This window comes from Hemicordylus capensis, chromosome 1 (genome assembly GCF_027244095.1).
Source record: "Hemicordylus capensis ecotype Gifberg chromosome 1, rHemCap1.1.pri, whole genome shotgun sequence".
Taxonomy (NCBI): domain Eukaryota; kingdom Metazoa; phylum Chordata; class Lepidosauria; order Squamata; family Cordylidae; genus Hemicordylus; species Hemicordylus capensis.
Genome location: NC_069657.1, coordinates 165,353,485 through 165,425,573, shown reverse-complemented (window position 1 = coordinate 165,425,573; position 72,089 = coordinate 165,353,485). Strand labels below are relative to the sequence as shown.

Sequence of the window (72,089 nt, the reverse complement as noted above, 5' to 3'; positions counted from 1 at the left end):
TAAAAGAGATATCTTCATAACTGATTCAGGGGCTACCCAAAATATTTTAAATTCCCCAGAACTGTTCATTGACTTAGACACAAACTGCAAAACCTCAATAGTTACTGCTAACAGTCATATTTCTCATGCAGAAGGGAAAGGAACTGCTAAACTATATTGCAGACAGTGGAATTGGGAAATAAACAGGATTTTAATTGAAAATGCTTTATTTATCCCTGATATGGGATGTAACCTGATCTCTGTAGGACATGGAGTCAATAAAGGCTGTAAAGTGAATATTGAGGGCAAAGTCTGCTATATTACCAAAGATTAGGACATAATAATGACAGGCTATATGACAGGAGCCCCTGGTGGCGCAGTGGTAAAACTGCCGCCCTGTAACCAGAAGGTTACAAGTTCGATCCTGACCAGGGGCTCAAGGTTGACTCAGCCTTCCATCCTCCTGAGGTCGGTAAAATGAGTACCCAGAATGTTGGGGGCAATATGCTAAATCATTGTAAACCGCTTAGAGAACTCCGGCTATAGAGTGGTATATAAATGTAAGTGCTATTGCTATTGCTATTGCTATATGCGTAAAGATGGTTTCTTTCAATTGTGTAACTGAGCAAGCAAATCTCGTAACTTTGTGCAATCATAAGAATTGTATCATCTACTGGCATGAAAGGCTCAGGCATAGACAAATGAATATGGTTAACCATCTTAGAAGGAACTGATTAATTAAGGATTTCAATGCAACGTCATGCAAGAAAACCACCACAAGATGTCAGTGTTGCTTACCCAATAAAGGAGTGAGGCTGTCTGAAAGGACATATTTAGAATCCCAAGAAATTCTGGAGTTAATTCATTCTGACATTTCTGGTCTGATGGAGCACAGTATGGGGGGCAATTGCTACATACTAACATTTATCAATGTTTCCCCCCCAAGATTTACTCATGTATATCTACAGAGGGAGAAAAGTGAAGTGTTTGAAAAATTTAAAGTGTATGTTGCACTTGTCAGTAATAAATTTGGAAGAAGGCCTCAAAGACTACAGATAGATAATGGAGGCGAATACATGTCAAAAGGGATGGACGAATTTCTGAAGCAAAATGGAATTTTGCGGGAAGTCATTGCTACATACTCACCAGAACTGAACGGTGTGGCAGGGAGGAAAAATCGCTCTCTGCTAGAGATGACAAGGCATGTTGCATGCTGCTGGCTTAGCAAATAAATTTTGGGGAGAAGCCGTGATGACTGCAAACTACATGCAAAACAGTTTGCCAGCCAAGGCAACAGACAAGACACCAGCTGAATTATGGTATGGGCACAAACCCTCTCTAAATCATATCAAAGTGTTTGGAGCAAGGGTTATGCAAATGTTCCAAAGGCCAAATGAACCAAACTCAATTGCACCTGGAAACTGAGAGTGTTGGTTGGATATGCGCCTGGTGGAAGGGGATACAGAATCCTTGATCCTTTAAGTGGAAACGTCAGAATTTGTAATTAGTGTATTTTGATGAAAGACAAGAGCCAGCTAGAGGTGACATGCTGAAACTTGCGATGGAGATTCAGACAAAAGAGGACCCATGCGTCTGGAACTCCATTGAACCCAAGGAACATGTGCCGGAATCAGGAGGAGGTTCAGAAGGGTATACCAACTCAGAGGGGGCTATACCGCCTGAGGAACCCACCACATGGCGTGATGTAGAAAAGATGATGAAGCTGAAAAATTGAGAAAGGCAGCACTAGAAGAAATTAATTCCCTGCACAAAAATCAGACTTGGAGACTTGTAGAACTACCCACTAGAAGAAAGCCTTGCAATACTTGACTTAAAAGTCAAACAGGATGCAGAAGGAGATGTACAGTACTACAAAGCCAGGCTGGTAGCCAAAGGTACACTTTCCCTATAGGTAAGCACTATACTTTTCAGCAGCCCCATAAGTGCACTTGGGGGGTGCTGGGGTGGCCCAGAGCGAGTGGTGATGTAGTGCACATAGGGTGCCAACCACCCCCATGGGTTGCTAACCCATGGCGTACAGGGTTCTGTTGTTTCTGAGGTGTTCTGAGTGTGGATTCTATGATAGCAAATGAGAGTGAGTGGATTCATGGTGTCTCACTGAAAATCTCATTTGCTATCATAGAATCCACACTCAGAACACCTCAGAAACAACAGAACCAAGTACCCCATGGGTTAGAAACCCATGGGGGTGGTTGGCACCCTATTGCACTACATCACCACTCGCTCTGGGCCACCCCATCTATACTAGATGGGTAGCAGGGCTGGTAAGGTGATTGGGAGGGGATAAGGAGTGCACAAACCAGAACTTGCATTTCAGTTTGAATTCAAATCAAATTTGAACCCAACAGCATGCTGCCGAACCAGTTCAGTCGAACCAACTGCCTGGTCTTTGGCTATACACTATACACTTTCCTTCATGGGGAAATCAAGGAAGATATATACATGCAGCAGCCACCAGGCTCTGAGATACCTGGAAAGAAGGGGATTGAGTGTAAACAGAAGTGGAATATGTTTCTGCAGCTGAAACATGACAAGAAGTGGTGTGGATACACCAGCTACTATTGGACTTTGAGATTGAGGAACCAAAGCCCACAACCATGCTTGCGGATAACCAGAGTTGCATCCATATCTCCCAAATAGAGAAGATGAAGTGGTGAACTAAGCACATTCCCATAAAGTACAACTGTGTTCAGGACTTGCAAGAAAAGGGAGTGATCCAGTTGGAGTATTGCCCAACAGAAGAAATGGTGGCTAATGGATTGACAAAACCACTGCCTAGAGACAGATTCCAGGTGCTTCACGAGAAGATGCAAATCATGAGCCAGTGAGACAGGTGATGAGAAGGGGTGTTGGAGACGGAGTTCCAGTGCATCAATCTTTCTCACCAACTATCCTAATGACCTCTAGGGGCATTAGGAGTAGAGGTAGTTAGTGAGGGTCCACTTACCTGTCCCTGCGTTGCCTCTACTCTATGATCCCTGCCTTGACTCCTCAGGTATTTCCTGTAGCAGGTCAGTTCTACTTCCTTTCTCCTTGGAGAGCAGATGGAGGCATCTCTCTCTCTCCCCTCCTGTTCACTGAGGCGATTCTCACAATCGCCCAAAAGCAGGCTAAGGGATCGCACGGCTCCTGGCACCTAACCCTCATAAATACCCCTCTCCTAAGATGAGGTTAACGGAGTGAGCACTCCGTTAACCTCATCTTTTTGCACGTGTGCTGCGGCCTCACACAGCGACACACAAGTAGACCCCCGACCGGGAGGCTGCTTGCAGCCTCCCGGGCTCGGGGGTCTCTCCAGGATGCCCTGCGTGCTTGCGCAGGGCATCCTGGAACTTCCGGAGGCCACATGACCCCCGATCCCCACAGCCCCCACCGGCTCCGTGATGGAGCCAGCAGTCATGTGGGTGGCTGATCCGGCCGCCCAGGGCTGCCTTCTGTTCATCTGCAGGGAGAGCAGGCTAAACCCGCTCTCCCCACAAACACCCTTACGGCTCTTCTTACTGATTGTGAGAATTGCCTCAGCTCATAGTTAGGATAGTTAGGATCTTTCCTATCTCAAATGTACTTAACCTAATAAATCCTATTTACTGTATACTGCACTACAATCTCCATGTTTGTTCTTGACCAGCTGCAACAATAAGGCTCTGCAATACTTAGTAACTGGAGTGGGCAGCTGTGAGTCTCACACTGCTGCTGTTTTCTCTGAACCACAAATGAGAATATCCACAGAGACTGCTGATGGAGTGGCAACAGCAGTGCGAGAGACTCACAGCAGCCCTGTCTTCTCACAACACTCCCATCTGGGACCTGAGGCCTTGGAGGCTGGCTTTGGGCCTTTGCCTGAGCCTTGACACCACCCCTGCAGCCCCAAGACACAGATGAACAACTCACTACCACCGGTCTGCACAACTTGCTTCCCCCCCAGGGCAAATGCTGTACACTAACCATGTATGGTGGCCCATTACAGGCAGCTTCATAAGCTGCTTAGAGATGCAATAACAGGAGTTTGTCTGAAAACCTCATGAGCCCCTACACCCAGATTCTGGTCTTCGTCCAGCTGGATGGGCCACTAGTGGTGTAGGCCAACACCAGTGTGTCTGTGATTCCAACTTTTCCATAATGCATGAACAGGCTGCAACATGTCAGAAGACTTGCTGCCTTGATGGGTATATTACATCAGCTACTAAGAATTTGCATAGAAAAGGCAGGATATTTGTTGCAGAATAGAAGTAGAGACCTAATAATAATACCTCATATCTGTATGATATTTCAGATCTGAAAGTAACAGTTTCATGGGGCTCTACACACAATCCGCTTAGCTCTCTCTCCCCGCAGACGAGCAGGGAGCTCACCTGGGCAGCCAGATCAGCCACCCACATGACTACCAGCTGCGTCATGGAGTCAATACGGGTGGCAGGGATCGGGGGCCACCCAACCCCTGGAAGTCCCAGGATGCTCCGCACAAGTGTGTGGGGCATTCTGGGGAAACCCCCAAAGCTGGGAGGCTTGTTGGTGCCTTCCGGTCAGGTGTCTCCTCATGAGTCGCCACAGCACGGAACCATGCCGTGGCAACTCATGATCACCAAAATGGGGTTAGCAGAGCACTCGATCCGCTAACCTCATCTAAGGGAGGGGGAATTAAGCAGGCTAACTGCCAGGAGCCGCACAACTCCCAGTAGTTCTCATGACTGCTCAAAAGTGGGCTTGGCTTTTGAGCACTTTTGAGCAGTTGTGTGAATAGCCTCCATGTGTTTCCACATGTTCTCATGGTTAAAAAAGACAACCTGTAAATAAGTCATATTATCCCTACAATTCCACAGAGAAGCTGAAGCTGAGAGGGAGTGGCTTACTTCAGGCCACCTAATGAGTGCATATAGATGAGGCATAGATTTAAACTCAGGAAGTCCTGATTCATAGCTCAGTCTCTTAGCTACTATTCTACACCAGCTCTCCCAACATTGCTACAATTCTACATCCATTGTGCTGCTTTCCATGTATCTCAAAAATATGTCTGCAAGTGACTTTTACTTGGAAAAAAAGTTAGTTAACTCTTCTGTTAAAAAAGAGACACAGTAGACACACAAAGGTTTGCTATACCGTTGAGCTGAGCTTTCCTTCCTGTCTATCAATATTTTAATGTCAGGTAGCCTGCTTGGGAGTATCCAAGAAAATCTGAACAGATGGTAGTTTTGTAATCTGATCCCCCTGAATGGTAGCACAAGAACATATGCAAAAGCATATGATCCTATATGTCTGTAGGCTGAAAAAAATTGTATCCAATGTATTGCATGGAATTGAAAATAATTTACTAAATACATCTTAATGAAAATGTAGCAGAACTGCAGATCTTCATGTAGCTAGATCTTCTGCTGAACAAGTAAATAGGCATATTTCTACCTCATCAGTTCAAATATTCAGAATCTGTTGTGAGGAAGGTAAGCCTATAATGGATGCAGAACTTAGCAGGAACTGTTAGTTGGTGGTGGCTATTAGGTCCTGGAGGCATCAGCTCTGAAAAAGACTAGCATGGATAAAAGGTACTGAAAGCTTGGTCCAGTGGGATCCTGTGAATTACAGACAAGGTATGTTTACAAGTCATGAGGGTCTTAAAGCTATAGTTAGATCTCTGGTTCAAAGGCAGAAGAATGGTCAAATTTGGAAGTAACAGGAATCCAGAGGTCCCTTCACCTCTGGTTTCCATAGCCATACGTCCAAACGCGGGATACCAGATTTTACGGCTGAAAGGGACCTGTGGTTTCCCTCCCTGGATTCCAATCTGAATTTTCGGTTCAGAATGGAGTTTCGCTGTCATAAACTCCATTGCTGCAGCACCGGTGTTACATCCAAATGCTGGCACTGCAGTTTTGCCCTCATGGAACTGGAGTTGAGAGATAAAGCTTCTCCCTCACTCCAGGTTGCCATTGGCTGCCAGGGCTGTCCTTCATTTTAAAAAAGGAAGTCCCCGCAGCCAGTTCCCCATCCTCTCTGCAGTCAGTGTGACTCCATTTTGTCCGAATGAGGATGGGAGAGCAGGGGGAGGGCTGCAGAACCGCAGGTCTATTGGACTCACGGTTCAGTGTTACATCCAAAGACAGTGAACATCTATACATGAACATATAATATGAAACAACTGACTCAGACTATTGTGCAGGTTTGCTTGTTTGCTTGCTTTTTGCATGTAGAGCAGGGTTGCCAAATCTGATTAAAGCTATTCTTGGAGTTCCCCCACTCATTGCTCCCCCCCCCCAATATTTTTCACCATATCAATATATTAATTTCAAGGATTGATTTCAGTAATCATCTGGAGGCTGATGCTAATTCCAGGGGTCTCCCTGCCAGTCTGGGGCATTTCATCATGTGAGCCCCAAACCTGCAGTCTGAAATGGGATAGTCCAGACATGAGTCTACCACCTTGAACCATGGTTTTCCTGACAATACTGATGGTATGGGATTACCATAAATGAAGGAATTCTTTGTCTTTTTTACAACCAAAGAAACAATACATAATGTCATGTAGCCTTAAGTTCAGAATATGTGCTTGATCTGGAGCAGAGCAACAACTTCTCTGAATGAAATAAGACATTTAAGGTCTGTGATGTGATTGAACAAGGCAGCACACCAATGTATATTTAGTGTCCTAATATTTATAATCTGTTTAAACTGCTGGGAGAAAATTCTTTCCTCCTCACCTCATTTCCTGCATGAAAGACAGGAGCCAACTATTCCACCATTTCAATGCACATTCAGAATGGCTGGATTTTCAAAGTGAATTTCATCCTTTCTTGAAACCTGTGTTTGGTGCTTTCAAACTTCCTGGAAATCCTGCAAGTATGATAAAGAGCAGCACTTTGCAGATTTGGCTTATTTCCTGAACAGTCATAGAAATGGTGAAGATTATGACTCCACTTTCATTGCTGAACATACCTCTCTTCTCCAAACTCCTACACCCAACCCATTCTGGCCAACAGTTATAAATGAAAATAGATTTTACATTTAAAAGATTCCATTAAGTGCTTCAAAGAAGCTATATTTCTGATTAATTTTAGTTTTCTCTGATATTGATATGGATATTATACATCAGACATGAAAAGTATTCTGGCACTTTCAAAAAAGCATTTGACATTGATTTTTACGCATGCTGCATTTATATAGTTTTCTGGTACAAAGGTCTTCCTAGAAGTTTTCAGTTGCCAGAGAAGTTAATTTCTGCTTTCTATTCTCTATCAATCACCCACAACTGGGGAAACAGTTTAGTCCAAATACTTATCTCATTTATTCTTATAAAAAGAATTCATTTTGAACTCTTCTCATTTTATGTAGAAATAAAATATGAATAAAACTAGGGATAGCTAATTGCTGTCTAAATAAATTTTATGGTGATGTACAATGGAAATAAATCTTATCTGAAATACTATTGCTATATCCCCTCCCTCAAAGCTAAAGCCTATTATAACAAGTAGATTTCCTATGAGGAATTTAAAAAGCAAAGTGCTTCAATTTTCATCTTGCCATTTCAATTATCAGTTTTAATATTTTAATCTCTCTCTCTCTCTCTCTCTCTCTCTCTCTCTCTCTGCTTTCAGATAGAACCCCACAGAGCCCATTTAAAATCAAAGTTAGGTATCCTAAATGCCCACTCTATGCTGGCTGTCCTTCTTGCTGGCTACCTGTTTGAGCAGTTGCCCCACCCTCTGCAGACTCTGCACTCCTCCTGCCATTGCCTGGCAACAGAGATGCCGTGTGCCAATCTTTAAGGTATCTAAAAGTATCTAAAGGGAGAGAACCACACTGGAGGATGCCCACTTTCCAATTTGTGTTATGCCCCCCCCCCACTTGCCAATCCACAAACAAAAAGGATGGAATGACAAGACGGGCGCAGCAGGAGAGGTTTCTAGCAATAAAGGACAACAGAAATTTGGAACCCAGGTGACACTGGAAACTGTGCAACTCTGTTGTTTCCCCCAAAAAGGGCACACATGCTAGAATAGTGATACCACATTGCTTTGCAAAATTGCCAGTGTCCTGACCCCCTGAATAAACCTGCAGAAACCCCACATGCAGAATCCTCCTGTTGTCCTGTGATCTGAAACTGTGAAAACACATACCCCCACATATCTCTTGTCTGTATCTGTCCAGTGGTTTGGACTCCTTGAGCAACCTGCAACACACACTTTGGTGAATTTTCAGGCATGCAGGGCCTGTCATTAAAATCTGCATGCAAGACCTTATGACATCCTCCAATCCGGGGAAGGGGAGGGGGCACACATGCAAGGAACCCTGTCATAACAAAGAAACACATTTTATGCAGTACTATCACCAAGCAAGGCATCCTTTTGGAGGTTTTCCATATGGTGTCTGGTTGGTCGGCAGGGCATTTATTTCCCCAGGTGATGGGACTGTCTTTATTTTTAAGGTTCCTGTGGACAGTTCTACCCCCTCCAACTGCATAGATTGGTGCCCTCCACCCCACACATAGATATGTATGTATCAAAATGTTTAGCACTGGCCCCCCAACTTGGAGTTACCCAAGACCATGCGGACCAGCAAGGGGCAGTCTAGCATAACTGGGATAACCCCAATTCTGGGCTAAAAGACAGCCCCCAGAATTCTTAAATGATTCTGTTCTTTGTACCAGTTTGTAGGGGAAGGGGGCCCCAGCCCCATCCCATTGGGTGCAAGCATGCAATCTGGCATGACTCATGAGAAGAACCATCTATCTGGAGCATTATTCAATCCAATCACAGGAGATATTCTTCCTGTTCAACGATGACTGATAATGCTCTAGAGTGCAAAGCCACAGGAAAGGGGACTCAAGCAACACCCTTCCCTGTCCTGGTGACTGCCACAAAGAAACAGTCCAAGTGATCCCTCTGGCAATCTGGTCTCCCTGTAACACATTTCAATGTTTTCCTTTTGCCCAGCATGGCCACCTGCCTTGGCAGGGATTGCTGAACCAGGATGCTCCATGGTGGCTGATCTACATATGCCACAACATTGGTCCCAGACCAGGAAGTTTGAATGTGGACTAGAAGCCATCCCCATTGTTAACCAACTCTGCCTATACAGACCCACCTGGACATATGGCATGGGCACAGAGTATGAGTTCTATTATTAACCAAAGATATCGGGAGCCCCACATCAGTGGGGGGACTACTATTTGGATGGGCTATCTTATGAGAGCACAGTCTGACGGAGACCTAAAGGTCATGGAGCCTCTTGTCCTCCCCAGTGGACTGGCCCTCTCATGAGAAGGCTAATCCCCAGCTGACAAGCTGACACAGGGGCAAGAGTGTGCTGGGACTTCCTGGACTGCTTGGCCTGGGTCTGCAAATCCAAGAGCATCCTTTTTCACAGTGGACTAAACCCCAGGAGCCTTTCCCAGCTCTCATGTACATAATCCCTTCAAGGAAGTCATCATCATCCCTTCCCAGAATAGCATAAAATTAATGCCCATCTCCAACTCCTGATACCAATACTTGTGCTTGCGCAAGACTGTATGGCTGCAGTACTCTTGAGAGGGTGATGGTGAAGTGCTGTAAATAAAAGGGTTTAAATGCCTTTTCCCTGCCAAGGTGGAGAGTCAATGCCAAAAAGACACGATCGCTTTGGGAACACCCCCTCAAAGATCATGTCCAATAGCTGCCACTCTACTGACATCCTGATGCCTTGCCCACAGTCTGGTGGTGAGAGCAGCAAGGAGCTTGCTGGGATGCAGCATAGGTGGACCAGGGAGAGGGAGGGCTCCCTCTGCTCAGAAGCCAGGGGCTGCAAAACCACGGTTGTACAATTGTCTGTGTGATGATTCCTGGCTCCAAAGATTAACCACAGGTTTGTCTACCAGAGGTTTCACGCTTTGTCCAAAGGCAGCCTCAGTCCTCTCTCTCAAGCAGATGGAAATTACTTAGGCTCCAAGCCTGAACTAAGTTTGGGTGATCATAAAGCTCTAATGAGCCTTCCACTAAACATGGATGCGGACCCATATAGGGACTAAACATACTCAAGTTATTTTAAGAAATTGAATACCAACTGCGGGGGTGGGAGCAATCAGGATGAGGATCATAGCATAATCCCTCCCTTTGCACCATTTTCCCAATGAAAATCCCATCCTGAAACTGCTATTAGCCCTTGGGAGGGAAACTTCTGTTTGAACCTAAGGGGTCTTCCTTCCTGGATGAACAGCCATTTCAGGGGTGATGTTTGTTGGGACTACAGCGTGGAGGGAAAGGAATAAAAACCCTGGATGGCTTGGGCTCAGGTTATTTAAGAGAGCACCTTCTAGGGGTGGGTATGAACAGTTTGTGCTGAACTGGTTTGCCTCAAACTGGGGTTGGTTCAGGGGTTTGATCGTGGAGCAAACTGGAGGTGGTTTGTTCCCTGATCAAACAGAACCAGGCCTGGTTTGGGCAAACCTGTACATCATGATAAGGGGCAACTGGGCAGGGCAGTTCGAGAGGGGAAAGGGTGCTTACCCAGGTGGTGTGGTGCTTGGTGCTGCCGCTCACTGCGGCTTGCCTTCCTGGGGCAGCCCCAAGTTCTTCCCCCCCTCCACATTCTCAGAGGGCAGAAGTGAGCCACCACCAAGCCGGTGGCTTCATAAAGGAGAAGGGAGTGTTCTTGGGGCCGTGCCAGGAGGGTGAGTGCCGCTGAGCGGTGGTGCTGGCCACCACGTCACCCAGGTAAGCACCTTTTTTCCTCTCTCCCCACCCCGCCTGGCCACCCCTTACCCTTTAAATGCCTCCCCACCCCCTGTACTGGTAAAGGGGAATCCTCACCGGATTCCCTTTTACAAGTAATGGCTGGTCGAATCCCTTGACTAGATTTTAGGTTCCATCGAACCAGTTTGGAGTAACATGGTTCAGTTCAAATAGATTCATATTCAAACCAAACCACATTTTTTTGGTTCATAAACACCCCTAGACCTGCCATCTTCATGAACCCTGCCACCTATTAAGATCATTGGGCGGGGGGGGGGGCACCAGTTGTGTTTATTCAGTTATTCAGTTGCATTTGGCACCAGCTTGCTTGGTGGCTGGCAACCCAAAACCAGGCCTTCTCTGGTGTTGCCCCAGGGCTCTGGAACACACTTCCAAATGAAATCAGAATCCGCCCATCTCTGATTGTTTTAAAAAGATGTTTTAAAACACACCCTGTTTCATCAGGTTTTTTAGTTTATGATGCTTTAAAGTTTTAAAATTTTATTTATGGTATGTATGTAGTATGGAAACTACAGTTGGTCCAGAATGCGGCAGCCAGGTTGATGTCACAAGTTCACCCAATGAAAGACGCTGGTCAGAGATATCAGGTTTCAGTTGTTTTATTTGCTAGAGAGGTAGATTCAACAGTCTCACTGGGATGCAGGAGTGAGGCGTGAAAAGCCTAATTTGAAAGTCAAAATCTCTCTGACGGAGGCTCGAGCCAACTTGACATGTTGTTTCCAGCAGTTGTTCAAGGCACAGGCTGCCTGATATACAGTATAGTCCTCAGCCTCGTACACTCAATCAACACTCCACCCCCACCAGCCGTCATAGATTCAATCTGGCTCCTGTTGGCTCCTTGCGAGGCAACAATTCCTCCGTAATTCCCTCACCTGTTGCTGATTTTTTTCCTGTATGCATCCTCGAGGAGATAGTGGCCGTTCAACCTCTGGCTCAGATCCTGACCCTTTTCCCCAAAGGTCCCCAGGTCCTGATGGCTCCTCCTGTGCCAAACACTTGACCTGGCCTGTCTCAGTTATCTCACTGGAGTGGACCACTCCTCCTCAGGTGCCTCTCCATCTTCTAATATGTTGCCTGCCCCCCACTCCTCTCCACTGTCCTCGAGTAGGGGCATGACAGTTGGTCTCTGGGTCATCTTGAAGAGACCATGTTACTCCCGTATTGAAAGAGCTACACTGGCTGCCGATATGTTTCTGGGCAAAATACAAAGTGCTGGTTATCTATATATATAATTCTCTTAGACATACCTGTCACTAATCTCATGCGTGACAACTCTCATGAGAGTTTGCAAGCAAGGGGAGGGGGAGAGGAAAGCAGCAGCGGCGGGAACATAAGTCCAATGGACAGACCAGAAAACAGGCAGGTGGGTAGGAAGAGAAAGTGGTCGCAGTGGCAGAGGGAAGGAGAAAGCAGACACGGGGGAAAGAGAAAGTGACACAGGGAAGTTGTGACTGCAGGGGGGAGGGAAAGTGGCAGCAGAAGGGAGAAAGTGATGGGGGGAGAGAGCATCAGGGGTGGGGGGGAGGAAAGCAGCGGGCGGCCAGAAAAAGCAGCTAGCCAGGTGCTGGCCAGAAAGGAAGAATAGGGGGGAGGGCTGAGAATGAGTGGCGAAGAACGAGGGACTGGGGGCAAGAACAAGGGAGAACTAGAGGCACAGATGCTCTGCACCTGGACCAGCTAGTAACCTATAAAGCACTAATCAGCTTGGGCCCTGATTATTTAAGAGAACATCTTCCTCATGAACCCCACCATCCATTGAGATAATCAGGAGAGGTACATCTGCAGTTGCCACCGGCTCGTCTGGTGGCTACTCAGGGATGGACCTTCTCCGCTGCTGCCCCAAAGCTTTGGAATGAGCTTCCTGCTGAAATAAGAGCCTCCCCATCTCCAACAACTTTTAAAAAGTCTTTAAAGGCACATCTGGATTTTAATTAAATGTCATTTTAATAGTTTAAATGTTGTTTTAAAATATTGTTTAAAAATTATAAATTGTTGTAAAGTTTTAACTTTTTCTGTTGTCATTTATTTTGTTTTAACTAACGTTTTAACTTTTTCTGTTGTCATTTATTTTGCTTTGTTGTAAACCACCCAGAGACATCGGTTTTGGGGCAGTATAAAAATATGTTAAATAAATAAAAAGATGATTTGCAACTGAGTTGTAAAGAACTTGTTTTGACAGGAACAAGCATATATATAGCACTGGCCCTGTATCTTCCTGGTGTTAACCATAATTGTTTCAGATCAACACCCCAAATTAATCTGCATTGGTCCTGTATTAGCCATTTGTTGCCTTTAGCCCAGGTCATAGTTTATTTCCTGCTAACAGGGCAACACAATTATTTCATTTCCTTTTCTGACAACTTCACATACCCATCCATTGTATCATAAATCCAATACTTGATTTTAAAGATCACACCTTATGACAATTTCTGTTCCTTTTTCATTGCTCATCTATGATTTTATCCGAATTCCTCACACAAATATATTTGTTCACTGGACCATAATTTATAAAATAATGGAAGCCTAGAGCAAGCCTTTTGTCTTGAAAAAGAACAAAAGGCTGCTTATGGGAGTGTGTTGTGGTTGCTCAATAGTGAGAGAAAAGCTTTTTTGGCCTGCTCAGTCACTCACTAATAATTCACTTGCTTCAGGGCTATGTTTTATCACTGAAAGCTGCCTTCTGTTTCTCTCTCCTCTTGGGAAATTCAGTCCTGCCATTGATAGAGCTGTCCTCCATGAATTTCTCTAAGCCCCTTTTAAAGCCATCCAAGTTAGTGGCCATCACCATATCCCATTGCAGAGAAATCCATAGATAAATTATGCACTGTGTGAAAAAGTACTTCCTTTTGTCTGTCCTAAATTTCTGGGCCATCAGTTTCATGAGATAACTCCTGGTTCTAATGTTGTGAGAGAAGGAGAAAAATTTCTTTCTGTGCACTCTCTCTACTCTATGCATAATTTTATACACCTCCATCATGTCTCCCCGTAGTTGCCTCTTTTTGAAACTAAAAAGCCCCAGATGCTGTAGCCTTGCCTCAAAGGAAGGTGCTCCAGGTCCCTGATCATCTTGGTTGCCCTCTTCTTTTCCAGTTCTACAATGTCTTAAGATATTGTGACCAGAACTGTACATAGTACTCCAAATGCGGCCATAAATAGATTTGTATAAGGGCATTATAATATTAGCAGCTTTATTTTCAGTCACCTTCATAATGAATCTAAGCATGGGATTTGCCTTTTTCACAGCTGCTGCACACTGAGTTGACACTTTCAAAAAGCTGTCCACCACAACCACAAGATATCTCTCTTGGTCAGTTACCGACAGCTCAGCCCCAATTGCTATATATGTGAAGTTGGGGTTTTTAATGTAAAGTGATGCCCAATATGCATCACTTTACACTTGCTTACATTGAACTACATTTGCCATTTTGTCACCCACTCCCTCAGTTTGGAGAGATCATTTTGGAGCGCCTCACAATCTGTTGTGGATTTCACTACCCTAAATAGTTTCGTGTCATCTACAAATCTGGCCACCTCACTGTTTATCCCAACTTTTAGATAATTTATGAATAAGTTAAAGAGCACTGGTCCCAATATAGATCCCTGGGGGACCCTACTTCTTACTTCCCTCCATTGTGAAAACTCTCAGTTTATTCCTACTCTTTGTGTCCTATCCATCAACCATTACCAATCCACAACTGAACCTGTCCCCTTATCCCATTACTGCTAAGTTTACTCAAGTGTTCCTTTGATGAGGGACTTTGTCAAAAGCTTTTAGGAAGTCCAAGTATACTATGTCAACCAGATCACCTTTATCCACATGCCTGTTGACACTCTCAAAGAAGTCCAGAAGGTTAGTGAGACAAAACCTACCCTTGCAGAAGCCATGCTGATTCTCCTTCAGCAAGGCTTGTTCTTCTATATGTCCTTGTTATTGTCCATGGCAATATTCTTATTCATGACAGCTTTTCTATGTGTGTTTATCTGCAATCTCATAGGCTCTTTGGTTGCATAATCCTCCTTGGGGCTCTTCACATGATCTATTCAATGTCAGACGACAAACAGAGATTCTGGTGGTGCACACACACTCACAGAGCATGTCATGTGAAGCCAGGATTTTTTGTGATCTCCAGTTGGCAACATGCCATCTGAAATGAAGCCAAGATTTACAAACTGACTTCAAGTCTCAGATTACGAATCTCAGCTTCATGATGGAATGGTACATTTCCAAGCAGAGATTGCCAAAAAATCCTGAGTTCACAGGTTCACACGTTCATACATTCCATGGAAGTGTATGCACAGCCAGAATCTCCATTTGTCACCTGACATTGCATTGATTGTGTGAAAAGCCCCACAGAGTATTTGGCATGCTCTCTGATGCACACCATATTTGATGCTTTTGACAAACAGGTTGCTTAGGTATGCCAAATATTTGTGGGTCAGCTTTGGAAACAACTGTGAAGGATCAGGAAGAAATTCAACAAAATTGATAGCAGAGTTGTACACAAGCTCACATTAAGCAAGTGATGCAGCTAGGCTATGGAATCAATATAGCCACAAGAGCAGGAAGCTTAAAATATGAAAAGAGTTTCTAGTATGTGCTGAACTCCTGGCCCACTGTACTGCAGGAAACAGAACTGAAATTCTATTTGTCTATTTGTTTCAGTAGTGAAATTCTATTACAGGCACAGCTGTTGTACATGAGTCTGCTCCTCAAGGCTTCTTCTGTATTATATAAATTCACAGTCCTACTATGGAAAGATATAAACCCGACCTTGAAATGAAGTGTTTTCAAATATGAACCTTTTTTTTTTTTTTTTTGGAAATGGTCTTTCAGGCTACATATGATTGGGCTTTCTCCAAAGACCAAAGCTGGTAATTTTATGAATCCAGTCATGGAAGTCAACAGTAATGGTATACGTCCGTACAACTTGTTACCCAGCATGCGGAGCACAGCCTATCATCCAAATATGGTGACCCACCCAGGGCTTGAGAAATCATTACTTCTTGTGACCTACCTACAAAACAGAAGGTTTATCATGGCCCTGATGGGTCACTGAATATGGCTAGTGGGCTGTGATCATTTTGATGAGTCACCAATTTTGCCAACCGCCTCATGTTAGGGGTGTGCACAAAACTGTCTGGCCTGGTTCAGTTCGAGTCTGAACTGGACATGAACTGAACTGCGCCATTTAGGTGTTGCCCTCTAATGAATTGCCCCAGTTTGGTTCAGTTGGGGGGGGGGTTCATGAGCATTGTTTGTTTTAAAAAAACGTTAGTACTTACCCCCTCCGGGGGGGCTTCTCCAAAACTGCAGGGAGGTCCACAGAGATTCCCTTCCCCATTCCCACCAGCCTCGATTTTGCCAAAAACTGCCTGGTTCAGGCATTCTTCAGCCCATTCTGGGCCTTTCCCCCTCTCAGTGGCCATTTTGGAGGCCACCAAGCATGAACAATGGGCCTCTGTATGGGCCTCTCCATTGTGCATGCGCAGCGGCCTCCAAATTGGCTGCCATGATGGAGGAACGGCCCGGAATGGGCTGCAGAATTCCCCAACTGTCCGGTTTTTGGCAAAACAGAGGCCGGCGGGGGGAGGGGGAACCTCCATAGAACCACACACACACACCTGTGGCCCTGGAGAAGCCCCCTGGAGGGGTAAGTACTAAAATAATATTTTTCTAAGCAAAAGACACTCGCAAACTCCCCAAATGGCCGGGGGTGGTTTGGCTCAGCCTCGAACTGTCAAACTGAACCAGTCTGATGTCAAACCGGCTCGATAGCGAACCAGTTTACACATCTCTATCTCATGTGATTTCAGCTATGAGCTACTACTGCTACTACCAATGATGACAGTAGTCAGTAACTAATAGGTATATGGGTACATACAACATATTTCATCCACATTTATCACTAAGTTTTAAGTATTAGTATGATGGAAATTCTGGAAACACATGCAATACACTTGGTATGGTCATGGTTCTCCAACTCAATTACTTTATGGAAAAGGCAGAGACAGTTAGATTGAACCTTTAAGCTGTTGATCAAACAAATTCAAATAATATATGATTGATCACTCAACTTATTAATTGTTTAATATTCCTGGCCTGCCCATTTCAGTTCATTCACAATCCTTCCCCCCCCCCCCTCAACTGATTCCAACCACCAATCTCACAGAAACATCAACTGCTGCTGTCATTCTAAAAGCCAAACCAGGGCATGACACATGGAGTCCACTTTCTCACAGGCTGTCCTCAGTTTGCTTTAATGCCATATGGGAATAATAGTAAGATCAACAACGACTGTTTCTCCACAGAATCAAAGGTATAATATCTGTGCACAGATGAATGCATGTTCTTTGGAAGGATGCATCGCTTAATTGATTTTATAGTTATTATAGGGTAAACTGTAGATATTAGCTATTATCACTACCAATATAACATCTTTGATGAGAAGAAGTATAACACTAGTTTTCAGATCCTGGGATAAACAACAGGGAATGCCTATAACAGCTATGCATTTATAGGTCTTTCCTATGTAAAAGTGCTTTAGTTATATTGGACAGGTTCAGATGACTGAAGAAACCATGGCTTATTTGGTCATGGATTTGACCTGCTTCCCTTACATCCTCTATCCACATCTATCAACACTGTGGTTTGTTTAAACCACAGCTCTGCATCTTATGCAAACTTGAAGCTGTGCTTCAGTTGTAGTTTTACACACTACAATTAAACCAGCATTTGAAATCACTCTGGATTCAGATACTAGCTTAAAGCACAGCTCTGGGTTCAGATGAGCCCTGGAGCTATGGTTTGAACACACCATGATATTGACTGTCACAGTTCAGCAACAGAGCCAGGCTGTAAAGAGAGGGGGAGGAAGGAGGTTCATATGGGCTCGGGCAGGTTCACAACAAAACAAACTATGAGGCTATTCACACGGTGGGAGAAATTGGGCTAGGGGAGGCTAGCCTGATTTCACCCCATTGTGTGAACCACCGGACTCGGCTGCGAGCCCGGTGGTTCCTAGGCAGGTAACCCGCCTAAGTGCCCCTACCCTAAAACCAGGTTTGCGGAGTGAGCGCTCCGCAACCTGGTTTTCCAGATCGTGAGTAGCTGCGCCACAGCTCCACGCCATGGTTACTCATGAGTAGACCCCCGGAGGGGAGGCGAAAAGCTGCCTCCCGGCTCTGGAGGTCTCCCCAGTATGCCCTGTGCACTCGTGCAGGACATACTAGAGCTTCCGGGGGCCAGGCGGCCCCTGAACTCCCCAGCCCCGGCTGGCTCCGTCACGGAGCCGGCAATCATGTGGGCGGCCGATCCGGCCACCCAGGGCTGCCTCCCTGCTCGTGTGCGAATAGAGCGGGCTTAGCCCGCTCTCCCCACGTACTCTCCAAAACTGGGTCTCACTGATCATGAGACCTGGCTCTATGGCTTATTCATCCATCAGAATGACAATCACCCATTGTCTCAATAGTGCTTGCCACAATTCTGAGCTGAAACCAAAGTGTTTTTTCCACAGCTAAAAAGAGCTTCCGTTAACAGCTGCTCTCAGGAAAATTCCTTCCATCATTATTATTATTATTATTATTATTATTATTATTATTATTATTATTATTATTAATTCGATTTCGATACCGCCCTTCCAAAAAAGGCTCAGGGCAGTTTACACAGAGAAATAATAAATAAATAAGATGGCTCCCTGTCCCCAAAGGGCTCACATTCTTTAAAAAACACAAGATAGACACCAGCAACAGTCACTGGAGGTACTCTGCTGGGGGTGGATAGGGCCAGTTACTCTCCCCCTGCTCAATAAAGAGAATCACCACGGTAAAAGGTGCCTCTTTGCCCAGTTAGCAGGGGATCCATGAACTCTCCTTCCATGAACAGGAAATGCCTTCTATTCGCAGAACAAAAATTTAAAACTAAACTCCCTTAAAGTAAGTTTGTATCATTCTCCATAGTCCAGATGGAAAACAGAAGCTGAGAGTGGCTAGTTTAAGGCCACCCAAACTCATAGCTGAGATGAGATTTAACAACAGTCTCACAGTTCTAAGATCCTGCTCAAAACCATTGCAACACCAGCTGTCTCCACAGCCACTACTTCTGAGGTGGCTGGCCATTGCTGGGCTGTGGTAGATGGATTTTGGTCACATGAGAGAGTTCCTATTGCTGGCTCAGTGCTAAAAGAGAAGGAAGAAAAGTTTCTGTGCAGATGTGCACTCAAGTCTCAGGAGAACTTATGCACCATGCTTGCCATTCCAGCAGAATCTCAACTATGGGGCCCATCTATTTTCAAGTCCCCCTGTAAATAAATACCTAAGATTGACAGCTTGATGCCCTTAAGTAAAAGAGGAGCCCAAATATAAGGAAACCAATCTGAATAAACAAACCTTTCACCTTTCGCTAATTGCATCTCATTGACAATTCATTATAGATCTAAAAATGTTTGATTGCTATTGTAACTTCTTTTAACAACATGTTTTCAGAACGATCTAAGCTTAATTATGCCCTCTTAGGCTTAATTAGGACTCATGGGAAATATTCAGTCACATAAATTAAATATGAAGCATCAGTATCTGAAGGTTAATTATTGCACTTTAACGGGCTTCAATTTCCTTTCAAAAGACCAAAAATATATTTAAAAGGGAAGGTAGAATTTTGGGATAAGGTCTACTCACTCATCATGGCAAAATTCCACTGTCTGCCAGGGTCCAAACTGATGTTGCTCAATTAATTATGACCTTTGGAGAATGGAACTACGCATGATGCGCAATACAGTACTGAACTAACTCTTGGGTCCTTTCCCTGTAACAGCTCTGACTTAAAGTTGCACAAATCCAGTTGCATGATTCAGCACTCATTTCCAGGGGGCATCTCATGACGCAATTGTGTTCATGAAACTTTTAAGATGGAGAGGAACTGTTCTGTTTTGCAACAGCATGGGCGGGGTTTTACACACACATTTCACTGTGCTGTATGTGCAGAGGCGTAATGACGGGGGGCAGGCAGGGCACGTGCCCTAGGCACCATTCAGGAGGGGGCGCAAAAGTGCCATGACCCCTTGCCCCCACCAAATTTATTTTTCAGGCTGCTCAGAGTCAGGCAGGCAGCGCCCACCCCCCACCCCCCCGCAAGCACTTGGCTTCAGCTGGCCACATGACGACCGCCTCCTGGTACTCCCCGCCTGCCCCCCACTCGGACGCATGCATGAGTTGATCTGCTCTCGTAGCCTTGCATGCACGTGCTTTTGTCTGAGGCTACGAGAGAGCTTGCTGCTGCTGGCTGTGGCTCCCACGCGAGGAGAGGAAGAGGGAAGGAGGATCTGCTTTGGGGGAGGAACAAATTTCCACACAACAACATCACCACCACCATCATCATCAAAGCGCGCAATAAAGTGTTCACACAGGAGGATCAAGGTGTGTGTGTGTTTTGATAATAATGATGATGATGATGATGATGATGTATTCTTTAAAATACTGGGGCGTGGTGGGCTTGCTTTGAGGCTCAAGAGCTGGCTTCTTCTTGGCTGGGGCCCGGGGGGTGGGGGGCGGTGGGGGGGCGGCAGCGGCTGGGCTGGAGGGCGGTTGGTGGGTGCGGCCTCCCCACCCCATCCCGAGTTGGAAAAAGCGGTGGCGGCTTGGGTGGCAGGCAGAGAGCGGCCTCCTTCCCCTTCCTCCTGCCCTTTCCCCCCATGCAGGTCATTGGGCGGTCTGCTGTGATGCATCCTTAACACTTCTCACCCCGGGCAGCACTGCAGCAGGCAGAGAGTGGCCTCCCCCTCCGTCCTTCTGCCCTTTCCCCCTGGGCCACGGCATGCCATTGGAACCATCCTCACTGCCGCTGCCTGCTGTACCCCCGGCCCGGAAGTTGTGCTGGCTGCTGTCCGCAGGTGGGCGAGTGAGGGGATGGTCATGGGGGAGTGACAGCAAGCAGTCCTCCTTCCTTCCACCCATTGCGCGGCAGCGGGTGGCGGATACCAGAGCGATGCCAAGGCCTGCTGTCTGGCCCGGTGTCGCTTCCCAAATGAGATGGCTGTGAGGCGGAGGGTGGTGAGCAAGGTCCTTCTCTTCACTACACCCCTGCAGTGGCGGTGGGCGGCAGATGTAGCACTGGAGCGACAATGAGGCCTGTCGTCTGGCCCAGCATCGCTTGTCATCTGTGCGGCGGGCCAGCGCTGCGCAGTTCGATCTATTAACTACAGCAGCTATGGCTCCCTTCACTGACTGAGCCCTCCATGGAGCCCGCTTCTGTTCCCCTAGCCCACCTGCTGCCTCTCTCTTCAACAGGCCAAAGCGCTTGCTTGCTTCCCACCCACCGCCCACCCGCTCTCCTGCTTTCCTCTCTGTCTGCAGGCTGCCGCTCTAGCTGCCTTTATTCCCAATGCCCTGCCCTGCCCAACCGAGCATCCACCTGAATTTGCTGCTGCCGGGTTAGCAGGAGTTTCCTGGCAATGAGGGCGCACGTATGCTCTAAATGCGCCCTCAGGAATGCGCCCTCAGTCATTGCTAGGAAGCTCCTGCCTGGCAGCAGAAAACGCAGGTGGGTGGGGGGAAGTGAGCCACATGGAGGGCTTGGCGGGTGAGACGAGAGCAGGCAGAGGGAGACAGCCCCAAGAACGGAGGGCTCAGGTGGTAAAGGCAGCCATAGCTGCCGTAAATCACGGCACTAAGATGCCCAGAAAAAGTGCACCATTGCAGCTGAGGTGATGGGGGTGGCGAGTGCAGGAGGGAGGAGAGGGCGAGTAGAAATCTTAGTTCTCAGTTGTTTTGTAGTATCCTACTTCCCAGTGCCTGGATTTCAGTTTGCACTGCCTGGTCCACCAATGTATCATGTTTTGCACTTTAAAACCGGCTTGCTACCAAGAAGGGGGCAAGGGGCGGGGGTTGCCATATCGCTCCTGGGATTTGCTTCCCCAAAGTACTACTTCTTTCCTGCTGCTGCCTGTGGGTGCTGCTTCTTCTCCTCCTCCCCCGACTCCTCCTCCTTGGCTGGGCCCCACTCAGTGGCTCATGATGGTGTGCAACTCTCTCCTCACTTGCAGCGGCGGTGTCCCCCTCCCCCACCCCTGACTGATGGCATCGCCTGCTCACTGGGGCAGGCAGAGAGAGAGGTGAATGGGACGTCCTCTTCTTTTTCTTCCTCTTTGTCTTGAAAAACAGTATGGGCTGCTTAGAACCAGGATGTGGGACCACAGACTTCTTTTAGCAGGAAAGAGGAGCAGACCAGTATGGCATTCAGAGTAACAAACAACAAACAAACAACTAACAACTAACAAAACAAACAACAAACATTTTAAAAAGTGTCTGTGTGTGGGTGTGTTGGATTCATCAGCAGTCTAGCAGTGGGCAGTACCCACCAAAGTTAAAGACTTTAAACTTACATTATAATCAATGGAAGAGCTGGACTTGTGCTTCTCTAAGTGAAATTAATGACTAGACTATGCCTATAATTTTGTTCCTATGGATTTCTTAATTTTTTGTCATTTTAGTTCACTGGCAAGGTTTTGATTTTGATTTTTAAAAAATCATAACCTGAAACATTAGGTCTTAAAAACTGATTGTTTTACCTGCTCTCTCTCCAACAGGCCCTTTGCATATGCAATGATTATTAAATAATTGTTCTTCTCTTGTCATAGAAATAATTGTGTTTTAGAGTTTTTGCTCTCACCTTTCAGTTAACAAGATTTCCTACTCAATATGAACATAAGTTAATTTAGCAGGTTGGAAAATAAGTATCCTGATTACTGAAAACATTTCTAGAAAAATGATGCAGTTTAACTTTATTATTATTATTATAAATCTTGAGCAAGGCTTTAGATGGAGCCAGCATATTTCATACTGAAACACTAATGAAATTATGTTTTATGTCCATGTTTTACAATATCCAGCTAAAATGTCTTAGCTAGACGGTTTTTGGATTGATTCCCAATACACCATACATAAGTAGCCGAGACATATGAAATGGACTTACTTTTTTTTACGTATGTAAGCAACAGCACGCTAAATCTGCCATACTCTCCAATATGAGATTACTATTCCTGTTCTCTGTTGCAAGAAATTTAGCACTATTAAATCAACTCAGTATTAATTATCAGTGAACCCTCCTAATTCAGAATTGCTTACTAAGAACTGGTTAATTTGGAAGATGTCTACCAGATTCTCAAACTAAAATATTTTGTTGGTGGTTTTTTTTGCAATTATAGACTCCATCATGCCGTTGATGAGTTTTTCAGAGCACAGTGGGGCCTGGATCTCATCATCGATGGCTTAAACAAGATCTTCCTCATTCGAAAATGGCTTAAACAATATATTTCTGCCTTCCCTTGCTTCTAGGGATGTGTGGAACGATTTGGGTACAAAATGATTTGTACCCGAATCTGGCCAACTTGAGTGATTTGTAGACAAAATTAATCACCCCAGATTTGGACCTGAAAAATTCGGAGATTCGGACCGCCATTTTGTGGCCAAAGTGGGTTGGGTGGTAGCCCATGGGGCACTGGGTTTTGTTGTTTCTTAGGTGTTCTGAGAGTAGATTCTCTGGTAGGAAATGAGAGTGGCTTTAACTCATTTCCTACCACAGAATCTACTCTCAGAACATCTCAGAAACAACAAAACCTAGTGCCCCATTGCTTTGTGGGTTTGAAGTGGTTAGCACCCTATGTGCACTACACCACAACTCGCTCTGGGCCACCATGGTGCCCCCAAGTGGAGTTACAGGGCTTCTGAAATCCGCATTATTCCCTATGGGAAAAAGCTTAAAGACATGCACACTTCAGAAATTCTTTCACCAATTTATTTGAAATGTGGATGGTAGCAGTCACCCATTAGGGCACTACCGTCTGACCCATTGTTCTGTCCCAGAAACCCCCTTTCTGCCCCGAATCTGCCCCAAAGAAATGCCATCTTCTAAAATTCTTTAAGAGTCACCCCTTTGCCCAATTCATTTGAAATCTGGGTGGTAGCTTCCTTGCACCCATTGGGCACTACCACCCACCACAAGCTGCTCTGGTGCCCCCCACACAGAGCTATAAGGCTGCTGAAATGCCCATTATTTCCTATGGGGAAAATCTTAGAGATGCGTAAACTTCAAAAATCATTTAAAAATCACTCCTTTGCCCAATTTCTTTGAAATTGGGGTGGTAGCTTCCACCAACAAGATGTTACCACCCACCCCACTATTTTGCCCCTGGGACCCCTTTTTTGCTCCAAATCAATTCAGATTCAGAAAATTCTGGTACAAATCAAATCTGGGGTGATACGGGGGGACAGATTCAGACCCAAAACCAATTAGGGGTGATTCAATTCAGGTACACATCAAAACAAAAAAAATCAATTCATGCAAATCCCTACTTGCTTCATGCTACTGATCAGACTTTAACAGTGGGGAGGGCCCCATCCATTCTGGAAAGGGCTCTGACCAGAAGGACAGGCGCGTAACAATGATAGGGCAAGGGGAGACAGTTGTCTGGGGGCCCCACTGCCTGGAGGGGCACCCCAGAGGCACCTCATGTGACTCCCCATTACCCCCTGCCCAGCCCCATAGCCTCTCAGCCACTTGCCCTCTTCGCCGTCTCTCCTGCTTGTTCTGCTGGCCCACAATCGAAGCAGCAGCCAAGCTGCAAAGAGCAACTTTTCTCCCGCCTCTCAGCTGATCGGCGGGTGGGCGGGGCTTCCACGGAGGCCTCCGTGTAGGCCGCAGTGAAGCCTGAACTCGAGTAGGGCCCAAGCCAGCCAGGAAGGAGGAGGCAGCCAGAGTGTTCTCTGCAGCAGAAGACCCCCTGCTGCACTGCTTAACCCAGACCAGCATTTGCCAGGTAGAGTGTGAACTCCTTTTTGTGGTTACCTTTCCCGCCCCCCCCCCCCATATATAGGGATCTGCTTGCCATAGGGCTTGGATATGGGGGGGGGAGGGACTGAGAAGTCTCTGAATATTTATTTTGAAACAGCTTGGAAAATTTGCTGACTTAAAAAAAACTATCTAAAAAGTCCTATAAGTGGCTTGTTTCATGGCAGAAAATTGCAAAAACTTCTGGAACAGTATTTTATTAATTTTATTTATTCATTCATTCATTTATAAATGCACTTATGTTCAAGTTGTTTTGCAACCCAGAAGGTCTGAGTGAGAACTGTGAAGCATGTCTTGTGCTTTTATTTTATTTTATTTTTCTTGTGTGTGAACTGCTCCCCAATAACTTGCAGGGACTTCAGGGTCAATCTGGCCAACATGTGAATGCAGCACCTCCATTCCAGAGGAGATGTGTCTTAAAGGGCTTTAAAAGCCTCCTGTGAAAAACCTCCTGCAATCAAACTTGACTGAATTTGTTCAGAATTCTGGGAAAACAAACATAGGTTCACCCTGCATGGTTGAAAGTCTCCTTTGCTAATCTGCAGCGAGGGGCCCATTTTAATAATTCATCTTTCTAGTGTGTTCTAGGCATTAAAAGTAATACAAATGTATAGTACTCAATGTATATCACTATATATTGTGACGTGTGTGTGTGTGTATTCAGTGAAATGTATTTGCAGGCAGCATACTTATTTTGGAATATCAGACTTAAATCCTTGGGGGCCTGGGGTGTGCGGAGGCCCTGGACTTTGGGGGGGGGGGGGCGGGCCCATTTTAAAATCTTGTCTCTGGGCCCACTCCAACCTTGCTACGCCCCTGCAGAAGGAGGCCTTGGATAATGCTGCACATGAATAGCGCTTACAAGGTGATTAGGCATGATAGGAACCATGTTGCTTTTCCATAATGCCCAGTCACCCTGAAATTGTTACAAATGTAGCATCCAAGGCCTTCTTAAGGCTCAGTGTCCTTCCTGACATGCATGAGTCCCTCTCCATCTCCCTACCATCTCTGGTAACAGAGCCCAAAGATGGAGACAGAGGTCAAGGGAAAGGAAGGGATGACAAATCCATCTTGTAAGGGAAATTAGTGCTGGCATTTGCCACTCACTCATATACCAATTCTCCTTACAGCCACATTTCCTTAAATGTCAACACTATTTACTGGGCATCTTGCTAGTGTGACATGATTAACAATTTGGTTGGAGACTTATCAGTACCTTATTGACTGCTGAAAATGAGGGCTGTTCACCCCACTCTCATAAAAAGGTGAGATGAGAAATAACTAGATCTGTCATGAAGCAGTCATTCTACTCCTTGTCTATGCACTGGACACAGTATGATGCTACATTTCCACTCCAATGGTATATGTTACCATAATGTCCCATGACCGAGCCATGACTGCTTCACTATGAATTCAGTAGTCAGGCCATGTTGCACTGTTCAATCATCAGTGATCCTGAATACCTCCCATTAATTTCAGGGCTGTCACTTGGTGAACTTCACCTTCATTTCCCCCCTAATTTATCTCTGTTATGTGCTGCACTCTTCAAAATGCCCTTGCAGGATCTTTGATAGGAGGTGCCTACAGACCTGAGTTGTTTGTGAAAATATATGTCATCTCTCTGCAGATAATGCTAAGAAGAGAATTGCCTTTCTAAACTATTACAAAACACATGATTTATGATATAACAGATCTGATCATTGCATCTGTCACTAATGAGGTTAACCACTTTTCCTCTCTTCTCCCAACCACTGATTAAGTGCTTATTATAAGTAAAGCTTGAGCATTATTGTTTCTGTATTCAGTTTACAGCCATCAGAAGGTCTGTCATGATGAAATGCCTAATAAATAACTAATAGCACATCTCTATCAGTCAAGCTTAATCTTAAGGAACTCAGCAAGTTTCACTTAATACCAATAGCATCAATCAATCTCTTTCTCAAATGAAGTGAATTTTCATGCACGTACGAAAAGCAATATTTAAAAGTACTTCAGATTATAGTCACAAAAGCGCTTTGATTTCTTTTTATTCATTTCTGATGGAGTTTATTAAAAACAAAGAGGTTTGCAAGATGAATGAGTGATCTCAAAATATATATTCTATGTCATTGTAATTAAAATGGGTGCCTTTGATTTCTTATCCACCTGCTGTTTGTCACAACAGCTTGTCGCATGAGACAACTGAGTTGCATAAATGTCTAGCAACACTTTTAATTGCAGACACTGCTCTTTTCAAATAATAACTGCATTATGTATAAAGTGACTAAAGCTTCATTTTGATGTTGCTTATTTTGGAAGTTTGAGAGTAATGTGCACACTTAAGCTGATTTTTTAAACATACCAGAGGCTGACATTCTGCTCAGTGTTAGAACTGTGTGACAGGAACTGCGTTGATGGAAAACTGTATCACAGCTCTTCTCAGTGTTTCACTGAGCTGGAAAAGGTGCATGGAGGGGGAGGGGGAACCATTTTCACCACTCTCTCCTCCTTCCAAAAGGGCTCTGTGACTTCAGAAATATGTCCCTGATGGTCACATAGCCCTTCTTTTCATTAGAGGCATGCAGAAAAAACATTTTTGTTTAAAGATTCCAGTTACTTTTATAATTAAGAACTTTATCTAGTTAGTCATACAGAAAGCAAACTGCTGCTTCTCAGAATATGACTTCTGCAGAAGGTAAGCCCACTCTTGCAAGGACCCCCTGAGAAAACTCTTAAATTATTTTTCTATAGCTTTTCTTAGAGTGATAGCAATGTTTATTATAACATGATTCTACTTTGATAGATAGATTCTGGTATATATAATACGGGACTGCATTGCTTCTCCATTTACAATTGGATCCAGTTTGCCAACATTCCACTTTTGCTGCCTTATGATATCTGCTAATATTACTAATGTGGGTTGTAGTTTAAGCATTTGGACAGCCTGCAATTATATAATCTATTGTCTCTGCAACTAGATGGCATTTGTAGCATTTATCACTTCAACTAGGATGCTGAGTCTCCAGCATGTGGCTGCATTGGGAACACCATCAGCAGGAGTAAATAATAGCCAGAGTCCTTAAAGATGGACTCTCCAAAGTATGCAGGAAGATACTGCATGGTGAGGACTCCATCTAACCTCAAATCCCAAAGGCTGCCCATAACAAGAGGTGGCACATGCACACTTACCGGCACTACCAAAAAATATCCCTGAAAGGCAGCAGCTGGGGGCTAGATTGGGGGGAGGAGGTTAATTGTGTCGGCTAAGCTGAGCCTAAAATTTAGCCTGAGTATTCTCAGCCCTCTAAACCAAGGATTCTCAATGTTGGGTCCCCAGAAGTTATTGGACTTCAACTCCCATAATCCTCAGCCCCAGTGGCCTTTGGTTGGGGATTATGGGAGTTGAAGTCCAATAACATTGAGAATCCCTGCTCTAAACCTCCTCTTGCACAGGGGACAGCAATTTGGTCAGTGATTCCATTTGTTCAGTGATTAAATTCATGAGACCGGATTTGGAAGAGCTTCAGATTCAGGTATGCCAGGAAACATGGATGGGTTTCTAAATATTATAGCTGTCTTCTCTGTTCCACCTCTGTGGGATAGACAGAGGGGAATAATTAGGGGCAGCAATTGAAGAGAGAAAAGCAACATTTCCTAATGGTGCTGGTGCTGCCTTGTACGGAAGTTCCTTCATTTGTGTGATATACAAGAGCAATTTTTCTTGGGAGTAACATTTTTTGGTACTGTGTGAAGACAATGTCTCTAAAGGTTGGAGAAATCTCTCCAAGGAGCTCCAGGTGCCATGCATAGGTGGGGGGCAGGGTTATACTATCCATCATTTTGGATGGAGTCTGGAAAGTGACATAGACTGAGAAGTAGTGACTAATATAAGGCCAGCCAGCATTTCTCATGGCTAAGCTAGGATGTGTACCCAGATCTCCCTGGTTCAAGTTCAGTGCACTTTCCATTATATCACCCTGGGCCTGTTCTGAAATACTGTAGAAATGAGAATACTAGTTGACTAAACTGACTAATTTCATTGAGTGTCTAATTTAATTGGTGAAAGGAGCAGCATATTAAGCCAAAACACTGGAGCGACTGGAGCAGAGGTAAGTACAAATTTATGCTTAAAAGTACCCCAGCAGTGCCCACACTGACTTTAAATATATTTCAAAACTCAAAGCCTGCAAGAATACAGTGGCAGCAGATGTATTATTTGATTATAAAAGGTTTTAGTATTGTGGACCAATAGTGTGTGCTAATATTAATTGAACCAAGAATATTAGCTACACCCCACCCCAGGGAGGAACTGAATCAGGCCTGAGGCATCCTAGAAGTAACAATAGATGGAAATGAGTTACAGAAGGATGTGTACTGTCTTTCCCTAATATATAAAATGTGTATTGCTGCATGAAATATTGTCCATAGGAAAAGCTTCAGCTGAAATAAAGTTTTGTATTTATATTTTGTTGTCCAGGTGGTCAGAAAGGAGATATTTACCACAACTCTTTAAAAAAAGAAATGAACATAATTTTAAAATTTACTTTTTAAAAGTATGTTTTCAACGTACTCACCACACAGTAAGCCCTGCTGATTTGGTTCAGTAATTAAGTTTATTGATGTCCTGAATTGATTTGGCAAATGGATTTTTTTTTTCAATTTGACCTTCTCAGCCTGCTTTTTCATGTGTGAATCATACAAATGGTTTAGTTCATGCATTATTCTCAAGGAATCTATGCAATACCCAGTGGATAAATTGCTGTACAGTATTTTCTATATGCAGGATTTTGAATCATGGGATGACTCTAAACATGTCCCTGAAAACCAATAGGATATTAAATACATTGGCGGACATTCTGTACAGGGCAACACAGGCAGTTCTGAACTGCTCGTGTTGCTGTAGGGGTCTGCATCAGTGCTAGAGGCGTAGCTATAATTGAGCAGATGGGTTCAAAGAACCTGGGTCCCCCCCATCTCCTGAGGGGTGCTCAGCTCCACCCCTCCCTATTTTCTTCATTATTTCCCTGACTCCAAGTGGCCGCTGGGGAGAGGGGCAAACACACGGGCCCCCTCTCCCCTAGCTACGCCTCTGAACAGTGCCTGTGGTGTTGAAGAACAGGGCTCATCTGCTACCACTAGGACAGGACAGGATGCTGCACTTTAGCAAGGATGTAGACAAATAGGAATGGATTCAGAGGAGGACATACAAATGCAGGAGAGGGGGCAAGCTGGAAAATAAGCTTTATGAGGAAATATTGAAAGAACTGGGTATGTTTAGCTTGGAGAAGAGTCAAATGAGAGAGGGCATTATAGCACTCTTCACAAGCCTGGTCTTGAACATTAAGATAAACTTCTACATAGTAAGAGCAGTTCGACAATGGAATCAACTACCTAAGGAGGGTGTGGGCTTTCCCATGCTGGTCATCTTGAGCAAAGACCCTCCAAGTCTATGATTCTGAGTTTATCTAGGCTGTGATTTCACACAATTTGTCCTAGTAGTTCTTTGACCTGTGGACTGCAAGGTATTGAAAAAGGCACCACCAAGTGGTGGTCAGTGGATGAGGCTGTACTAAAGTTATTCCTTTTAGACAGCACAACTCACACTTCCATCCAGCCCACTAACAGTCTGCCATTTGGAAAGAGACACAACAACATGGGAAACAGCACTGGGAGAGTGGCTTTCATATAGCAAGCATGTGAAGGATCAGAGTGCCCAACTGCCGCTGAGCACCCAATGGTGTTTTTGGTTAATCAAATCCTTGATCCAGGCTGGCTTTTGAATGGGGCTTTAGTTAGTTGTATTCCAATCCTGGAATAGAGGCGGGGCTTGAGGGGGAAAAACAGCCAGCAGCAAGAGCACTGAAAAGCAGTCTGCACTTGCCTATCTGTGAAGGTAATGTGTGCCCTCAAGTTGGCATCGACTCCTGGTGACCACAGAGCCCTGTGGTTTTTCTTTGGTAGAATACAGGAGGGGTTTACCATTGCCATCTCCCACGATGATGCCTTTCAGCATCTTCCTATATCTCTGCTGCCTGATAAAGGTGCTTCCCATAGTCTGGGAAACATACCAGTGGGGATTCGAACCGGCAACCTCATGCTTGCTAGACAAGTTATTTCCCACTGCTCCATTAGGTGGCTTGACTATCTCAGGAATATTAATAGTTTAATGGAATAGATACTATACGTATCTGTACATCGTATCTATTTCATTAAACTATTAATATTCCTGATTCCACTCCACTGGCTTGTCCTTACATAACACAGCTCTTTCCCTTGGATTCTACACACACGATCACCACTCATGCCTCCAACCTTGATTTTAAGTGATGATTGGCAAATGAGAGTATGCACAGCTCCTGAACTAGGGTAGGTGGCATCTCCTAGCTCAAGAACTGTGCACACTCTTGTTTGCCAATCATCTCCTACCCAGTTCTCATTATGTGAACTTCCCTATTATGTAGTCAAAATTGTGTGGATCTGGAAATGGTTGGTGGTCTAACACATTTTTTGATTCCTTAGTCACCACAGTTTTCATAAACCTATCCAGGGGGATAACTGCATGTTAGGCACTGCAGGTAGCGTTGCTGCTGTTACCATTGCTTGAGGAACTATTACTTTTTATGAGCTGGACTTTATGGCTTTGTTAATGCAGCCTGAAATTGCATTTGCTTTTTTAGCAGCTTCATCACACTGCTGGCTCATGTGGTCCACTAAGACAATGACATCTAGATCATTTTCACATACAAGACCTATTCAGGGCTTATTCAGCCCTATTACATTGTACAGTAACTACACTGAGATTCTATACTCATATTTTCATGTAATTTTTGTGTGAATGACTGTACCTGAGTTCATATTAAAAGTGAACCTGGATGCAGGCCCACAAATTTATGACACAGATAGGAAGTGTACTTCTTTACTTGTGTTCAACATAACATGTGACTGACTAGACCTGTGTACATATCTGTACCCTACCCTGTGTACATTGTACACAGATTGTATGAGTACTGAACCTAACATGTGAAGTGGGCTTTATTGTTCCTAAGCCAGGTCTCCTCCATCCTATACTTTTGAATTTTATTTTTCTCACTGAGAAGAAAGGTTTTACATTTGACTCCATTGAACTTCATTGTGTTGGTTTTGGCCAAATGTTCAAGACTGTCCAGATTATTTTGAATCTTGATTCTGTCTTCTAAGGTATTAGGTATCTCTCCCAGCTTCTTGTTGTCTGCAGCTTTGATAAACATTCCCTCTATATTCCCTCATCCATATCATTTATAAAAATATTGAACAGCACAAGGCCCAGGACAATCCACTCAGTACCTCTCTCCTATAATATCCAAGCTAATATAACAATTCACCATTCTCAAATAAAATAAATACATTCATAATATATTGAGAATAAGGGTAATCCAAACTATATTCTACAAAGCAAAAAATAAAATGATAAATACCAGCCTTTTAAAATTTAAATAACTCATTGAACTACAAATATATATATATATATATAAAACCCATGCATGCTCTAGCAATCAAACAAACGTAACAAATTAGGCATTCTCAAATACACACCATTGTTGGTCCTCCATAGCCCCCTCTTGACCATGTCTAATAAAATAATCATAGACAAATTCATGGTGGGAGGACATGTACAATTCTTACAGAGCCAGGAAATTAAAGATCTAATGGCAGCTTTCCAAGTAGTCATGGAAGAAGCAAGCAGAATGGGTCTAGAGAACGGAATATTTACCTCATTTGGAGCTATATGGGTGGAAGGGTTAGGGTATGGTTGCTGTGGTGGTATACATTACATTGCTTCAAGGGATGGGACATGTAAGCAAGAGAGAGAATAGTTATGGGTGTGGTACATAGGTATATATTTGAGAATGTCTGTGTGTGGGTTTGTTCACAATTGGACCATGGAGTTCATCCACGTTTGCTGCTAAAATCGGTAAACATATTATATGAATGCTGTTGAACATATCGTGCTGAGTTCCTGTGTATCCAGATGCTGAAACTGGATTTTCATACCTTACCTAGCTGCTTCACTAGATGCCAGAGATAAAGAGCTAAGAAGCACTGGCCTCATTCACATAAAATCTCTGGTATTAAAAGTACTGCTCATGGATTAATCAGCTGCAGGATGTGGATTTTTTAGTGCTCCTATTGTGTTAAATAATACAAATCATAGCTGGATAAGGTCTTGTTTATCAAGGACTTTATTTTTAATGAAGATGTTGTCCTGTGGGCATGTAGTGAGTATAGAATATATACACAGAAACAGAAGCTAATGAGAAAAGCAATATGCTTCCCTACATTGTCCCACACTATAAAAAAATCCCAAGGGAGTTTGCTTTGTAAACATTACTATGCACCGCGAATTAATACCCAGCACACAGCTAGCACTTTGCATTTCAGATGTGAGCAGCAACGCTGTCGGCAGATGGATCACCCGCACCAAGAAAAAAATCACTAGCACTAAATTTTGAAATATCTATGAAATTCTTTCCCTATCCACCTAGGAGATTCTAGCAATGTTTTCCTTCTCCCTTTTCCTGGCGCAAATTTTAGATGTATAAAAATGTGCCAAAACGAGCAAGATCTAAATAACATGAATATTGATTTCCATGCTGTGAAATTTTTTTTTAAAAAAAGAAAATGAGTGGCAAGCTGCATAAACAACTTAACAACCACAACACTGAATATTAGTGCAGAATTACTAAGCAGATGGATATTGCTAAGTAGATCTTTTAACCAAAACTGAAAAGTCTTCCAGCTATACTCCAGAATCTGGGATCATTTGAACACTGGTCTTGTTTGATGCAAAAGCTCAAAAAATCAGTTTATTTCAAAAGAAATGTTATTAGTAATTCAATTCCTTGACTTATATATGAGATATGACTTGTTATGCCCTTAATCATGTTGGGTAAATACATGCTCTGCAGACCTGGACTTCAGTAAAAAAAATCATGGAAGAAAGTATGTTGTTATTCATATCACATGGGCATCAGAACCAGCAATGCAGATTGTATATATTTGTTTGGGTCTCCTCTAGTTGATTTGAAACACCCAAACAGAAATGGGAATAATAGGGACTCACCCTGTCTCTATTTGCCTCTGTTCGCTGCCCTCTGCTAACCCTGTTGGAACTGAATTGTTTCCAAAATGAAATACAAAAGAGAATTCCAGTTATGAATTCCAGTCATAAGGAAAAAGCTGAAATGTGAAGAGGAAGTTCAGGATTCCTCCCAACAAGAAGCACTGGCACTGCCCACCCACCACTGCTGGCTGCAGTGATTTTTAATTGGTTGAGGGTTTGAGTGGACGGAGCCAGAGAACCGACAGAGTTCTCTCCAGTCCAACTAGCAGTCAGTGTTTGTGAGGCATTAGAAATAGATGTGTTGCTGATCCTCCTGGTTGAGCAGGAGCAGCAACAGACAATGATTGCACTGTTTTTGCAACAGTTGCCCTTGAACTGTTTTTAGCCTACTTTCCAGTAGGCTTATGAGATCACCCAACATTCTGTGTGTATGTCCAAGTGTCCGTGTGTCCCCCACCCCCCCGCCATCAACTTTGGAAAACCAATATGAACCAAATTGGGTACAGTTGTGAGGACACATAGGGACACCTCAATGGCGTAGTTTGAGATGATGTCATCCACCCCGATACAAGATGGCAGACACGTAAACTTTTGAGGCACAAGTGGGCTAACTTGAGAACCGCTTCAATGATTTGAATCAAATTTGCTACAGCTGTAGGGACACACAGGGACACCTCAAAAGCATAGTTTGTGATGATGTCATCCATACCAATTAAAGATGGTGGACATGTGAACATTTGAGGTGCAATTGGGCTAACTTGTGGACTGTCTAACTGATTTGAACCAAATTAGGTACAGTTGTAGCGAATGACACACAGGGACACCTTAGTGGTGTAGTTTATGATGATGTCATCCACACTGATTCAAGATGGCGGAACTATAAACCTCTAAGATGCAAGTGAGTTAACTTATGAACTGCTTTACTGATTTGAATCAAATTTGCTACAGATGTAGGGGACACCTCAATGGCAAATATTGTGATGATGTCATCCACCCCAATTCAAGATGGCAGACATAAACTTTTGAGGTGCAAGTGCACTAACTTGTGGACAGTCTAACCAATTTGAACCAAATTTGCTACAGCTGTATGGACACAGAGGGATGCCCAAATGGTGTGAAGTGTGATGATGCCATCCACTGCAATTCAAGGTGGTGGCTGCATGAACATCTGAGGCGCAAGCAGGCTAATTTGTGGATGGTCTAACCGATTTGAACCAAATTTGCTGCAGCTGTAGGGACACCTCAGTGGTGTAGTTTATGATGATATCATCCACCCCGATGTCATTCACCCCGTGAATCTTTGAGGCACAAGTGCACTAACTTGAGAACTGTCTAACCAATTTGAACCAAATTTGATACAGTTGTAGATACAGTGAAAGGAAAGTAGGCTGATTAGTTCTTACTAGAACAACTTGTTTTTGTTGGTTTAGTTTTGCTTGTTGGGGTGGCTAGGCTGCTGGGAGAAGGTTGGGGTGTCTCCCTGTTGGGATTCCCCCCATTCTAGTTTTAAAAGTGTGGGTGGCCTTTCTCTCCTGAGATTCCCAAGAGCTTACCTTATTCCACATTTCCCAAGGGTTTACTTTCCTCATTTCACACTGCTTTAATATGGGCAATAATATATGGCCAACAACACTGCCATTGCTGTTGCTGACTTGAGTGGGGGGCAGTAAGGAACTGGTTGGGGAGTTGTTTTTGTTTAACCAAGGAGGAGAGTAAAAAAAGGAAGGCATGTTCAGAGAGAGAGAGAGAGAGAGAGAGAGAGAGAGAGAGAGAGAGAGAGAGAGAGAGCGAGCACAAGCATAATAGTTCATTGGATGTTAGGGTCACAAATGTGGTTGTTTGTTCATTCTGAGATCACTGGACTGCATTTATGTTGGGATCACTGGACTGCATTTATGTTGGGAGTCCTTACCAGGGATGTGTTAGAAGGTGCTCAGTTACCCTGGTGGTACATGGCTTTCCCCCAACCACCCTACATGGACAGTAGGCATAACCTTATTACCGGCATCTCCCCTTCCCCACCTTCTCAGGCTTCTTTTGCCCCTTTGTTCTGTTCTCAGAGATGAGGTTGCCAGCATCCAACCAGTCCAAGTTGCCCCCCCCCACTAGTTTGTTTTACTTACTTACTTACTTACTTAAATACATACATACATACATACATACAGGGGAGATGAGTGAGGAAGTATGATGGGGTTGGGTGGGGCAACATTTTATTTTATTTTAACTTTATTTTATTTTATTTTTTGCTTGAAAGAGGCCCACATTCCATCTCTGGCATTTCCAGACCAATGGCCTGATTAAGTATATGGCAGTCTGAAAGGTAGGAAAAAAGAAAGAAAAGCACTATTATAGCCAGATGTAGGGTTGGGGGTTTGCAAGTCAGTGGAAGAGTATCAACTTGCTTTTGAGCATTACAGCTCCTAAACAAGCCAGAGAAAAGATTGTGGTGAGTTCCAATGGGTTGAAATTGCAAGGAGAGAGATTTAGGCTAGGCATTAGGAAGCATTTCTTGACTGTGAGAACTTTTCAGTGGTAGAACAGTTTGCCTCATGCAGTGATGGGCATTCAATCACTGGAGGTCTTCAAACAAAGACAAGACAACAATCTGTGAAGGATGCAGTGTTAGTTTCCTGCACTGGGAGGGGGGTTGGACTGCAGGGTTAGGATCCAGGGTCCCTTCCAGCTCTACGATTGTATGGCAGGCCAGTGCAGCCTCCAAGGCACCCTCCCCACACACACAACTTTTCTCCTGCTGTGATATCTAAGATCTTAGCCAAGCTCAGGTGAAGGAGCCCTTTTATATCTGGTCTGTAAGCTGTGGAACAAGCCAGATGCAGGGGAGTCTTCTGGGTCTAGGTTTAGGTTGATATTAAAGTCATCATTAACAATACAACGAAAAAGGGGAACACAAACTGTTTCACATGCACAATGTAAAGTCGCAAGGAATTACAAAAGAAATTACAATATTCACAGTACCAAGATACACAATATATATTTATATATTTACATAAACTTGCATACAAGTATTACTTATATGAGTATTACTTCATACCTAGGTAAGTTAAGTTGGTCACCTAAGGCCTCCCACTATTTTTACTACTACTGAAACCAAATTAAACTAAGACAATTATAAAGATCTAGCTGACCTGGCGCAGAGCATCTGTACCCCTAGTTCTCCCTGTCTCCTCTCCCATCAGCCCCATTTCACTCTCCCCACCCTAGCTCCAGTTTGTTCTCCCCTCTCAGCTCGTTTGCCCTCTGAGGCCGGCCAGCCTGGCCACCACTTGCCCTCCGTGGCTGGTTGGCCTGGATGCTGCTTGCCCTCTGTGGCTGCCTCCAGCCGGCCGCCACTTGTCCTCTACCGGCTGCTTCCTGCCAGCCGCCGCTTGCTCCTGCCATCAGCCACCACTTGCCCTCCACCGGCCAGTCTCCACCACTGCCCCCCCCCAGCCGGCATCACTGACATTTTCTCCCCCGTCCCCATGGCTAGTCAACTGCTGCTTGCAAACTCTCGCAAGAGCTGCCACACATGGGATTAGCCACGGGTACATCTCAGAGAAATAAATATCTAGATAGAAATGAAAGAATGATACTCAGGTAATGGGAGGGGAGGGATCCTCTGCTGACTTCCACCAATGAGTGCTCCTTCCTTCCTTCCTTCTTTCACTGTGGCTAACCTGACTACCACATTAGACCCAGAGTTTCCACTCCAAAATTATGTGAAATCCAGGCCTGTGTCTGATTCTATTTTATTAAGTAATCAATTAATTCCTGAACTCAGCTGAACCGACACCAGCACATGACACCAGTACATGAACTGACCAGTACATGACTTGGCTTTGGGACAGATGGTAATTGCTTTGTGAAGGTAGGGGAAATCCAGCATTGTTTCTCAATGTTTGTGAAACATGTAATCAAGAGACGCAATGGCCAGACACATATCCAAATGCCATCACTGTGGAATGCCTTTACAGATGCATGTTAGGAAGATTTACACACACTAGCAATTTGGATATGTTGTTAACCAGCTCATTCATGTTGGACCAGAACTCATAGTCCAGTGGGCTGGGCTGAGATCCGTATCTTTGCCAGCACCACTGAACTCCTTGCAACAGGAGTTCAATGGAGTGAAATGATTAAACTCCTAAAATTGTCTGGACCTTGCTCTCAAGTAATGTCTCTGGGGGAAGCTAGGAGCTGAGCTCCCATTTCCTCTTACAGAACATTTACAATAGTCATTGGTCATTGCTTTGCTATTCAGTGAATTACTTTGAAAAGACAGGGGATAATCCTGTCTTTTCTCTAAGGAGATGTTTGCAATGTGGAATTAGAAGCATTGTTTATATCCTCTTGCCGTTTTTAGAATTACACCCTAGGTAGATGTACACAAAATAAAATGATTTAATTGCTCTTTCACACATATATCCTTGCTTTTTCTTTCCTAACACCTTTGACTTTTAACATTCTTGAAGACGAGGTGCCAGAAAGTCTGCGGAAGTTGCCCATTTGCAAGCTCAGAGATGCAGATTTGCTTTGGGAATGTCAATAGAACAATATTCTTCCCAACAGCAGTCAATAGGAGATGGAACCCAGATCCTGTTTACCCTAGACTGACCTAATATCCTGAACTGATCAATAATTAGAAGACAAGATCTAGAGAGTAACAGCAATTGACACCTTTTGTGATCCAGGAAGGATGGTGATATTTTGAATAAACTCTATGGAGATCAAATGATGGAGCAACTATAAGAAGTGAGCTCACCGGACAGAGAGTCAACAAGCTTTTCCTAACCAGCAGATCTTTGCTCATGTGCGCATCCCAAGTGCCTGCTGTCTAGCTGCAGAGCTTACAGAGGCCTGAAACCTGCAGACAAGAGACTGCTCAGTGATTCTTGCCATGGGGCGAAGAATCAAGGGCTAACTAGGGATGTGCACGGAACTGGCTGGCCCGGTTCGGTTCAAGTCCATACTGGACTTGAACCTGACCAGACCAGTTGGGGCCGGCATCCCCTCGAACCACCCAGGTTCAGTTCGGTCTTAGGGGGTTCTTGAATTTATTATTATTATTATTATTATTATTATTCAGAAACATTTTTTTAAAATACCTTTTCCCCCTTTGGGGGAGTTCCTTGGGGCAGTGGGGTGTGTGTGGCTGCGGAGGTTCCCCCTCCCCCTGCCGGCTTCCATTATCACCTCCTCCGGCCTGTTCAGCCAGTTTTTCAGCCCGTTTGGGCTTTCGTAGTTCGGCATGGAGCCCAAAATGGTGGCCGCTGCGCATACGCAAATGGCCTCTGTGAGGCCTGGCATGGCCCAGGACCTCGCAGAGACCATTTGCACATGTACGACGGCCACAATTTTGGGTGCCACAAAACAACAGAGGCCCATCTGGAAGTTCCTGCGTTTCAGTCCTCCTGTTAATGTTTTTGTCCACTTGGGTTTGGTAGACAGGAAAGGGATGGCCCTTTAGCCATCAGCCCTGTCCTCCTGGGCCCAAATATTTACCTGAATAATTTGCAGTAGAGATTGGGCTGAAGTCAGATACGAATACAAATATGTTGAATATTTATATACCGCTTTTCAACAAAAGTTCCGAAAGCATAAATATAAATAATGAAATAAAATGGATTTGTTGTGGGAGGAGGAGGAAGGGGGTATGGGGCTGGGATGGGTGAGTTTCTAAGCACAGTGGGAAGATAACTGCCCAGAACAGCAGCACATGATGTAAAATGGCAGTATGTGGACTAGTAGGGATGCCATTGGCAAAAGAGATGGAGTGGTCTTTATACCTCTGGACTTGTTTTGAGAGCTGCTTCAAAAGTTTGGATTCCAATCACTAAGCATTTGAACTGCTTAGTGCTTTGAACAGCCCACTTTGAACTGCTTTGGGTTTTATCTGACCTGATATGCAGAGCCAGGTCTAACTCTGCCAAATCAAGCCTGATACTTTTCATAATCATTTTACATTCTGTCTGTTTGGGTTTTGAAAGCTCAGGGTTAAGTCAGTGGAGTATAGAAGCTGTTTCATGTGATCAGATGTTATTCTGTTTTTCTTTTTCTTTTGTTATCCATCCTATCATTGAGGTGGGGCAAACAATCAGAAACATATTCTAGGGATGTGCACAAAACCGGTTTGCCAAGTTCAGTTTGAATCCGAACAAGATTCGAACTGGATCAGGCATGTTCAGTTTTACCCCCTCGAATGGGGGAACCAGCTTGGCTCAAATTAAAACCGGTTTGGGGCCAGTTCGAGGGTGGCAAGAGCTGATTTGCGCATCCCTACTGTAATCTACTTGCAATAAATCATATAAACTAGCTGGGCCGGGCACAGAGCATCCACGGCTCTAGTTCTCTTCTTTGCTTGCTTCTCTCCACCCCCCCACCCCCCACTTTCTTCTCCTCCCGGCCTTGGCTGCCACTTTCCTTTTCCTCCACCCAGGGGCATAGCAAGGTTGGAGTGGGCCCAAAGACAAGATTTTAAAATCCCCCCCCCTCAAAGTCCAGGGCCTCCGCACACCCCAGGCCCTCAAGGATTTAAGTCTGATATTTCAAAATAAGTATGCTGCCTAGAAATACATTTCACTGAATACACACACACTTCACAATATATAGTGATATACATTGAGTACTATATGTTTGTGCTACTTTTAATGCCTAGAACACACTAATGCCTAGAACACACTAGAAACACTAATTATTAAAATAGGACCCTCACTGCAGATTAGCAAAGGAGACTTTCAACCATGCAGTGTGAGCCTATGCATGTTTTCCCGGAATTCTGAACAAATTCAGTAAAGTTTGATTGCAGGAGGTTTTTCACAGGAGGCTTTTAAAGCCTTTTAACACACATCTCTGGAATGGAGGTGCTGCATTCACATGTTGGCCAGATTTACCCTGAAGTCCCTGCGAGTTATTGGGGAGCAGTTCACACATAAGAAGAACAAAATAAAAGCACCACACATGTTTCACAGTTCTCACTCAGACCTTCTGGGTTGCAAAACAACTTGAACATAAGTGCATTTATAAATGAATGAATGAATAAATAAAATAAATATAATATTGTTTGTTCCAGAAGTTTTTATAATTTTCTGCCATGAAACAAGCCACTTATAGGACTTTTTAGATAGTTTTTTTTAAGTCAGCAAATTTTCCAAGCTGTTTCAAAATAAATATTCAGAGACTTCTCGGTCCCTCCCCCCCCCCCATATCCAAGCCATATGGCAAGCAGATCCCTATATATGGGGGGGGGGGGGCGGGAAAGGTAACCACAAAAAGGAGTTCATATTCTACCTGGCAAATGCTGGGCTGGGCAGAGGGTCTGCTGCAGAGAGCTGTGGGGGCCACTCTGCCGGCCTGCTTCCTTGCTTGCTTGGGGCCTCCCTGCAAGCCTACTCCAGTTCAGGCTTCACTGAGGCCTACACAAAGGCCTCCCTGGAAGCCCCGCCCACCCACTGATCAGCTGAGAGGCAGGGAGAAAAGATGCTCTTTGCAGCTTGTCTGCTGCTTTGATTGCTGGCCAGGAGAACAAGCAGGAGAGAAGGCAAACAGGGCAAGTGGCTGAGGGGCCTTGGGGCTGGGCAGGGGGCAATGGGGAGTCATGTGAGGTGTCCCTGGGGGGGCCCCCAAGGCAGTGGAGCCCCCAGACAACTGTCTCCCCTTGCCTAATGGTAGTTCCACCCATGCCTCCACTGCTTTTTCTTCCCCTGCCCCGGCCGCCGCTTTCCTTTTCCCCTCTCCAGCCACTGCTTTCCTTTTCCCTGCCCCGACTGCTGCTTTCCTTTTCCCCACACCAGCTGCTGCTTTCATCTCCCTGCCCGTTGGACTGCACCTTATCTTCACCGCTGCTGCTTTCCTTTCCCCCTCCCAGCAGCTCGCTCATGAACTTTCATGAGAGCTGCCACACATGAGATTAGCGATGGGTATGCCTTAGATAGATAGATAGATAGATAGATAGATAGATGAAGTGCTTAATGTTGCAGTGTGTGCGTGTATGTGTGCATGCACACATATATGCTTGCACATGGTTTCCAGAAAAGTACAGTTAGCAACAGTGTTTGAAGTTTCAGTACTCAACCCAAAGGATGATCTTCGACTTTCTGTGTAGTCTTTTCTTAAAGGTGAGCTTTAGCCTTCATTCCTTCTCTAAAGGCCTTTCTTTGATGTTATTTCAATGAAAGTGGGTCATGCCATTTAAGGCTGGTATGTATTTCCCTCCCACCTCTGGCTGAAATCCAAAATTTAGCTATGCTATAGTGTATACACATTGCCCTAGGCAGGCAGGAGATGCCCTATAAGATCTCAGAAAATGAGCCATACTCCAAATTCCATTTTACATATGGATCATTCACCAAACCTTTCTAGAGAGCAGTGATGGGTTGTTAGTACAAACAGCATACAGTTTTTACTGAGGGGGAGTTCACCCACGTGGCTGGCTGAAAATCCTCTGCATGATGGAAAAGTTGGGGCATGTTACAACTGGGTCTCATGTTGCCATATATGTGGTGGAGATTTTATCCATTCTTCAGTCATATAGAGAAGGTCTTCAGTCAGGTGAGCCCTTAGTTGCTTTGTGAAAAATCAAAATATTTTTCTTTAAAGTAGTGTTGTTCTGTCAGTGGTTCATGAGGAACTCCCTTCACCCTCTTACATGCACCTCCCTTGTGTTCATTCAGCTATTGCTTCCCTTCAGGACCTATGGCTTATGTAACTTGCAGGGAAGAAAGCACCAGCTGGATAAGCATAAAAGAGATGTGCACAGGCTTCCCCACTGGTGTAGCAAGTCCTATGCATCATGTTTCCATTGTGCTGTGGAAAGAGATTTCCACTGAAGCTGTGCCACTCACTCTCAATATGTACAGTATGGCTCAGCCCACAAGGATTGTGCCCCCCCCTTTTTTTTTAGAAAAGAGAAAAAAACTTTGAGGACTTTATATAACTATTTTTCCAAAAAGGGGGTAGTGGTGGTGGTCTTCTTTTTGTGCAGTAATAAAAACCCTTCCCATTTTATGGATCCCCTTTTTTTTAACTCTTCCTTTTTGCTTTTTTGCTTTTTTAAAGGTATACACTCCATCCCTCTGTGTGTTAAGTCGTAAAATAAAATAGGAAGAGGGGAAAAGAGAGGTATGCATTTCATCTTCAGTTTTGTGAAACTGGCAAGTCTCCACTTGAAGTCTAAGAAATCACCCACGCACATGTTAAAACTGGCAAGGCTGTGCAGCAAGGTATTTCACCTGTCTATATCGTCTCCAAGAGATTAGGCATAATGCCATGGATGACATGCAAAAGAACAGTATGAAAGCAAAATTTATGGTTGGGATATACTTGGAAAGAACATGTGTGGATTGGTTAATCCTGGTCTGGATTGGTTAACCCTAGCTTGTGCAAAGCTCATTTGATGATGTGTAGGCATCATCACACACACAGTGCAACTACAACAGGGCATCTGCCATTAACCTTTTCTGAGTTAGGAAAAAAGGTTTCTTTCCAGGCAGAGGTGCACTTAGCCATGGACTATGGGGATTTGGTCCATGGCCTCCTAGGGGGCCTCTAAATGTTCTGGGGGCCTCCCCGGAGCCCTGCCACTGCCTCATGCCCACTGGGCAAGTAAAATCTTTTAAAAATCTTTTTTAAAGCACGGGGGCTGCCTGCAGGTGTGTGGGCACTCGGGGAAGGGAGAGAGTGGCAAGAGCTCCTTCTCTGAGCCTGCCTGCCTCCCAAATGGCAGATCAGGCCATTATCGGGCCATTTCAGGCCTCTGTGCATGCACTGCATGTGCAGAGAGCCCCTAAATGGGATGAAAAAATCCCAATGGGTCATTTGGGAGGCAGGCAGGCTCAGAAAAGGAACATTTGCCATCGCCTCCCTCCCCTGTGCCTGCACACCTGCTGGCAGCTCCCGTCCTGCCGTACAGTGGCACTTAAAAAAATGTTTTTAAAAAGAGCTTTGATTTACCCCCCAGCCCGGGGGGCTCCGAAGCCCTTGAGGTCCGGACTCCAAAATTACCTAGGTGCGTCCCTGTTTACAGTGGCTGACATTCTGACTAAATTACTCAGTAAAAGTCCTATTGAAATTGAGTAGTCCTTTGGAGTAACTCTCGAGTAGTCTTATTGAGTAACTAACTTAGTCTGGATGTCAGCCAGAGTTTTTGGAACCCAGTGAAACTCAAAAACCATGTAACAAATTAATACAATCAGATATATAGCTTTTTATGTGAGAACATTTAAAGTAGTATGCTCATCATAGCCATAGATTAAAGTGGAAGGAATTAAGTAGATCCTGCTTTGATGGGTTCACAGTTCAATGTACAACAATATGGGATATACAGTATATATTTTACCACTGCAGACAATGAGCTAATATAAAAATAGCAGGCTGCACATCAGAAAGAAAACTATAGTTAATGGGAACTACTAGATGCTTTACTGTGGGAGTTGATGAAAAGTCCTTAGAAAAGAAACATTATCATTTTCGAGTCAAATTTATTAATAATAATAATTACTTGTCTTTAGTACATGCTCAAAGCCCTGAGATTTCTTCAAAAGAACGTACATCACTGTTAGTTTTGCAGGAATATAATAAAAAAAACAGCAGAAATAAATGGATGAGAGATTTCTGAGTCCTCAGTTTTTTACACTAATATCCCAAATTAGTCATGTATTTGTTCACTTTACATATCAAAATTAGGGATGTGCGTTTTGTTTCGGATACAAAACATTTTGTGTACAAAACAGGCCATTGCGGCTGTTTTGTAGCCAAAACAAAACACCCAATGCTCAAAACAGAAAATTTTGTAGCCAAAACAAAACATCCCTGTTTCGGATACAAAACGTTTTGTTGTTTCGGCTGTTTTGGAATTCCATTTTGCAATCGCAAAGAGTCTTTCTCCTTCAGTCTCCATTTTGAATTTTGACATCTGTTTGAATTTCCAGCCCTTCCAGCCTGCAGATTGGCCAGCAAAAGCATGGGCTGATCTGCTGGCAATTGCCTCCTTATTCCCTTTAAGCAAATTTAAGGGTAAATTTTACCCTCATTGGCTAGTGGGGCAGTGTGCATTTACCCTCATTGCCCAATGGGGCAGTGTGCATTTCATTGTTGTTGTTTCACACTGTTGTGTGTAGATCAGTTGAATTTTGGGCGGGGGGGATGTGGATGTGCATGACCTTTGGAAATCTGCCTGATTTTCTTCCAAAGCTCTGCTGTTGATGTGTGATGTTGATGTTATTTGGGGTGGAATCGGGGCAGAAAGGGGGCTTTGGGGGCAGAAGAGTGGTTCAGGTAGTAGTGCCCCAATGGGTGCCTGCTGCCACCCAGATTCCAAACAAATTGGGGAAAGGGCTTATTTTTAAAGAATTTTTGAAAAAGGGGCAGAAAGGGGGCCTGAGGGGCAAAACAGTGAGTTGGGTGGCAGTGCCCCAAGGGGTGCCTGCCACAACCCAGATTCCAAAGGAATAGGGCAAAGGGCTGATTTCTTAGGAATTGTTGAAATTTATGCTTCTTTAAGGTTCCCCACCCCCAGGGAATAATGGAGGTTTCAGCAGACCCATAACTCCACCAGGAGGGCACTGGGGTGACCGGGAGTGAGTGGTTGTGTAGTGCACATAGGGTGCCAACCACCCCCATGGGTTGCTAACCCATGGGGTGCTGGGTTCTGTTGTTTCTGAGGTGTTCTGAGTGTAGATTTTCTGGTAGCATATGAGATTTTCAACAACAAAGCATGAATCCACTCTCATATGCTACCAGAGAATCTGAATCTACACTCAAAACATCTGAGAAACAACAGAAGCCAGTACCCCATGGGTTAGCAACCCATGGGGGTGGTTGGCACCCTATGTGCTCTACACCACCACTCACTCTGGACCACCCTGGTGCCCCCCAAGTGCAGTTATGGGGCAGGAATTATGGAGGTCCATCATTCTCTATGGGGAAGAACTTTACAGATGCGCAAACTCCATTACATCTTGTGTCTTATGTTTCTTTTTAGAATGTGAGCCCTTTGGGGACAGGGAGCCATCTTATTTGTTATTAATCTTTGTAAACTGCTCTGAGCCATTTTTGGAAGGGCGGTATAGAAATTGAATTATTATTATTATTATTATTATTATTATTATTATTATTATAAATCAGCCCTCTGCCCAATTCCTTTGAAATAATTCTGGCAGCTTCCTTGCCACCACTGGGCACTACCACCCACCCTACTCTGCTCTGGGCCACTCCTTTCCCCCCAACATGAAGCTATATTTTTGCTGAAACCTCCATTCTTCCCTATGAAAAGAATCCTATACTTCAAAAATTCACCAAAAATCAGCCCTTTGCCCAATTACTCTGAAACTTGGGTGGTAGTTTCCATCCATCTGGCACTACCACCACCACCCACTAGTTTTTCCCTGGGGCCATTTTTCAAAATCCAAAACGTTTCGGATTTGGATTTTGCAATTTCGAACAAAAAACAAAATTGGGGTGTTTCGGATTGGCTGATTTCGAACAAAGAACAAAATGGCGTTGTTTCGGATTCGGGCCAAAAACAAAACAGAAAACAAAACAAAACGCACAACCCTAATCAAAATGTACTTTTGGTTCTTCCTTCCCAGGCATAAACTCCACTGTGGGAACTGAAGTATCTTTTAAGGAGAAGAAAAACAGCCTGAAGTAATAGTTGTACTTCATCACATTATGTGGCTAAGTAGTTTCTTGTTCACAAGGAGATGTAATATGTATATTTTAAAAAATGAAGCAAGGTTAAAGACCATCTGTAACAATATTATACTGGGAACAGTAAACCCTTTGCTAAAATAAAGGCATGGTGCAGCAAGAAATGTGGAAAGCATATGCTTTCCATAAAAGACCTGAGCAAACTGAAGACATAGAAATACTTTACAACATTTTAACCTTAGGGCCTTTCTAGAAGAGAGAAAGGCTGCACAAAAGCCATTAGTGCTAAATAGCCAGTTTGAGCAAATATAATATATTGTTAATAAGGAACAGTGCTAGCATGGAAAGTAACCACATTATCAGCGATTCCCACCAGTGCATGGTACCAACATACTAACAACAAAACCTGTCATAAGAACTGGCCTTGACTTTTCAAATTTAAACATACATTATACATCAGAGCATATTAAAAGACATAGGCTGACATCCAGACTAATGTTATGTGTGCCGAAAAAAGGTGTGTGTATGTGTGGGCAAGACGGTTTTCACGGATCTCCCCTTCCCTTTTTAGCCCACTTGTGATTCTGAATATATGGCCTGGGGGCTGCAAAACCCTCAGGGACATATTTTTGGGAGTCACAGTGGGCTAAAAAGGGAAAGGGAGCTCAGTTAAAATCATCTTGCCTCCAAGACATCTTAACTATTACTTTAGTAACCCAAGCTTACTTTAGTAATGGGGCTTTAACTTTAGTAACCGGGCTTACTTTAGTTAACCCAGGCTTGCTCCAGTCTGGATTATTATAAATTTTATGGGCTCAATGAAGGATGATAAAATACAAAGAGAGTCCAGAGAAGACTGAGTCATTGACAACAGGTGATTCTGTCGATCCAGGATGTGTTGTATTGTCAGTTCTGGATGGGGTCACACTCCCTACGGAGCACTTTTGTAGTTAGGAAATATTTTGGAATTACAAGTTGGTCTTGAAAGGTCAGGTGGCAGCAGTGGGATGGAATACATGCTACCAGCTTGTCCTGGTATACCAGCTATTCTCATTTCTGGAGAATAAAGATCAGGCACCCATATTACTGTAAAATCTTATCTGAATTACTGCAGTGCCCTCTAGATGAGCTTGCCCTTGAAGAAAATAGTCCAGAAACTTCAGGCTGTGCAGAATGTGGCAGACATTATTATCAGATGCAAACCATAGGAGTCACATTCCTTCCTTTTGTAAAGATTTTCACTGAGTTCACAGTTAACAACAATAGCTTTATTTATTGGCTGCCTCCTAACACTTGTTCTCGGGGTGGCTCACAAACAAAAATCAGTAGAATAAAACAAACAATTAAAAGCACATTGCAAACAAAAAGCTGCAATAACATTTTTGGAAAGATTTTTTAAAAGCCTGGCGGAATAAGAAGGTCTTCACCTAAAAGAGCATAGTGATGATGCCAGGCAAGCCTCACTGGGGAGGCTCTTCCTTGAACCGGCTCCTCCAGTTTGGACAATACAAATGCTGGCTCCTCCACATCACAAGGGACAAGAGTACCAGCATGCACATCTCCCCTTGCTTATCTAGTGTGCTGTCCAGCTGCCACATAATCATATGGGGACCGTTTGTCTGAGCCAATCCTTGACAAATGAATTCAATACTACATTTTATTATTATTTAATTCACGTTTTGAGAGGTGGTCCAGGCCAGGGATTCTCAACGCTGGGTCCCCAGATGTTATTGGGCTTCAACTCCCATAATCCCCAACCAAAGGCCACTGGGGCTGGGGATTATGGGAGTTGAAGTCCAATAACATCTGAGAACCCAATGTTGAGAATCCCTGGTACAGGCAATCCCCGTCCACATGATTATGCAATGGTGGGAAAACATACCAGGTAGGAGAGAAGAGAGAACATATGTTCCTCCCTACATAGTGCAGAAGGCCAGTGGATACATCTATCGACTGAACCAGCCCCACTGGCTGATTGTTCCTGGGCTCAGTTCAAAGTGCTGGTGCTACAGCCCTAAATTGCTTGAGTCCTGCAACCTATTCCCATATGAACCTCCCTGCACTCCCAGATCTTCTGGGATGCACTATTACCCATGCTGCCATATTTTTGTGTCCAGTATTTTCATTATTACAGGTGAGGACACATGCACAAGAGCCCAGCCCAGTATTGTGATGTTTGCACTCATCCACACTAAATCATTTTTGTTCTGTGTATTTCTTCTTATCTTATGATGAACAAGAAGGACAAGCTGATGGCCTTCACTTCAAATGCAAACTACCTTTAAAGTAGTTTAACTGTCATGGCAACCATCAGATAATTCTGGCAACTGGAATTGTGTAAAGGACTGAGACTTCTTTGCTAGAGCTGGTGTGCTAACTATGTCACAAAACTTAGTTTCTGAGATTCCTTGGTTGGAAGTAATGAACATAAAATATGTTTGAAACTGGTTTAAGTGAGCAGTGTAGATTTGCCTAAGATGTCCAGTGCCAAACTGCCCATTGATAGGCTTGTGATGAAGTCTTTTTGAGTCAACAGAAATACTTTAGAGGGTTTGAATCGAGTTTGTATTGGAAATAAAATCATTGACTATAAAACAGTAATATGATGATACTATTATGTATTCTAATATCCGCTATGATGCCTTGGGATCACTGACTAACTATTCCCATCTTAACATCCAATTAGCGTACCTTAAAGGTTTTTTATTATAAACCAAGGCATAGTTAGAATAATTATCTTTGTACCCATTACCAAGGGCATGTTTATATTATGCCTTTTGGGGCGGGGGTGTTATCTGGAAATAGCACTGCACAGAAGACTTTAAGTGATTCATTAATGCTGTGCACAGGTTTCTTTTCAATTTATTAGGAAATATTAGCATATGGAATTAATTTTCTTAAGAACAGATAGGTACGAGTGAAAGATTAATAATGATTATATCAGAATAATAGCTTTTATCATCTTCCTGGACTCGAGGGTCTGAAAAGTTATTTTTGGTGGGATTTACCCCACTAGAGCAGAAAGATGCAGAGGTATACAGAATAACTGAAGCTATTGATTTGTGGAGATATCTTTCCATCCCTTTTGTGAGATTCAAATTTACCTCTTTTTGCCTTCTCATTATCATCTTGTGTTCTCATTTCACTTTGGGCTGGTTTGGACAATACACCCTTTGGCCCATCCTAAAAGCCTGAAGGAGGAATGTATGTGCACGTGTCCCACGCACCCACCCCCACACACATCTGGTGCACCTTAAGAACATAAGAACAGCCCTGCTGGATCTGGCTCAAGGCCCATCTAGTCCAGCATCCTGCACACAATGGCCCACTAGATGCCACAGTGAAGCCCGCAGGCAGGGGGTGAGGGCTTGCACCCTCTCCTGCCTTTGCTTCCCTGCAACTGGTATTTAGTAGCAGCATGCCTCTGAGGCTGGAGGTGGCCTATAGCCACCAGACATAAGAACATAAGACATAATCCAATTTAATAAGGGCAGAAGAACATAAGGTAATGGGTACCTTCTGACTGCCACATAATCATGCAGGGGCAATCATGAAGAAGCAGGACAGTGTACCAGGGGGAGACATGCCCACTTACATTGCCCTCCCATGTGATCAGGATGGACCAGAGGATGTGTTGTCAAAACCAGCCCAGATACAACAAAAGCATGCCGCAATTCTCCTTTGATCTTTTGCCAGGGTCTTGCATGGGTGGGCTTGTAGTATTATGTCTTCTTTCTGTTTTGTTCCTTACCTTTTACATTCAATCGATGTGCTCCAGCTAGGTTTTCATGAAATTGTGAGACAAACTGAGCTTACATCTTGGTTCCAGACTTTGTGGGAAATTTGAGAGGCTGTTTCCTTTGCTCCCCCAGCCCACAAACAATGCTAAGCCTGTACAACTTGTGATCTTCAAGCCAAATGAACCCAATCAGCTATGTATGGGGCTTATCAAGCACCCATCAGGCCGTGGCTGGCTGGCTGGCTGTGTTTGGCTTGGTAGGCCTTACATTGTACATGAGCCAGCCTTGGGGAAAAATCTAATTTTTCTGAACTGTCAAGCTCTTTAACCAAAAATAACATATAGCAGATACTGTGTACAGGACAAACCATCAGAGAGGAGAGCAAATTAATCAGAGAAAACATGGACCAATGCTACCACATAAAGCACTCAGCTATAATTGTGGAAAGAGTAAGACTGAGGGAAAGAAACTGTATGTGCTTGTTTGATACCACAAGACCCATACCAGGGTGTTTGTTAAACTGGCTTGTGGCAGCTCAGCTCTCAGTATATATTGTAGACCTTATGAAAACATTATTCTGGGAACAGACCTGCTGTGCTAGGTGGTAAAGAACCACTAATCTGGTTATTTTCTCTTGTTTGTTTCCTCTGCCAAGTAAGAAAAGTCAGGGGGCACAGGCATCTCTGAGCATGGCAACAACAAAAAATGAGTAAAACTACAAAGGCAGCTGAGAACTATGCAGAGTGGTAATTTATTTGCAGAAACCTAGCTAGATATAAGCTTCCTAAATCCTTGTGCACAGAACTGCTGTGCTCTATAAAATAAAGCAAGGTTGTAGTTTCAAGGTTATATTAACAAGGAAAACTTGTCATCTAGAGTTAGCCTTCATAGCACCAAGCATATGGAAATTATATCTTTTTGTGTCACTGTAAAGCGAACAATGTTGAAGGGAGAATAAAAATATCTGATGACTTCTCAAAAGTCACTGATAACTTTGTGAAAAAGTTCAAAATGTGATGAATTAAACTGAATAAATATCTCAGATGTCTAAATACTAATTTGTAGGTTTTGAGGTGGCTGTTTTAATTGAATCCAAATTATTGCAGTATCCTGCCTCTTGGGTCACAACAAAATCCTGTGTTGTCAAACAAATCCCTGCCTAAAAAATGTTTTCCTTTGCTATAACTATCACGTAGTCAAGTGTGTGTGTGTGTGTGTGTGTGAGCGCGCACGCACGCGTGTGCATGCGTGCGTGCGTGCATGGACATCCAGCCTAACAAAGCACTAGTGCAGTTAATTCTTCATTGGTTCTAGTGGGTGAACAGCAGTTTTTGGTAATCTCCCCTTCCCTCTGTAGCTGACTGAGACTCTCAAAAATAAGTCCCTGAGGGCTGTGTGACCCTCAGGCCATTATGTGTCATAAATCTGTTAGCTCGGCTAACCCAACAGGATTTACAACCCCCTTCAGCACTCCCCCTGTGAGATAACAGAAAGCAGCAACGAAACTGCAAGAAGGAAAAGAAAAGAAAAGAAAAGAAAAGGCTCACAAAGAAAATAGTAAATGAATCAAGTCCCCCTGAACTGAACTAGGTACCCCCACTCTAACAATAACTGAGTAATAAGTGAAAAGAAAACACAAAGCAAGGAATGAAACGAGCGAAAGACAGCAGAACAAGGAATTAACGGAACAAAGCAGGAAAGCATAAACAAGGCAAACTGGAGCGCAGAAAAGTCTGGAATTTAAATAGCACATTGTCTGCCGCCAGCGAAAGTTGCAAACAGCATCTGAGCAAGTGAGAGACTGTTAAATATATATTATTTTATTATTATTATTATTATTATTACATTTATATCCTGCTCTTCCTTCAAGGAGCCAAGAGCGCTGTACTACATACTTGAGTTTCTCTTTCACAACAACCCTGGGAAGTAGGTTAGGCTGAGAGAGAAGTGACTGGCCCAGAGTCACCCACCTAGTTTCATGGCTGAATGGGGATTTGAACTCAGGTCTCTCCGGTCCTAGTCCAGCACTCTAACCACTACACCATGCTGGCTCTCAATATATGGCTCAAGAGAACCAGCAGCCAATCAGGCTTCCCTGAGTCAGCACTTCGGCTTCCTCTCTTGTGATCTCCTACGCCTGCGTGACTGCCACTGAGCTTGCCTCTTGAGACGCCTTCTCAAGACAGGTGAAATCCCAGGCTCCTCCCCATCAGAAATCATGTCTGGCAGCTGTTGTGAATCGTCAGCTCCAGAGTCTGGTCTCCCTGCCAAATCCTATTGCTGTGCCTCTGAGCCCTCACTAGCAGGAGAATCCTCCTGCTCTGACTCTTCTGAGAGTTGGAAACAATGGCTGTCATGATCTGCAAGCCAAACGGCAATGGAAGTCTAAGGGGTGCTACTGTTGTTGACTAGAGACTTTAGAAGCCTCTGATTCCCACATTTGCCACAATGGGGGAACACTGCTTCGATTAACAACAGTGGTGCTACTGCTTCTGTGTCTGCAGCAGTGGTATCCTGATGCCTTCTGTTGCTGTTAGGCTTATGGATCATATCGGTTAATGGAAGTAATATGAAGCAAATTCCCCTTTGCTGCTTTAAGAAGTTTTGCAACAGCCTGCCTCTGCAACATCCCCAGGACTGTTAGGATGGCTGAGACCCCTAACTAATGCTGCTCATGTGCAATGACATTGTGCTAATGAAAGGCTGTTGTGCTAGTTAGTTGCATTAAGTCTGCCACTTACATCCCAGACTAGTGCTGCACTAGCAGAAACAGGTTTAAGCTTGCACAAGGTCTGCAATACATGGCACACCTCGTATGTTTTGCAAGAGCGCAATTTTGAAAATCCCTGTGACATAACCAGAGGTGCACCTAGGTAAGCAATGTAGAAATAGGCTTCTCCGCAGGTCTTTTAAGTAAACTACAATATTCAACTCTTTCTGAAAACATCCCCTACATTCATTTTGTCCTTTCAAAGGGGGGGGGCTCTGCCTCATAGCCTCTGACCTAACCAACCCCATGTTATCCCTTGATGCTCTCTCTCCTTTCACTGCACACTTATATGGCAGAAGATAAGGAAGCATTAATGGTTCATGGTGTCTGTGAGGTAAGAAGGGATGGGTGATCATGTGGGGGGACACATGCATAGAAGAGTCTCCCAGCTCTCGCTCTCCCTCATACATGCACCACACTTGGTCTGCTCATAACCCCATGAAGAAGCAGGGTGCTTCCGCAGAGAACCACTGGAGGGAAATGACCCTACCTACCCTACATAAGATTCTGTTGTAAGCCAGGGAGGCTCTACACATGAGCAATGTGTAGAGCCTGGGAAAGTTTGTCAGGGAGAGTGGGCTTAGCCTGTTCTCCCCAAAGATGATCACCTGTGGAGCCCTGGGCAGCCAGATTGGCCACCCACACGACTACCAGCTCCGTCACGGAGCTGGAAAGGCCTGCAGGGTTCGAGGGCCACCTGGCCCCCGGAAGTCCCAGGATGCCCCACGTAGGTGTGTGCGGCATCTTGGGGAGACCCCCGAGACTGAGAAGCTTGTTTTAGCCTCCCAGCAAGGGTCTCCTCTCAAGTCTGCGGTGAGGAGCTGCGCCATGGCGGCTTACAGTTGCCAAAATGGGGTTAGCTCATTTAAGGGAAGGGCTAATTTGGCAGGTTAGCCACCAGAGAAACACTGGGCTCGCCCCCGGCCCCAGTGGTTCTCACGATGAGGTGGTTCTCACTATCGTCTCTTCCCATCGTGAGAATAGCCTCAGTATCTATTTACTAGCTGAACCCGCACAGAGCATCTGTGCGGTAGTTCACTTCCTTTGGGGGTTTAGTTGGGAGAATTCATTTGGCTGGTCTTCCCACAGCTCTCTCGCTCACTCTGTCCCCACCACAGCGCCTCTCTTGATCGCTCTGTCCCCGCCACAGCGCTTCTCTCGCTCGCTCTGTTTCCTCCCCCCACGACTCTCTCACTCGCTCTGTCTCCCCCCCCACGACTCTCTCGCTTGCTCTGTCTCTCCCCCCGTGCGCCTCTCTCGCTCGCTCTGTCTCTCCCCCCGCACGCCTCTCTCGCTCGATCTGTCTCTTCCCCTACGCGACCCCCTCGCTCGCTCTGTCCCCCCCACAGCCCTCGCTCGCTCGCTCTGTCTCTCCCCTGCATGCCTCTCTCGCTCTGTCTCTCCCCCCGCGCCTCTCTCACTAGCTCTGTCTCTCCCCCCGCGCGCCTCTCTCGCTCGCTCTGTCTCTCTCCCCGTGCGACTCTCTCTCTCGCTCTGTCTCTCCCCCCTCGCGCCTCTCTCGCTTGCTCTGTCCCCCCCACAGTGCCTCTCTCACTCTGTCTCTCCCCCGCGTGCCTCGCTCGCTCTGTCTCTCCCCCCACGCGCCTCTCTCGCTCGCTCTGTCTCTCCCCCTGCATGCCTCTCTCGCTCTGTCTCTCTCCCCGTGCGACTCTCTCTCTCGCTCTGTCTCTCCCCCCTCGCGCCTCTCCCGCTCTGTCTCTCCCTCCCGCACCTCTCTCGCTCACTCTGTCTCTCCCCCCACACGCCTCTCTCGCTCACTCTGTCTCTCCCCCCACACGCCTCTCTCGCTTGCTCTGTCTCTCCCCCTGCATGCCTCTCTCGCTCGCTCTGTCTCTCCCCCCTACGTGCCTCTCTTGCTTGCTCTGTCCCCCCCACAGCCCCTCGCTCGCTCGATCTGTCTCTCCCCTGCACGCCTCTCTCGCTCTGTCTCTCCCCCCGCACGCCTCTCTCGCTAGCACTGTCTCCCCCTGCGCCTCTCTCGCTCGCTCTGTCTCTCCCCCCGCGCACCTCTCTCGCTCGCTCTGTCTCTCCCCCACGCGCCTCTCTCGCTTGCTCTGTCTCTCCCCCCACGCGCCTCTCTCGCTTGCTCTGTCCCCCCCACAGTGCCTCTCTCGCTCTGTCTCTCCCCCATGCGCCTCTCTCGCTTGCTCTGTCCCCCCCACAGCGCCTCTCTCGCTCTGTCTCTCCCCCGCGTGCCTCGCTCGCTCTGTCTCTCCCCCCGCGCGCCTTTCTCGCTCGCTCTGTCCCCCCACAGCGCCTCTCTTGCTCTGTCTCTCCCCCCGCACCTCTCTCGCTCGCTCTGTCTCTCCCCCCGCGCCTCTCTCGCTCGCTCTGTCTCTCCCCCCACATGCCTCTCTCGCTCGCTCTGTCTCTCCCCCCGCATGCCTCTCTCGCTCGCTCTGTCTCTCCCCCCGCATGCCTCTCTCGCTCGCTCTGTCTCTCCCCCCTACATGCCTCTCTCGCTCACTCTGTCCCCCCCACAGTGCCTCTCTCGCTCGATCTGTTTCCTCCCCGCTACTCTCTCACTCGCTGTCTCTCCCCCCTCTGCGACTCTCTCGCTCGATCTGTCTCTCCCCCGCGCACCTCTCTCGCTCGCTCTGTCTCTCCCTCCGCACACCTCTCTCGCTCGCTCTGTCCCCCCACAGTGCCTCTCTCGCTCGCTGTCTCTCCCCCTGCACGCCTCTCTCGCTCTGTCTCTCCCCCGCGCACCTCTCTCGCTTGCTCTGTCCCCTCCACATTGCCTCTCTCACGCTGTCTCTCCCCCGCGTGCCTTGCTCGCTGTCTCTCCCCCCGCGCGCCTCTCTCGCTCGCTCTGTCTCTCCCCCCTACATGACTCTCTCGCTCGCTCTGTCCCCCCACAGCACCTCTCTCGCTCTCTCTGTCTCTCCCCCTGCGCGCCTCTCTCGCTTGCTCTGTCTCTCCCCCCTACACACGCTCTCACTCTCTCTGTCCCCCCACAGCGCCTCTCTCGCTCTGCCCTACTCTCCTCCCCCCAAGCCTTCTGCCTCTGTCCCCTCCCCCGCAATCCTTCTGCCCCAGCTTGCTCCCTCCTCCGTTTCCACCTCTTTCTCTCTCTTTGTCTCTCTCATTCATGCTCTCCCACCCCCACCCCGCTTCCACTTTTTAGCCTGCTTGTGTTTTCCCTGCTGGCCGTTGCTGCATCCTCCTTCCTCCAGTCCATGATGTCGGGCCGCCAAGCGTTCAGCCAGCTCCTTCCTGCAGCCCTCCCTCTAGAGAACATCTTTCGAAGCGGCCCACTGTTTGTCTCTGCCCAGCCAGGCTCCCCCGCTTTCTCTCCCCTCAGCTTCCCCCCTCCCTTCTGCCCCAGTCCATTCAGTTCTGCTCTCTACTTGCCCGCTTTCCTTCCTTTCCTTTCCTCCCCAAACAGCCACTTCCCTATGGAATTACTCCCCAAACGGCCAACCGCTGCCCAGCCAATCTGGTGTCTCCACCGCCCAGCCAATCCGCTGAGTTGCCGGGACGCATCCCCACAGAGGCACGTCTACAAGAATTAATATAATAGATTTATTTATTCATTCAGTTTATATACTGCCCTTTCTAAGTGGCTCAGGGCAGTTTACATTAAAATCAAAAACACATAAAATAATTACTTTTAAAAAACACAATTTTAACTAGATTAAAATTAAAACTAGATATCATTAAAAGCCAGGCAAAAAAAGAGTATTACACCTGGGCAGGCACCCTGTTCGTTCCCACTAGTCCCAACACCATCTGGTGTGGAGAGCCAATCTTGTGGTAACAAGCATGCTAAACAAGGTCTGACTTGGTTTGCATTTGGATGGGTGATGCAGGTGAGCCCTGCCTTCAGTAAGAGATTCCCCTTAGGGAATAGGGCCATTGCTCAGTGGTAGAGCATCTTCCTGCATGCAGAAAGTCCCACGTTCAATCTTGGCATCTCCAGGTAGGGCTGGGAAAGACTCCAGCCGGAAATCTTGGGGAGTGGCTGCCAGTCAGTGCAGACAATGCTGAGCTAGGTGGACCAATGGTCTGACTTGATATGAAGCAGCTTCCTCTATTCCTATGAGGCTATTCTCACGACCAGGCGAAACCGGGCTAAGGGAGCCTAGCCCGGTTTCGCCTGGTTGTGTGCTGCAACGGGCTCAGCCTAGCCGGGTTTTGCCTGGTCCTGGCGGCAAGCCTCCCTAAATGCCCCTCCCCTTAAATGAGGTTAGTGGAGTGAGCACTTCTCTAATCCTGTTTATCGGATTGTGTGTCACTGGCGACTTATGAGGAGACCCCTGACCAGGAGGCTACAACAAGCCTCTCATTGTTGGGGGGCTCCCCAGAATGTCCCACTCACTCATGGAGGGCATTCTGGGACTATCAGGGGCCAGGTGGCCCCTGATCCCAGCTGCTCCAACCAGCTCTGTGATGGAGCCAGTAATTGTGTGGGTAGCCAATCTGGCCGTCCAGGGCAAGCTCCTTGCTCATCTGCGGGGAGAGCAGGTCAAGCCTGCTCTCCCCACAAACCCCCTCACGGCTCTCCACACTGCTTGTGTGGAGAGCCTTTATGACTGCAAAAACAGGAGGGTTGTCATACATATGACAGGCCTCAGGGGATCACTGGTGAACTGCGTTCAGCTTGGTGGGTTACAGCTTATGCAGGGCTGGATAAGCACGTGGGAAAGGGGTAGATTTGGGTCTTAGATGCAAGCAGGAGCTTCAGGCAAGCAGGCCCTATACATCTGCAAGTCTGTAGCTGAAGATCTCCACTGTGTCATCCTGAGCTGTTGTTTTCTAGTCATCTGTGTTGTGACATTCTCAATCAGGGACAAAATAAATGAGAAACAGACTTCTTCTCTCTCTTCCAATGGAATTGGAATGGAATTGCAACATGCATGGTTTTTATCCTCGAAAGTTATCATTCCTTGCATAAATGACTGGATAAGAGATATACGCTTGAGCTGCTAATTCTTTTATTTGAAGTAATCTCCTTGAATGGATAAAATCAAACATGATGAGGAGGGCAGGTGTGTCTGCAGCTGCAGATGTCACTATGAAATAGATATATTACTGTGGTAGCTTTTGGGGTGACCCAGTGGGAAATGAATGAGGTTTGATAAAGGTGGCTGGTGGTTATGTTCTATAATGAAAACTGCATTAAAACGCAGGTTAAATTTCTATGCAAATCGAATCCATTCTGCAGCACGTAAATGGAGACATTTCAGATCTGTTTCGGAGAAATTCAGAATGCATCATTATTCCTGCCATTCATTTTCATACAGTGCTGAATATTGTTACAGTTTATAATAGCACATTATCATGTAAAATGTGACACAAGTGGCCTGCACATTATCGCTATGAGGGAAACCATATCTTACAGCCTGGCTGATTAATGTGTTGCAACCCAATGACAACATTGTTCCCATGGAATTCCGGTCTCAGTTCTGGGGGGGTCTTGTTTTTACTGGCTTACATTCTGTGCAGCGGCTTGCTGATCCAACAGCAGGGCGTATTCACTGGTTCCAAGTAATTCCAAAGCCCATCCATGTGGCTAGCAAAGGTGGAAAAGTTCCATTGTTACTAAGGATCATATTCTCACAGTAGCAATGGTTCTCCCATCATTCTCAATGGGAGAAGCTTCCCTACAGTGATGACATAATCTTGAGTAGCCACGGAACCTCTCCACTTTCACTAGCAGTGTGGATATGCTTTGGAATCAGATGAACCAGCATGTGTACTCCACTCTTGAATCAGTGGGGTGCTGCCCAGAATGTAACCTTTGGGCCCATCCTCACAACCAAACACTGGGTAGGAGAAGCATCTAATCTGGCTCCAAACACCATGCATGCTCCCAAGAACTGATCATATGTCAGAATAAATCAAAGTAGGCGGAGAGGGGAATTATCTTGTGCTAGCCATGATCTGGGTAGGCCAGCAGTGACCAACCCATCTCCTGTACCCAGCACTGTACTGAGGGTGTCCCACCCTGGGTGTCCCACCTTGCCCTATCCAGAGCATGGCTAGCACACAGTCACTTCCTTCTCTTTCTAGCTTGATGTTTTCAGGAACACAACTGCTTCTTGAGAGATCACATGGGGCTTGGAACCTGGCTGGACTCCTTCCCAGCTTTTGGTTGTGAGAACTGGCCTTCTGTTTGTTAACTTCAGAAATTGATCAGGAATTTTGATTTTGAGGGCTGTGTAGATGTTTCTAAGACACACAAAAAACTCAATTCCTGTTTGAGTTATTGCATCAAAGTGCCAGATGAAAATGACAAAATGCAAGTTATGTTAAATCACAGAACTGTCAGCATATTTATGTGTATGTCAAAGAATCATTAAGGCCATTCTGTGAGCAGGCTGGGGAGGGCACCAGGAAGGAAGGCAGGATTGGTCCTACCTTCCATCCAGACAATCTTCTGTGGGATACATAGATTGCACACCCACATGAGCAGCAATCCACACACTAGCAACCCACATGAGCAACCCCCCGGTAGGGCTGTGCAAGCCTAGATAGGGCTGCTCATGTGAACAGCCTTACCGTTTTGCTTACAACTTTTCTTCACTCACTGAAGATATTCACACATGCAGGCAAAACCAGGCTAAGGAAGCCCAGCCCAGTTTTGCCTGTGCTTGTGTACCACTGGGATTGGGCTCGATCCAGACAACGCCACGGCAGCAAACCCGCCTCTGGAGCCACCCTCCTAAACAAAGTTAGGAGGACAAGTGCTCTCTTAACCCTGTTTTTCTGATCATTTGCTAGCCTGGGCTAGCAAACCAAACCCTAACCGGTTTGCACAACCCTAGGGGCAATGCGTCCCAGCACCCTGACCCTCTGAGCTACCGGCAGCAGCTGGTAATCATCTGCATGGGTGATCTGTCTGCCAAAGAAGGAGCCCTTGGTCATTTGCAAGGAGGTAAGCTTTTTAAGGCTCCCTCCCTGCTAACCTCTTGCCCTCTCATGGTTAGCCTCATCATCCCTACATCATCCCTAGCCTCATCAGCCCTCTCATGGTTAGCCTCATCATCCCTACAGTAAGAAGGACTTTCCACCCAGGCCAGCATCCTACTTTCAAAAATAGCTGGTGAGATGCCTCGGAGAAACCATCCTATTATGCCCTCTCCTTTACTTTTTCCAACTTCAGAATAAAAATAACCGAAATGAATGTTAAAAGCAAAGTCTGGGTATCAGAGACTGACCACATGGAAGGTCAAATAAGAGGCCACATTGGGAATTGTATATTCTGAGCCAGGGCAAAAAAAACTTGAAATCCAGTCTCTTTAAATACTTTTTTTAATTCCAGGATCGAGCAGTTTTGACCAATCGTATCCACTTTATGCACTTATTTCCATATGCTTCTAATTTGTTGGCTCATCACCGCAATCCCTAAGATATGCCCAGATGTGCTGGAACATAGAGTGGATTGGGTGGACAAAGCTGGAGTAGTATCATGTTCATGGCAAACAGAGACGGTTTTTTCAAATGTTCAGTGTAGGTCGCTTCCTCTTACCAGGCCTATATATTAGCTCTACATTCACCAAAGTGCCTTTGGAAAGGAACAGGAGTGCTGTAAGTAATCCTGCTGGCATAGCTATCCCCATATACTTTATCATCCGATACTTCTGGGTTGCCATATGATACCTTTCTACAGCATCCCAGTTATGTACCTGGCAGTGATGGCTGTGGCTGAATAAAAATGCTGACCAGAAGGGGGGCCATGCCCCTTGCCCTTTATGCTGCTTCCCTTGGCTATTATTTTTGGAAGGCTTTTAGAAGTAGCATGGTATAGCTGAATTATGAGAGAGTCATGGGGTGGGCTTGAATATTTCATTATGGGTTTCTCTCTCCCCACTCCCCACTCATAATTTGAGCACTTTGACCATCCCTTGTTGCAGTAGTATGATGTAGGGGTCAGTTTATGATGCTGTGCAGTGGTCGTTGTGCGTCATCCATCAGGACTGTTGTGTCAGTGCAGTGATTTAAGCTCAAACCTTATGCAAAAACCCTTCAGCATTCACTTGCAGACCAAGCTTCCTCAAGCCAAATTTCAATAATTGGATAAGTGCTTATTTTCAGTGATGTCAGGGTTAATTCTTCAAGGTTTTTCATTGTACAAAGCATTGTCTGGGACCCACACAGAGGAAAATTATCACCTCATCACAGTGTCACTGAATCACTAGAATTAGAGATGGAAGATGCCATCCAATCCATCTTTCTCTCTGTCAGTGAAAGATTTACTATCTGCAGCACATTTTCTCCTGCATTGTTCCATCTATATTTTAAGTTATTTAAGTGATTTGGCAGCTGAAGAGGGTTAGCACTACTCATTCCTCTTAGTTCCATATCCTAATTAATCTGTGTCATAGTGGCTGTACTAATGCTTAGTTTAAATCTTCTGGGTTCTCTCTCTATTTTTAATGCAATTGTTCTTATTACTTAGTTATTGCTCTATGAGTAGCAGAGGCAACTAATGGACCTTTTCCCTAAGTATATCCCAGCCATCAGTCTGTTCTTTCCTCTACAAGCTCTTAACTTAGACTGTATCTGGAACCATGAGTCAGTTTTCATCAGCTACACACATTGTGAGATCTGCATAATGTCCATACAGTTTCAATATCCATGTAGCAAGAGCCAAATGAGTAACCAGATCTCCACAGCATGATCTTTCTTGAGTCTATTGCTGTGCAAATGTCTGCGTTGGATTAAAAACTGTCAGCACCACGCTGTTCCTTGTTTTAGAGGAGTAGTGGCTGACATACTGCACAGCATTACATGTGCCTTGTAACTTAACATTCATGCAATTACGCAAATGCAAAAATTGCACAGAGTTGTGTGAGAGTATGGATATTATTTCTAAGGTACAAGGCACACATAACGTTACACAGTATGTAACATTACAGTTTGCTATCCTTCATCTTACACTACAGCAGCCTTTGTACAACTTCTGACCCACCAAGCCAAAGGCTGCCCATCAGCCATGTAATTTAATTTTACATAATATAATGTGTACTGGCTGGCAGGTGCTTGATAATCCCCTATGTCTGCAATCCCTGACAGCCAGCAAAGCTATGAAGTCCCTGGCGGATCTGGCATGCACAGATGGTCAGCAGCTTCTAGCTTGATGGAACATAAATCCTCCATGCTTGAATGTATGCATGGAATCTTTGAAGGTGGATGCATGACACAGAAGAGGAATTCTGTTGGTGTACCAAACCCCCCATCCTTGTTGCCCAATGGCCTCTCTGGTTGGTTGAGCTGGTTGGGTGATCTTAAGCTGTTTGGTTTAACCGGTTGGGTGGTCTTGAGTATGGTGGACTAAAGCAGTGCTATTTTTCAAGCGAGATGGCACCCTCTCTTAAGAGCTCTGCAGAGAAAGCACTGGGAAGGGCTACACTTTCCAGAACTCTGTACACACCTTCCAAGTTGATGCAGGGGTTCAAAAGGGCACTGTTTCCCCTATAAGAGCCCCCCCCCCACTGGCACTTGGCAATGTGCAACACTGCACAGTAAGAATGATCACCTCTGCATGGTGTCAGGGGGACTGTGCCGAGTATTCAGCTTTGGCCAAAGATTTGCACAGGCCCAATAAGCAATTAGGGAGCTGCACTTAAGAACATTAAAACAGCTCTGCTGGATCTGTCTGGCCTATCTAGTCCAGCATCCTTTTCCCCACAGTGGTCCACCAGATGCCTCTGAGAAACCCATAGGCAAAAGGTTGAGGGCATGCCCTCTCTCCTGCTGTTGCTCCCCTGCAACTGGTATTTAGAGGCATCTTGAGGCTGGAAGTGGCCTATAGCCACCAGACTAGTATCCATTGATAGATCTGTCCTCTATGAATTTGTCTAAGCCCCTTTTAAAGCCATCCAAGCTAATTTTACAATGAATACTAATCCTGTCAATACGATTATTACTACTACAACGATAACAAATATTTATACTGCTCCTCAACCACAGTTCTCAAAGTAGTTTACACAGAAAAATAAATAATACATAAATAAGAAAGTCTCCTGTTCCCAAAGGGCTCACAGTCTAAAAAGAAACATAAGGCATTGGAGGTATGCTGTGCTGGGTTGGATAGGGCCAGTTGCTCTCCCCCTGCAAAATATAAGAGAATCACCACTTTAAAAGGTGTCCCTTTGCTCAGTTAGCAGGGGCCATCACCACATCCTGTGGCAGAGAATTCCTAGATTATGCACTATGTGAAAAAGTACTTCCTCTTGTTGGTCCTAAATGTCCCGACCTTCAGTTTCAAGGGATGACCCTGGTTCTAGTGTTTTAGGAGAGAGAGAAAAATTTCTCTCTGTCCACTCTCTCTACTCCATGCATAATTTTATACACATCTGTCATGCCCCCCCCCCAATAGTGAACTCCAAAAGGATCACTCCAGACTGGGTAAATGGGTGACAAAGTGGCACATGTGGTTCAATGCTGGCAAGTATAAAGTGATGCACATTGGGACGAAGAACCCCAACTTCAAGTATATGCTGATGGGACCTGAGCTGTTGGTGACTGACCAGGAGAGAGATTTGGGGTCATGGTGGACAGCTCGTTGAAAGTGTCAACTCAATGTGCAGCACCTGTGAAAAAGGCCAGTTCCATGCTAGGGGTCATTAGGAAGGGGATTGAAAATAAAATGATAATACTATAATGCACTTATACAAAACTACAGTGCGACCATACTTGGAGTACTATGTAAAATTCTGGTCACCACATTTTAAAAAGGACATTGTAGAACTGGAAAAGGTGCAGGAGAGGGCAACCAAGATGATCAGGGGCCTAGAGCACCTTTCTTATGAGGCAAGGCTACAACACCTGGGATTATTTAGTTTAGAAAAAAGATGACTGCGGGGAGAGATGATAGAGGTCTATAAAATCATGCATGGTGTGGAGAAAGTGGAGAGAGAGAAATTCTTCTCCCTCTCCCATAAGACTAGAACCAGGGGTCATCCCATGAAATTGATTGCCTGGAAATCTAGGACCAACAAACAGCAGTACCTTTTCACACAATGCATAATCAGCTTGTGAAATTCTCTGCCACAAGATGTGGTGACAGCCAGCAACCTGGATGGCTTTAAGAGGAGTTTGGATAACTTCATGGAGGAGAGGTCTATCAACGGCTACTAGTCGGAGGGCTGTAGGCCACCCGCAGCCTCAAAGGCAGGATGCCTCTGAGTACCAGTTGCAGGGGAGTAACAACAGGAGAGAGGGCATGCCCTCAACTCCTGCCTGTGGCTTCCAGCAGCATCTGGTGGGCCACTGTGCAAAACAGGATGCTGGACTAGCTGGGCCTTGGGCCTGATCCAGCAGGGCTGTTCTTATGTCCTTATAGTCACCTCTTTTCCAACTTAAAAAGCCCCAGATGCTATAGCCTTGCCTCATAAGATAGGTGTTCTAGGCCCCTGATCATCTTGGTTGCCCTTTTCTCCACTTTTCCCAGTTCTACAATGTCCTAAGATGGGGGTCACCACTGGCACCTGGCAGGGGTGCACCTAGGTCCTGGCTCTGAAGGGCTTTGGAGGCCACCCCACCACAAGGCCCACCTGCTGCTGCCATGCCACTGCTCCTGTCTCCAGGGAGACAGGCTCCAAATGATCGGGGGGGCTCCCCAGAGCCCCACCACTGCCCCATGCCCATCCCGCCACTGCCCCATGCCTGCCGCTGCTCCGCTGCTGTGCTGCTGCTACCCCACACCAATATTTGCCATCTTCAGCACTGGGGGTGGGGGGTGGGGGTGGAGGGAGCAGTGAGCAGAGAAGGCCTCCTCACTGTGTCAGCCTGTCTGGCAGGCACACCTGCACAGTGTGAATATGGAATGTCACATGCCATGATGTCACCGGCATGAGACGTTCCATATTCACACTGTGCAGGCATGCCTTCCAGAGAAGCCGCCACCGTTGCTATGTCGGGGGGGAGCTGCTTTGCTCGCCGCTAGCCCCCTATCCCCCCACCCACCCAGTGGTCATGATGGCATATATCAGTGTGAGGCCATTACACAAGGCAGATTGTTCCACTGTTCGGCAGCTCATAGTCATACATACATATATACATACATACAACCCATCACTCCCTCTGCCCTGTTCTTTTAACCTGACAATGGTTTCTCTGTCACTTAAGGTGAGCAGCTGTGATGACTATCATCACTAGAAACCAAGGCAGACTTCCACTACAAAACTACAGATCTTTAGGAATGTGATGGGGTTGAGCTTGTTTCAGGCTGTGTTCTTTAACTGGATATTATGATGAGAAGAAAGAAGGAGGAATTACCCAAATCAAAGAAGCAAAACACATATTCTTTATTGGAGCAAATATAAATGTAAGATAATAAAACTCATATCAGTTTTGCTGTGGTTCACGGCTGGGAAATAGTGCTTGTCACCAAATAACCATCCCATGAACTGTTATTCTGGCTATATTAGAACAGTATCATATATGGATTTGTGATATAGCATTGCCCAACAGGAACTCTACATTTTAAGAGGCGTGATAACTCCAATGATGTCAATTTTAGTCTATACAAAAGAATCAGACCTAGGCAAGTTTCTCCATGTTGCTGTGTAAATTTGAAAATAGTGAAATACACCTAAGGGTATTATCCAGCATTACTCCTACATCTGTGCTGAAAAACCTATTTTGCAAAAGTCCAGGAATGTCATCTTGCAGCCTTTTAATGCTGTTGCTCCCTAAACAATAGTGATTGATTTTGTTTGGTCTGGCAAACACAAATTATCCCATAATCATTTTCGCCTGCCAGCCATGCTTACATTGACTTGTCTCTTTGGTGGGAAGGAAGGCAGAGAAAGGAAAGATTAGGGTGAAAAATGGAAAGGACTAGGAGCAAATAAGATTGTGTTTGTGTGTGTGCTGAAGGAAAATGCTTTAACTCTAATTGTCAACATGGAATAGCTTTCCTTTGCTGGAGATGTAAAATGAATTTAAAAATAAAGAAAAGGGCACTTGCAAATTGCTTGAAACTTGCCATCCAGCTCTTCATCACTGTTTTTGAGCCATTGTTTTTCCACTACTATAAAATATTGTTCAGCAAGATCTAAAGCAGAAGAGAATTCTGTTGTGAAACAGAAGACATTTCTCAAACAGTATAAAGTAGTACATAAGACAGGCCCATTTGGAAGCCTAAAAATCACTCTTGATGATCTCTGAATATGAAAACTTGGCTGAGAGGATTCAAAAGTATTTATTAATCATCATCATCATCTGACATTCAGCACAGCATTATGAACATGTTGTGCTTGCTGTAGAGCTGCTTCACCCTTCAAAGTCAGTACTAGAGCTGCACAAAAGGGACAGTTGTGCAACTGGTGCTTCCGCAAATTTCCCCATTATCCCAAGGGGAAAACCTGCAGAAAGGATGGCTGCACAATAACCCTTCCGCACAGCCCAACACTGCTTTTGAAAGGTGCAACAGCCTCACTGCACAGCGTTACATGTCTGTAATGCTGTGCTGGATGTCAGTCATTATTATTTATGCCACTTTTCAACAACAAAAAAGGACTCAAAGTGGTTTACATAGAAAAAAAGGATGGCAGCTGACCTTAAGAGCAAGGAAGCACTGGTGCAATGAGAGAGCAGCCTAAGAGATCTTCCCAACTATCACTAACTGCACCAGTGCAGCAGGGAGGGGGCAATTTTTGTCACCTTCCCCAGGAAGCCCTTTGTGCCCCCCAAAATATGTCCCTGAAGGTTGTGTAGACCTCAGGGACATATTTCCAAGTGCCACAAAGCACTTCCTGGAGAGGGGGACTACTGAGGGCATCCCCATTGCACCAGTGCAGTTAATGGGAAGCTCTGTTAGGCTGCTCTCTTGCTGCACCGTCACTTCCTTGCTCTGAATGTGAGCTAGTGGCTGACATGATGCGCAGCATTCCATCACCAGAACATTCTGTGGCAGGGTCACTGTGGACACACAGACAACCCCAAAACTTTTAAGAATGAACAATTGTGCAGGCAGCACTGTCACGGTGATTCCCATTGCAGCAAACTGTGGCAATGCTGGTTTCCTTTTTCTTAACTCATTAAGTACTTGTGCTATGTAAAGAACAACAAATATATTTTATGTAGGGAGGCAAACTGAAGAAAAGACCAGGATATAGAAATATTAAGGTTGTGCAATCATATTGTCCAGTAGGAGTATTGGACCAATATGACTACTATCGGACATTGTTTCTTATAGGTCATCAGGGAGCCCTGATAGAATTCTGAATAAAATTCCTGCTGTCCTATCAGAAATCCTTCAACTTTTGACAACAATATTGGGGGGAAAACCAGACTCTTTCTCCAAAGCAGCTCAGGGCTGGGTTTTAAGGACTGCACCTTCAAAATTAAGGGGGGCAAAAATAACTCCCAAAGAAGTGCCCACTGGATCAGTAAGTGTTTCCTGAGGGGTTACTGTTGCCCCCACCCCCTAATTTCAGGGGTGCAGTTCTTAAAAAATCAGGTTGGGAGCTCGCTTGGTGACAAAGTCTCTCCAAGTCATCCTCAGACTTGGTTTTCAAGCACTGCACCCACAAAATTGAGGGGTGGGGCCAAGATAACCCCCAGCAAGTACTCACTGGCCCAATGTGTGGGCCAGTCTTCAAGCCAGCTTCCAACCTGGTTTTTAAGTGCTGCATCCATGAAATTGGAGTGTGTGGGGTTAAGGTAGCCCCCTAGGAAGCAGCCACTGGGCAAGTGGGTGCTTCCTGGGGGGTATATTGAACTCCCATCAATTTGAAGGGTACAGTCCTTTAAATCCAGATCTGGAGCCAGTTTGGAGAAACCTCTCCAAACTGGTTTCCAATAAGGAATATTGGGTCAATGACAACTTGATACTGATAAATATATAGTGTCTGACATGGTGTGCAGTGCTAACTTGGCCAGAAGACATTGGTGCGGGTGCTGCTGTATACATGGAAGCAATGGCACCATTGTCTTGACTTGCAGCTACACGAGCTATGTCCCCATGGTTTCCCCCAATGTTGCAAATAGGAGTAACCAAGAGGGTGCAGCTTGCACAGCTACCAGTCAGACAACCATGAGCATTGCTGCTTCTGTGTACTTCCAGACCTGTAGAATTGTGCATCATGTCAATCACCAAACGTATCTATTTTACATATAAATATATGTAGAAGAAGCATAACTCTCCTCCTCCTCCTCTTCTCTCTCTCTTTCTGTTGCCAGATAATCAGGTTGGAAGGGAGCAGTGGCAAGATCATGCATACACTGGTATTCATTAGAGCCTGCCACATGATAAGGAAAACTGGTTGAACTATTTATCTGAAATGGTACCTCATTCCATTAGTGCCACATCTAAATGCCAATTTAGTGTTGACATGTCTGTGCTTCAGCTTGATCCCTGAATAGTGCTGTTATCTTACCATGCATACTGTATATAGCTCAAATCCCTCCTCACACGTACACATGCATTTCCTAGACAAGCCTTTCCTTCCACTTTGCGCTGAAATTCAACAGTAGTTAATACCTGGAGAGCAAGTAAATGGACCAAATGATATATGCTGAGCAATCTGTACATCAGTAATGGAAGGATGAAAATAACTGTATCAGTCTCCAGTTTTCTTTTGTTGATCAGCAGGGAAAATAGCATACTGACCCAAAATCCCTAACTATACTTACTATGTTCCTTTCCCCCAAGGAAATTCTAGAGCATTTGACCTCAGATTTCCAGACGCTGGGTATAAATCTCAGAGACTAGCTATATCCATCTGACCTGTGTGTTCTTTGGTGTCATTTGAATAGGAAGGATGGGTGAATCTCCCTTTCCCCATGCCATCCAAACTATACATGGTTCCCTTTGATTTAATTTCCATCTTCTTCTGCTAAAAATCCTCAGATTTTTTTTCATCACAGTTCTCCCTAGGCATTTAGATACATATTTGCAAGTATTTTAACATATTTTGACTCAAAAAGCTGGTGCAATAAAACACCACAAAGTATTATTTAAATGTGTTTTTATGCAACAATATGGAATGCATAGAATTTGTAAACAGTTCTGCACCTTAGAAAATCCAATTGACTGGGGATAGATGGGATTCAGAACCATGCATTTCAGATTTTGCAAAGACTGGAATTTGGCCACATGCCTACAGATTAGACTGGCATCTCTTTGACCAAGTGTGGCAATTCTTGCATTCGTAAGCAACCATTGCACCAATTTTTTTGTGAGCAAGCAGGTGCCATTTTTCAACAGGTTACCTGAAGAATCATGTTCTTCCATGACAACCTGCCCACTTCATGCAATTATCGACAGTGACCCTGCTTCCAGATGCCCCCTAACCACACAAACCCCCAACCACACAAGACTATTGGAGATAGGGGCTGACATGCTACTTATTGTTACACACGTGGTAGAATATTCATTCATTCATTCATTCATTCATTCAATTTTTATACCGCCCTCCCAGAAAGGCTCAGGTGGAATATAATATTTGCACAGATGCACAAGTGCAAAAAATTGTGCACACTGAGTTGTGTGATAATGCAGCCATTATATATAATGACAGCACTGTTGTGCAACCCCATCTGCATAATTTTTACTCTTGCACATTGTTCTGCACACTGCACATACATTACATTCCACAGCATGTACAACACTGAGCAATATGTCAGCCAGGGACATTTTGGCCACAGAGCTTATTACAGATCCCTATACCCTACCTATACCCTGTTTATTCTCCTGATTTCCCCCCAACTTACTGGTTCTAAGGCCTGCCTTGCTTAACTCTTATTGTACTTGTAGGTTTTCATGTTGTTTCTGTTGAATGCAGTTTTTATTGTTTTATTGTTAATTTTATTGATGTTATCTCTGGGATGTAGTCTCTTAGAACAACTGTTTGAAAAGGCAAGGTATAAATTAATAGAATGAATAGTATCAATAAAATGCTCAGCCTCCACAAAGTAAAGAACGTTTTTTTAAAGCTTATGAAATTTACCAATTAGGATTTCTTCTTAAAATTCTCATTAAAACTATAAGACAGCATGGTAGAAAGCAAGCATGTAAGCAAGAGTGAGAGAAGAGTCTAATGCGGACAGTCATAGCAAATGAGCTTTCATGGAGTTTAAACAGCAAGAAAAGGATATATAGTGATATAGAGGTGATATATAGTCCAAGATGGAAGGAACAGAATGATATAACAGCATTCTTCTATGTTTACCTATATCACACTGATTCAAGAGAATATGGGATATTTGCCTATCTCAATTAAACTCGTTACATCATGGAACTTTAAAAGGATATATATATATATATATATATATATATATATATATGCAAGCCCACATGAAAATAGCAGCTCCCCTGCTGGTACAACTCATGTACACTGGAAGGTAGCAAAGGTGCAATAAAGATATCTGTAACCTCCAACAAAAATATTCATTGCTCCTGTCAACAGGATATAAACTTTATGGGGATTTTTGAAAAGTAATTGAAAAGTTCTAGCCAAGGAATGCACTATGCCAAGTCAGCATATTGGAAATACCCTATTGGGGAAAAGAACAAACAGTTACTCTGCATCAGAATCCTCAGTGTAACTCACTTTGACATTCACTGTTATTTTAGCCAAGTTACTTCAAGCAATGTATTTGATACAATTGTTCTCTAACAGTGGAGCAAAATCCCTAAGCCTAGTGAGTTCACAATCTTTGTGCAAAAAAGGGCCAGGGAGGCAGCGTGCCTATGAGGTATCTAGTGCAAAACATTGGCCTCATTTACACGTAACACGAAACCAGAGTTGAAGGGGCCAACTCATTCTGCCCACAGATGAAAAAGATTAGAGAGAATACTGGTTGCCAAACCTGTATGTCCAAATGCAGGACACCCCATCCAAACTCTGACCCAAGGTTTTGCTCTCCAAACTCCAATTTTTACCCTTGGGTTGTAGTGACTTGCACCATCCCAACCTGAGGTTGAATGCAGCCTGCCTTATGTGCAAATGTGGAATTGCAGACTGTGTCCCCTGTAACTAGAGTTGGGGGAGGAAGCTCCTCCCTCTCTCCAGCTGAGATTGGCTGTGCGGGCTTTCCAGCCCAGACAGCCAGTTCCCCATCCTCTCTGTAGTCTGCCTGACTACAGAGAGTCTGCTCACCATTACGTCCAAATTCAGACAAGAGAGCAGGCTGGGGGTGGGGGTGGGGAGCAGAACTGGGGTCCATTGGAATACAGCCATAGTCTGCTTTTCCATGTGTATTTTGTGTTAGGAATTACGAATCAACCCTAGCCACCATACATACATACTGCCTGTGTTTCTTTCAAGGCTTCTTTGTTTCAAGGTCATGCTATGTCTCCTGGACATTCTAGAAGAAATCATTCTCCTGCCTGCAGTTCTCTACTTGCTCTTCTAATTTTACATATTCTTCCAGCATGTGCTGTGCCTGATATCTTGAAGTTGAAGCTGTTGCAGCTGCTTCGCCAACCTTGCATTCCCGGGCTTGGCCTCTTTCTTCAGAGGTTTCCACCCTTTCAAGAGCTTCTTTAACCTTCTCCTGCAACTCCTACCATTACTCTGCTGCCGCCTTATATCTTATACAACTAGGCAAGACAGGCAACATTCTTTCCTTCTTTGGACATAGCAATAGCACTTACATTTATATACCGCTCTATAGCCGAAGCTCTCTAAGCAGTTTACAATGATTTAGCATATTGCCCCCAACATTCTGGGTACTCATTTTACCGACCTCGGAAGGATGGAAGGCTGAGTCAACCTTGAGCCCCTGGTCAGGATCGAACTTGTAACCTTCTGGTTACAGGGCGGCAGTTTTATCACTGCGCCACCAGGGGATCATATCACAGCAATATAATTTATTCCATAGTCTCTCTCATGTTGCATGATTGGTATCCAAAATATCCAGCAGATCACTCCTGATATCTGGCCCAGCCTTCACTATTTTCCCCTGATTGCACAGTTCCACCCCTTTTAACCTGTTTGTTTCCCATCCTATTTATCCCCATCCTTCTTACTCCCCACTCTTAGGGGCTATTCTCACGACCAACAAAAGAGGCTAGCCCGACTTTTGTTGGTCGTCAGAACCATCGGGCTCGAAGCCGAGCCCGGTGGTTCTGGAGTGGCTAACCTGCTCGAGAACCCCTGGCAAAAAGCAGGTTTGCGGAGCGAGCGCTCCTGCAAACCTGCTTTTTGCGATTGTGAGTAGCCGTGGCGCGCCTTCGCACTGTGCCTACTTACGAGTAGAGAAGTGAGACCCGGTCCTAAGTCTTCATTCTGTCTTCAGTTACTGTGATTCTAAAATGTGAATACATAAAAATTGTATTATGTAATTAAAATTGTATTGACTTTGTAAGAGCTACCTC

General features: G+C 45.0%; 1 long non-coding RNA gene across 1 annotated transcript; it reads left to right on the top strand.

The window, feature by feature from the left end:
- Nucleotides 1–16,908: 16,908 nt before the first annotated feature.
- LOC128344561 (uncharacterized) lies at nt 16,909–51,071 on the top strand. The gene is made up of 3 exons (XR_008315915.1): nt 16,909–17,032; nt 42,689–42,852; nt 46,219–51,071. It is a non-coding gene; the product is annotated as an uncharacterized LOC128344561 (long non-coding RNA).
- The last annotated feature ends 21,018 nt before the right edge of the window (nt 51,072–72,089 follow it).